The 72,089-nt window shown below is 37.0% G+C and overlaps 1 protein-coding gene across 3 annotated transcripts; it reads left to right on the forward strand.

Annotated features, from left to right (window-relative positions):
- Positions 1–31,007: 31,007 nt before the first annotated feature.
- On the forward strand, positions 31,008–35,680 carry LOC131630233 (telomere repeat-binding protein 5-like). Of its 3 annotated transcripts, none has more exons than XM_058901017.1 (12): positions 31,008–31,273; positions 31,724–31,792; positions 31,879–32,049; positions 32,261–32,541; positions 32,679–33,070; positions 33,285–33,473; positions 33,573–33,635; positions 33,807–33,886; positions 34,094–34,329; positions 34,412–34,729; positions 34,810–34,873; positions 35,161–35,680. In XM_058901017.1, exons 3-12 carry the CDS (start codon positions 31,969–31,971, stop codon positions 35,308–35,310), a joined length of 1,854 nt encoding a protein of 617 aa, XP_058757000.1. In that variant the 5' UTR covers positions 31,008–31,273; positions 31,724–31,792; positions 31,879–31,968; the 3' UTR covers positions 35,311–35,680. The 3 variants fall into 3 exon arrangements, with proteins under 3 accessions (XP_058757000.1, XP_058757001.1, XP_058757002.1); XM_058901018.1 differs by having other exon boundaries at positions 33,285–33,458; XM_058901019.1 differs by having other exon boundaries at positions 33,285–33,440.
- Positions 35,681–72,089: the final 36,409 nt, after the last annotated feature.

Raw genomic sequence — 72,089 nt, forward strand, 5'->3', positions numbered from 1 at the left:
ACTCGATTACCTTTCCAACACCCAAAACAACGACTAAAACAGACCTACGGTTTGGAAAATATGAATTTTTAAAATTTAAAACTATTTTTCAAAAAAGCTTCACTGTAATCGGTTACCGAAAATAGTGTAACCGGTTACACCTGACGAAAATCAATTATTTTTCAAAAAGGCTTCAGTGTAATCGGTTGCCGCCCCGAGCGTAGCCGATTACCATACCCAAAAACCCAATTTTTAGCCATTTTTTGCTATGGTAATCGGTTAACACCCTGAGTGTAACCAGTTACCACGTACCAGTAGCAAAAAAAAAATCCCTTTTTGACAGCATCTCATCTTCTCCAAATTCAAGCCAAATCGTACCAAAACAAATGCAACATCAAAACAGTACCAACTTCCATATTGTAACATATTTCTATCATGCTTTGGGATTATCTAACATCAAGTATAACCTATATTTATTCAATTTCATCAAAATCATCCAATTTATCCTATAGGTTCCAAAATCCCAAAACCTCTAATACATCCAATTGGGATAAACAATACACCTAATTAATTCTATCATTCATAAACTGATAATATAGGCTAAAAGGAATTAGTCCCTCTTACCTTAGCCAAAAATCTTGAGAGCTTTCTCTTCCTCTGCTTTTCACGTATGCTTGATTTCTCCTCCTTTCTCCTCTTTGTTTTCTATTTCCTTTTCTTTCCAACTTCCTTTATTATATGAAAAATAAAATTAATTTAGTAAGGCCTACTTGCTTACACCTCCCCTTTACTAACCATAACACTAAGCCCAAGTACTTATTTTTCATAATTTTCCAATAAATCACCAAAACTCCCAATAATCCAATTATTAATTTAAATTCCAATTAAATCAAATAATGAAAATTATGGGTGTTATAACTCACCCCCACTAAAAGAGTTTTCGTCCTTGAAAACATACCTCAAGTGAAGAGCTCAGGATAAGAGTCCTTCATCTGACTCTCCAGCTCCCAGTTAACATTACCACCTACTGGTCCTCCCCTAGCTACTTTGACCAATGCTATCTCTTTATCCCGTATCTACTTCAACTCTCGATCTTCAATCCTCATGGGCAATGTCTCAACCGTCAGGTTGTCTCTCACCTATACACCTTCCACTTGGATTACATGAGAAGGATCCGCAATGTATTTCCTCAACTGAGACACTTGAAACACATCGTGCAAATTCGTAAGTGTCGGCGGTAAAGCAATACGATAGCCCACCTCTCCTACTCTCTCTGTAATTTGAAACGGACCAATAAAACAAGGTGTCAACTTCTTTGACTTCAGAGCTCGACCAACACCAGTCATAGGAGTAACTCTGAGAAACACATGATCTCCCTCTCGAAACTCGAGTGTTCTCATCCTCTTATCGTGGTAGCTCTTTTGACGACTCTGAGAAGCTTTCATCTTCTCCTGAATCATCTTAATCCTTTATGTAGTTTGTTGAACAATCTCCTGTCCAATCACAACACTCTCACTATATTCATACCAGCATAATGGCGTCCTACACCTTCTACCATACAAAGCCTCAAACGGAGCCATACCAATAATCGAATGAAAACTATTGTTGTAGGTAAACTCAATCAAACTTAAATAACTATCCCAAGCACCACCTTTATCTAATACACAAGCATACAACAGATCTTCTAACGACTGAATCGTCCTCTCAGTCTGACCATCAGTCCGCGGATGATAAGCAGAACTCAATCTCAACTTAGTACCCAAAGCCTTCTGCAAACCTTCCCAGAACCTAGATGTAAATCTTGGATCTCTATCGAACATAATACTCGAAGGAATACCATGAGGACTAACTATCTTCTCAATATACAACTGAGCTAACTTTTCCATCGGATGGTCCATTCTTATCGGTATAAAGTGAGCAGACTTTGTCAACCTGTCAGCAATAACCCAAATAGCTTCACAATTCTTAACTGTCCTTGGTAAACCAGAAACAAAATCCATAGATATGTTGTCCCATTTCCACTCAATAATAGAAAACGGTTGCATAAACCCACATGGCTTCTGATGCTCGATCTTTGACTTCTGGAAAGTCAAACAAGAATAAACAAACTCAGAAATTTCCTTCTTCATTTCAGGCCACCAGAACAACTTTTTCAAATCGTGATACATCTTGGTAGCGCTAGGATGAATACTCAATCCAATACGGTGTCCTTCCTCAAGAATACTCTTCCTAAGCTCAACAACATTAGGAACACAAACTCGCTCACCAAACTTCATTATACCATTCTCGTCAATTCGGAAGTCACCTCCCTTGCCTTGGTTGATCAAAGTCAACCGATCAACTAAACCAATATCAGATTTCTGACCCCTCTAATCTCATTAAGAATACCACTTGTCAACTTCAGCATACCCAATTTAACACTATTAGGAGTGCCTTCACATACCAAACTCAAGTCTCTGAATTGTTCAATCAAGTCCAATTCCCGCACCATCAACATAGACATATGTAGGGACTTCCTACTCAAAGCATCAACAACGACGCTCGCATTACCGTGATGGTAATTCAACCCAAAATCATAATCTTTAAGGAACTCTAACCACCTCCTTTGTCTCATATTAAGCTCTTTTTAATCAAAAAGATACTTCAGACTCTTGTGATTACTAAATACCTCAAATATCGAACCATACAAATAATGTCTCCATAATTTCAACACAAAGACCACAGTTGCCAACTCTAAATCATGAGTCAGATAATTTCTTTCATGAACTTTAAGTTGTCTCGAAGCATAAGCTACTACCTGCTGATTTGGCATCAATACGCCACCTAATCCCATCAATGAAGCATCAAAATATACTACAAAAGATTTCGTCGGGTTCGGCAAAATCAGGATAGGAGCACTAGTTAACCTTTTCCTGAATCCCTCTATGAACTTTCTGTAATAACCTGCAAGACCAAGAAAACTACGAATCTAGGAATTAGACTTTGGAGCTTCCCACTGAGATACCGCTTCTACCTTCGTAGAATCAAAATCCATACCATTCTTGGAAATCACATGACCAATAAAACTTACTTCACCTAACCAGAATTCACACTTCGATAATTTAGCATAAAGTTTCTTCTCTTTCAACAATTCCAACACAATTCTGAGATGTTCCGCATGCTCTCCCTCGTTCTTGGAGTAGACCAAAATGTCATCAATAAACACTACCACGAACTTATCAAGATAAGGATGAAAGATTCTATTCATGTACTCCATGAAAACACCAGGTGCATTAGTCACTCCAAAAGGCATTACTGTATACTCGTAATGACCATACCTTTTCCTGAATGCAGTCTTTTGAATATTGTCCACTTTTACACGAATTTGATGATACCCAGACCTTAGATCAATCTTACTGAACACACATGCTCCAACCAATTGATCCATTAAATTGTCAATCCTCGGAAATGGATATCGGTTCTTGATAGTAATTTTGTTTAACTGTCTGTAATCCACTCACAATCTCATAGAACCCTCTTTCTTCTTCACCAACAACACATGAGCACCCCACGGAGAAACACTCGGACGAATAAATTCCTTCTCAAGCAACTCTTCTAATTGACTCTTCAATTCAGCCAACTCAGACGCCGACATACGATACGGCACCATCGACACAGGACTAGTTCCAGGAATCAAATCAATAGCAAACTCTACTTCTCTCTCAAGTGGCAACTCCCTCACATCTTCTGGAAAAACTTCCGGAAATTCACATACCACTGGTAACTCACTACCTGCCGTCTTTCCTTTTACTTCCATTGACGCAAACAACATAAACACGGTAGCACCGTCCTCCACAGCTTCACCTACCTGTCTAGCAGTCATAGCCAAGTCCTCAACACTAACCGCTTCAGGGAAAATAACAGTCTTCGTAAAACAATTAATATGAACCTGGTTGAATTCCAACCAGTTCATCCCCAAGATAGTTGTTCTAACGGAAGACACACTAAGTCCATTCTGAACTCCCTACCAAAAATATCAATCGGACAATTTAAACAAGCAAATGAAGTAGTTAGTGAACCCGACGCATGCGTGTCAATAAACATACTTCCTTTCATATCAGATATTTTCAAATTCAATCTTTTAGCACAATCCAAAGAAATGAACGAATGAGTCGCTCCAATATCAATAATCGCAATTAAAGGTGTGTCATGGATAAAACACGTACCTTTAATCAACCGATCCTCAGGAGTAGTCTCCGACCCAAACAAAACAAAAAGTTTCCCACCAGATTGATTCTTCTTTGGTTTAGTACACTGTGGAATGATATGACCTTCTTCACCGCAGTTGTAGCAAGTCACCGTCTTCACTCTGCAATCAGCAGCAATACGACTCGCTTTACCACATTTGAAGCACTTCTTTTTTTCACTCTTGCACTCGTGAATGCGATGTCCAGATTCACCACACTTATAGCACCTAACACGAGCACTAGAGTCTCCCCCACTAGGCCTTTTCCAACCACCAGCTTTCTGATTGCCTCTGCCATACGGGTTACCTCGATCCATTTATTTCTTTTCTCTTTTGTCAACCAACTCGCGAGAGTGGGATGACTTTGACTTGTTGATATCTTCCTCAAAGGTCCTACTACAATCAACCAAATCAGCAAACCTGCGAATTCTCTAGTATCTGATACCCTGCTTAATCTCATCACGGAGGCCATTTTCAAATTTGATGCACTTAGGAAATTCACTAGCTTCATCGTTGTTGTAGTGAGTATAATACTTAGCCAGCTCAACAAACTTGGAAGAATACTCACTAACAGACATGTTACCCTGTTTAAGCTCCATAAATTCAATCTCTTTTCTTCCACGAACATCTTGTTAGAACAAGATTTGTTCTGATCAATATTCTTAGTTTTGATGATAACAAGGATATGAATTTTGTGTGAGATAATGTGGTACTCTAATACATTGCAATTTCCATTTCAGGAAATATATAAAGAGTATGCACAAATCAGCACTCAGAAGCTTTGTCTCAGAAGGTTCAACATGCAACATCAGAACATGGTCTGGCAAGACATCAGAAGATGGTCAAGGCAGAATCAGAACATGGGTCTATGAAAGCATCAGAAGAACTTGAGGTCAGAAGCAGAAGCACTGAAGTTCTCATGGTATCACGCTCAGAAGCACTTCAAGGTCAGAAGACAAGAAGATGCTATGCACCAAGCTGTTTGACTCTGATGATATTCAAATATTATATTCAAACATCAGATCAGAAGAAAGTACAGGTGGCAGGCTACGCTGACTGACAAAAGGAACGTTGGAAGCTATTAAAGGCAACGTCAGTAGACACAGCGTGTACAAGGCTCGAGGTAGTTGACAAAAGCGTGAAACATTAAATGCAAAGTTGTACGGAACACGCAAAGCATTAAATGCGTTCAACGGTCATCTTCTCAAACGCCTATAAATATGAAGTTCTGATGAGAAGCAAGGTTAACGACTCTGAATCAAATTCTGTGAATATTAACTTGCTGAAACGCTGTTCAATTCAAATCTCAGAAACTTCATCTTCATCAAAGCTCACTACATTGCTGTTGTAATATATTAGTGAGATTAAGCTTAAACGTTAAGAGAAATATCACTGTTGTGATTATAGCTTTTCAGAAGCATTTGTAATATTCTTAGAATTGATTACATTAATTTGTAAGTAACTAGAGTGATCAAGTGTTGATCAGGATACTCTAGGAAGTCTTAGCTTGTGTCTAAGCAGTTGTAATTAGAGTGATCACGTGGTGGTCAGGATACTCTAAGAAAGTCTTAGCTTGTGTCTAAGCATTTGTTCCTGGAGTGATCAGGTTGTGATCAAGATACTCTGGAAGACTTAGTCGCGGACTAAGTGGAAAACCATTGTAATCTATTGCGATTAGTGGATTAAATCCTCAGGTGAGGTAAATCACTCCGTGGGGGTGGACTGGAGTAGTTTAGTTAACAACGAACCAGGATAAAAATAACTGTGCATATTGTTTTTATCGTTCAAGTTTTTAGACTACACTTATTCAACCCCCCCCCCCTTTCTAAGTGTTTTTCTATCCTTCAATTGGCATCAGAGCGCCGGTTCTAAGGTGCAAGCACTTAACCGTGTTTAGAAAAGATTCAGGAAGAGAAAAACGCTTCAGTAAAAGATGGCTGGTGAAGATCCATCAAATCCAACTCCATCTACATCTGGCTCTGCTGAGCAATACAATGGTAACAATGGTTATACTAGACCACCAATATTCGATGGTGAAAACTTTGAATATTGGAAAGATAAACTGGAAAGTTACTTTCTTGGTCTGGATGCTGATCTATGGGATCTTCTGTTGGATGGTTACAAACATCCTGTTAAAGCTACTGGTGTAAGGCTCACGAGAAGTGAAATGACTGATCATCAAAAGAAAGATTTCAAGAATCATCACAAATGCAGGACTGTTTTGCTGAATGCTATCTCCCATGCTGAGTATGAGAAGATATCTAACAGGGAAACGGCCCATGACATATATGAGTCCTTAAAGATGACTCATGAAGGAAATGCTCAAGTCAAGGAGACTAAAGCTCTTGCTCTAATCCAGAAGTATGAAGCCTTCAAGATGGAGGATGATGAAGACATTGAGAAGATGTTTTCAAGATTTCAAACTCTGACTGCTGGATTGAGAGTTCTTGACAAAGGCTACACCAAGGCTGATCATGTAAAGAAGATCATCAGAAGTTTGCCCAGAAGATGGGGCCCAATGGTGACTGCATTCAAGATTGCGAAGAATCTGAATGAAGTTTCTTTGGAAGAGCTGATCAGTGCCCTGAGGAGTCATGAGATTGAACTTGATGCTAATGAACCTCAGAAGAAAGGTAAGTCTATTGCATTAAAATCTAATGTTAAAAAATGCACTAACGCTTTTCAGGCTAGAGAAGAAGATCCTGAAGAATCAGAATCTGAAGAAGAAGATGAACTGTCCATGATCTCCAGAAGGGTGAACCAACTCTGGAAGAGCAAGCAAAGGAAGTTCAGAGGCTTCAGAAGTTCAAAGAAATTTGAACGAGGAGAATCTTCTGGTGACAGAAGATCTGACAAGAAGAAGCTTGTCTGCTATGAGTGCAATGAGCCTGGACATTACAAGAATGAGTGTCAAAAACTTCAGAATGAGAATCCCAAGAAGAAGTTTCATAAGAAGAAAGGTCTTATGGCAACATGGGATGATTCTGAATCAGAATCAGGATCAGACTCTGAAGGAGAGCAGGCAAACTTTGCGTTGATGGCGACAGAAGATGATGGATCAGAATCTACATCAGAATCAGATTCTGAAGAGGTATTTTCTGAACTATCTAGAGAAGAGTTAGTTTCCAGTCTAACAGAGCTTCTTGAATTAAAAGCTCATCTTAGTATCAAATACAAAAAGCTGAAAAAGCAATTTGAATTTCAAACTAAGAAGCTTGAGTTGGAAAATTCTGAATTAAAAGAAAAAGTTTTAAAATTATCCAATAATGTTGGATCTCCTTCTAATTCAGAAAAATCCACTCCTAGTCTGAATCATATTCTGAAAGAATATGATTTAAGTTTCAGGAAGTTCTTATCTAGAAGTATTGGCAGAAGTCAGCTAGCTTCTATGATATATGCTGTGTCTGGAAACAAAAGAGTTGGCATTGGTTATGAGGGTGAAATCCCATACAAGCTTGAATCTGTGGATGATATGAAAATATCATACAAGCCTATGTATAACCAATTTAAATTTGGCCACTCCTATGATATTAAGCACACATCACATGCACAAAGTTTTCACATAACACACACAAAGAAGCATGTGACACAACCTAAGAAATATCATGGAACTCAGAATAAGAAATATCATGCTGTTCCTCCTGCTAAATATTTTGCTAAACCCAAGTTCAATCAGAACTTGAGGAGAACTAACAAGAAAGGACCCAAGAAATTGTGGGTACCTAAGGAAAAGATTATTCCTATTGCAGATATCCTTGGCGGCAAAGAGGACAGAAAGCAAAATGTCATGGTACCTGGACTCTGGGTGCTCGCGACACATGATGGGAAGAAGGTCTACATTCCAAGACCTGGTGCTTAAACCAGGTGGAGAAGTCAAGTTTGGAGGAGATCAGAAGGGCAGAATCATTGGCTCTGGAACCATAAGTCTTGGTAACTCTTCTTCCATAACTAATGTACTTCTTGTAGAAGGATTAACGCATAACTTATTGTCAATAAGTCAATTAAGTGACAATGGTTATGATATAATCTTCAATCAAAAGTCTTGCAAGGCTGTAAGTCAGAAGGATGGCTCAATCCTATTTACAGGCAAGAGGAAGAACAACATTTATAAGATTGATCTTTCTGATCTTGAGAAGCAGAAGGTGACTTGTCTTATGTCTGTTTCTGAAGAGCAATGGGTCTGGCACAGAAGATTAGGTCATGCTAGTTTGAGAAAGATTTCTCAGATTAACAAACTAAATCTGGTCAGAGGACTCCCAAATCTGAAATACAAATCAGATGCTCTTTGCGAAGCATGTCAGAAGGGCAAGTTCTCCAGACCTGCATTCAAGTCTAAGAATGTTGTTTCTACCTCAAGGCCGTTAGAACTCTTGCACATTGATCTGTTTGGACCAGTCAAAACAGCATCTGTCAGAGGGAAGAAATATGGATTAGTCATCGTTGATGATTATAGCCGCTGGACATGGGTAAAGTTCTTGAAACACAAGGATGAGTCACATTCAGTGTTCTTTGAATTCTGCACTCAGATCCAATCTGAGAAGGAGTGCAAAATCATAAAGGTCAGAAGTGATCATGGTGGTGAATTTGAGAACAGATTCTTTGAGGAGTTCTTCAAAGAAAATGGTATTGCCCATGATTTCTCTTGTCCTAGAACTCCACAGCAAAATGGAGTTGTAGAGCGAAAGAATAGGACTCTACAAGAAATGGCCAGAACCATGATCAATGAAACCAATATGGCTAAGCATTTCTGGGCAGAAGCAATAAACACTGCATGCTATATTCAGAATAGAATCTCTATCAGACCTATTCTAAATAAGACTCCTTATGAATTGTGGAAGAACAGAAAGCCCAACATTTCATATTTCCATCCTTTTGGATGTGTATGTTTTATTCTGAATTCTAAAGATCATCTTGGTAAGTTTGATTCTAAAGCACAAAAGTGTTTCCTTCTTGGATATTCTGAACGCTCTAAAGGCTACAGAGTATACAATACTGAAACATTGATTGTAGAAGAATCAATCAATATCAGGTTTGATGATAAGCTTGGTCTTGAAAAACCAAAGCAGTTTGAGAATTTTGCAGATTTTGATATTGATATATCAGAAGCAGTAGAACCAAGAAGCAAAGCTGCAGAAGCTGGCAGTCTCAGAAGCAATGGATCAGAAGATCAAGTTGCTGCATCCTTAGAGAATCTGAGAATTTCTGAAGAACCTACAATCAGAACATCACCTAGACTTGCTTCAGCTCATTCAGAAGATGTGATTCTTGGAAAGAAAGATGATCCTATCAGAACCAGATCATTTCTTAAAAATGACAATCAGAAGCAGTGATCATAATCAAAAGGCGTAAAGTCTATTCATATTTTACAGCTGTCATCCATTATCTGATGGTGAACACGTGTCTGTGCAGTTTGTACAAAGCGTGCAGTTGAAAAGACGCCGACCTAGGTAACTGTGTTAAATCATTTCATTTACCATGTTATCTCTCTCCTAATGTCATTTCTCATTAAATGCATATTGATTTCTTTATTTTCAAATCTTTTAAATAACCCGCTTCATCTTCATTCCCTCTTTTTCTCTTTTTCTCTCTCTCTTGTGCATCCCCTTCGTTGCATTTTTTTTCAAACCCTAGTTTTTGATTTGATCTCAAAGCATCATCATCATGAACTCATCATCCTGTTCATCAAACTCAAAAGAAAAGCTAACCTCTACACAGATCCTTCTAAGCAAATATGAGTATGCTCCATTGAAAACATGCTTAATACCCACGAAAGAACTGGAAGTTCTATGTGAATCTGCTGTGGACATCAACAACCTAAAAGCAAATGGCTTTAAGTGTGATGCAAGAATCTTTGAGCAAGGATGGTCTAAGTATCTTGATAGATTGGTTGGTCCAATTTATCATGAACTTGTGAAGGATTTCTGGGTACATGCAACGGTTACCCCAACTGCCATCATTTCATTCGTGCTAGGGCATGAAGTGGTTATCACTGAAAAGCTCATCAGGAAGCTGTACAATCTGAATGATGAAGAAGGCTGGACTGGTTTTCGACATGCTTCAGTTGATTGGTCTAAAGTTGAACAACAAATCTCTCAGACTTTTGGAATTGACTCTAATAATACTGGCACCTTAAGGCCGTTTTATAAAGTATGGGCTGAGATTATTATGGGTTCCCTTCACCATAGAAAGAGGATGCTCTCCTCCTCCTACATCAGTCCAGATCACAAGTATACTCTTTTCTGCATTGGCAAAAAGACTGAGATCAACATCTCTCATATTTTGTTTGAGAATCTGAAGACTTCTATCTTTGAGTCAAGAGAAGACGAAAGGGCGAAGTATCCTCATATTTCAAGAACGACTATTCCTTTTGGAAGAATGATTTCAGACATTCTGATTGAAAGCAAAGTGCTAGACTCCATCAGAAAACTCAATGCGTCTCATTTTCTTGGAGTAGTTCAAGGTCCCATTTTCAATGGCGTGGATTTGTTCAGACTGGAACTCATTCAAAATGTACCTTCTGTGTGCACAAGCTTTCCTGACATTCTGTCAAGAAGAGTTGCTGTTGAAGGTTTTGCATCTTTGTTTCAAAAAGAACTGCATCAGGTTGTCAAGCTTTACCTGGAAGATTGTGTTAGGAAGCAATCAGATATTGATCCTGCTTGGATCCGTGGCAGAGTACTTCCGTCCAAGGCTGATCTTCTGAAGAAGGATCAGAAGGAACTAAAGGCTAGGCTAAAAAGAAAAGCCCAAGAAGATGAGGCTAAGAAAGCCGAGAAGTTGAGAGTCACCTATGATCCTGACAAGGTGGACTCTGAAGAACGAAGAGATAAAAGGATCAGAGATTCCTTTCGCAGAACCAGATCTTCTTCTTTTGTACAAACCTCCAGGCAGGTTTTTACTCCACCTCCTTCTGTCCCTAAACCATCTCTCCAATCACCTCCTTCTGAACCAAAAGTAAACTTCACCTTACCTAATCCTTCTCCATCATCCTTCTCCTCTCCCATTCTAAACCCCACACCTTTAAGTATTCTTCCCCCAACTCCTTCTGATAAATCTTTCTCACCAATTCCCTTTACAAATACTCCATCCTCTTCTCAATCTATCATTTCTGGTGTTCCATCTTCATCAATCATTCTCTCAGATATCCCTTCTTCCTCATCCTCCGCACCTCCACCTTCTATATCCCATCCCTTACCTACCAGAAAATCCAAACCTTAATGTCTTCTCTACCCTGACTACAAATTCACCTTCAATCCGCCTGAACCTGAACCCTATACCTACCTGGAACTTTTCAGACATGAGGTGATTAGCAGTCTAGACCTTCTGAAGGATGCATTTCTAAATGGTCTGGATGATGTTTCTACAAGAAATCTCTGGCGAAAATTTCGCAAGGATTTTCAAGTAGAAGCAATAGGAGTACAGAGAAGACTAGTGGCTGCTGCCCCTGGTTACCCTGGTTACCTTCTGGAGGGTGATAATGGTATATACTACCATCCTCTCAGAAATTGTGTTGCTGCTGAGGAGAAGCCCTTTGTGGATGAATTGGAACAAGCAAGGCTTGCTGCTGCAATGGAAGCTAACCCTTGCAGGGATATTGTTATCTGGATTCCTGGTTATCCAGTTCTGCTCGGGGATTTCAAGACCCTCTTTGACTTTCTGAGGGAAAACCCTTCTAAGAAAGACCCAAGCTTGGTCATTCCAGAAGTTGTTGACCCACCAGAAGTTGAAGGTCCTCCTGCTCCCAGAAATCTTGCTGCCATTCTTAAGGCACTTGAGAATGGAGATTCGGAAATTCCTGCTGCAGCATATGGAGATGCTTCTATGCAAGAAGCAGATGTAGAAGATCATGTTGCTGAATCAGTTCCTGTTGAGGAAATCCCTGCAAATGATCTATCTATGGAAGCTACAGATCACAATGCTATTCCTGTGGTTAGAAGCGGTGAAGCTTCTTCTGATGAATCTTCTCGTCTTGCAACGACTCTGGAAGTTCTTCAGAAGAACCAGGATGAGTTTAGAGCTTTCATAGAGAAGCAGAATGAGTACAACAATGGGGTTCAAGAGATGCTGGCCAAGATCCTGTCAAGGCTAGGGCCGTCTTAGATTGAGTCTGTGTTGTTTTTGCTTTTTTGCTGCATCTGTTTTTGTGCATCTTGTCTTCCTTCTCTGGGTGTACTTCTGTACCTGCTGTTTGAACTTCAATGAAATCATCTTTTTTTTTCCTCCGTGTGTTTCTTTTTGGTTGTATCTGAATCTTTTATGCTTTTTGATGTTATGACAAAAAGGGGGAGAAAATATATGATAAATGATCTGATTAATATTATCAGTTACCGAGTAAAAAGACCCCACATTTACTAACAGAAGCTGCAAGCTTCATATGTTTTTAAGTTGTGTTGTTGCAGGAATCGAAGATTCAAGTTCAACATAAGAAGCAACGAGATGAGCAATGAGATGATGAAGCAACTCTTTAGAGAATCAAGCTCATGGATTCTTGAAGCAAGCTGAGTGCTATGAAGCTTCAGAATCAGAAGCAAGAAGCAAGAATGATCAGAAATTCTGATAATAGAATATGATCCAAATCATTGTCTATTTGCTCGAAAGATCCAGAAAAATCAAGTTCTGAAGCTGTCCTAAATGGAAGCATGAATCAGAAGCTGTGAATGTTCTGAAGATTAAAGAAATTCAAGTTCTGAAGCTGTCCTAAATGGAAGCAGGAATCAGAAGCTGTGAATGTTCTGAAGATCAAAGAAATTAAAGTTCTGAAGCTGTCCTAAATGGAAGCAGGAATCAGAAGCTGTGAGTGTTCTAGGGATCTAAAGAAATTCAAGTTCTGAAGCTGTCCAATGGAAGCAGATGTCAGAAGCTATGAATTATCAAAAGCAAGAAGCTTATGTGATCGTCTCTACCGAAATAATCAGGGAAGTCTTTTATTATTAAAGTTCTTCGAGTATTTATTTCAGGGGGAGATTATTCATCTCAGGGGGAGATTGCTAATCTCAGGGGGAGACATATTCACATGCTTATGCTATAGATGTGTAATTTGTCTTTAGCCGTCTGCTCTTTTTGATCGCAAATTCATATCATTTATATATGTTTTTGTCATCATCAAAAAGGGGGAGATTGTTAGAACAAGATTTGTTCTGATCAATATTCTTAGTTTTGATGATAACAAGAATATGAATTTTGTGTGAGATAATGTGGTACTCTAATACATTGCAATTTCCATTTCAGGAAATATATAAAGAGTATGCACAAATCAGCGCTCAGAAGCTTTGTCTCAGAAGGTTCAGCATGCAACATCAGAACATGGTCTGGCAAGACATCAGAAGATGGTCAAGGCAGAATCAGAACATGGGTCTATGAAAGCATCAGAAGAACTTGAGGTCAGAAGCAGAAGCACTGAAGTTCTCATGGTATCACGCTCAGAAGCACTTCAAGGTCAGAAGACAAGAAGATGCTATGCACCAAGCTGTTTGACTCTGATGATATTCAAATATTATATTCAAACATCAGATCAGAAGAAAGTACAGGTGGCAGGCTACGCTGACTGGCAAAAGGAACGTTGGAAGCTATTAAAGGCAACGTCAGTAGACACAGCGTGTACAAGGCTCGAGGTAGTTGACAAAAGCGTGAAACATTAAATGCAAAGCTGTACGGAACACGCAAAGCATTAAATGCGTTCAACAGTCATCTTCTCAAACGCCTATAAATATGAAGTTCTGATGAGAAGCAAGGTTAACGACTCTGAATCAAATTTTGTGAATATTAACTTGCTGAAACGCTGTTCAATTCAAATCTCAGAAACTTCATCTTCATCAAAGCTCACTACATTGCTGTTGTAATATATTAGTGAGATTAAGCTTAAACGTTAAGAGAAATATCACTGTTGTGATTATAGCTTTTCAGAAGCATTTGTAATACTCTTAGAATTGATTACATTAATTTGTAAGTAACTAGAGTGATCAAGTGTTGATCAGGATACTCTAGGAAGTCTTAGCTTGTGTCTAAGCAGTTGTAATTAGAGTGATCACGTGGTGGTCAGGATACTCTAAGAAAGTCTTAGCTTGTGTCTAAGCATTTGTTCCTGGAGTGATCAGGTTGTGATCAGGATACTCTGGAAGACTTAGTCGCGGACTAAGTGGAAAACCATTGTAATCCGTTGCGATTAGTGGATTAAATCCTCAGGTGAGGTAAATCACTCCGTGGGGGTGGACTGGAGTAGTTTAGTTAACAACGAACCAGGATAAAAATAACTGTGCATATTGTTTTTATCGTTCAAGTTTTTAGACTACACTTATTCAAACCCCCCCTTTCTAAGTGTTTTTCTATCCTTCACATCTTCAGGAAAATACCTCCTTAGAAACTCTCTCCTGAAAACAGCCAAGGTAATTGCTCCACCACCAGCTTTCAGTTCAGTCTTGGTAGCAATCCACCAGTCATCAGCCTCCTCAACTAACATGTGAGTACTATATCTTACTTTCAGATTTTCTGCACAATCGATCACCCGGAAGATTCTTTCAATTTCTTTCAGCCATTTTTGGGCACCTTCAGGATCGTATGTGCCTTCGAACAACGGAGGGTTGTTCCTCTAAAAATCTCCCAGTTTCCTATTAGCACCAACTCCAGCTCCGTTGGGATTTCCTCCCAGCACACCAACAAGCATTCCTAAAGTATCAGCAAGTGCTTCATCATTTCTTCCACCTCTTCCAGCCATTGTTCTGATAATTCATAAAACAATTTCCATTAGAACAACCGTATCGACAGTGTTAAGTCACACTTGTCGTATACAATGGAATAATTAATAATAAGACACTAACCACAATGACCGACTATGCTCTGATACCACTATTATAACACCTTTCTAATGTCCCGCGGAATACAAAATAATTTTCAGAGTAAAACATGTAAAAGGATGTTACAACTCCTCAATAAAAATTTTGAAACCATTTGTCATGCTTTTCAAGGAACATAAATCAACATTATTCACCAAAACATGTTTAGCGCAAACAGAATAAAATTTCAAAAAGATTGAATAATGTTAAACATTGGTTTCCAACACCAAAAGGCCATCGGTTCATAATTCAACAACATCACCACATTGCCACAATGTACAAACTCACCATAAACGAATTAAATTGAGATTTTCAAAATAAAATCAGACCACTGTCCGTTAACCAATTTATTAGGTAGAATACTCAATTACCTTTCCAACACCCAAAACGGCGACTAAAGCGAACCTATAGTTTGGAAAAAATGAATTTTTAAAATTTAAAACTATTTTTCAAAAAAAGCTTAAGTGTAATCGATTACAAAAAATAGTGTAACCGGTTACACCTGACGAAAATCAATTATTTTTCAAAAAGACTTCAGTGTAATCGGTTACCGCCTTGAGCGTAACCGATTACCAGACCTAAAAACCCAATTTTTAGCCATTTTTTGTTACGGTAATTGGTGACCACCCTGAGTGTAACCGGTTACCACGTACCAGTAGCAGAAAAATCCCTTTTTGACAGCATCTCATCTTTTCCAAATTCAAGCTAAATCGTACCAAAACAATTGCAACATCAAAACAGTAACAACTTTCATATTCTAACACATTTCTATCATGCTTGAGAGCTTCCTCTTCCTATGCTTTTCACGTATGATTGATTTCTCCTCCTTTCTCCTCTTTGTTTTCTATTTCCTTTTCTTTCAACTTCCTTTGTTATATGAAAAATAAAATTAATTTAGTGAGGCCTACTTGCTTACACCTCCCCTTTACTAACCATCACACTAAGCCCAAGTACTTATTTTTCATAATTTTCTAATAAATCACCAAAACTCCCAACAATCCAATTAATAATTTAAATTCCAATTAAATCAAATAATGAAAATTATGGGGTTTTACATTAATCTTTCAGGTACACCACTTGCTTCGTCGCGTTGGAATCCCTTCTCTACCGTAGCTTCTGTGACTGCATATATTTATGGTTCTGATAAGAAATAGTGGCGTCATTTGTGGGAATCAAATTCTGATTCCCGTATATTCATCCAAGGTGATCAAGTGTAAGCGGAAATCTTAAGAGGATGCTCGAGAAGAAGGATCTAGATCCTGTTCCTCAGGTCTCGTCGCAGATCGACATTGTTCAGAGTATTACCATACCTAACACTCCATCACTTGACTATTACCATTCGCGAGCACCATTTCATATTTTTGGCAAAATAATCTATCTGAGTTAGGTTCTTGGATTTGAAAAAGATCGACGGGCTCCCAAAATTTTATCTACCTTTGGTCATCTTGGTCATTATCAACCATCTTACCGTAACAAGATTCCTAGTAGACGATGGAAGTTCTTGCAACATCCTGTATAAATATGCATTTGTACCGATAGGTGTCGATTGAGCAGACATGTCTTCATTCGAGGGAGCAGAAATGTTGGCTTTTAACGATTTAATCACTCGCCCTCGTGCTACGATAGACTTGACACTATTAATACATGAAGAATCGAGTAAGAGAACAATGACTCTTCCATTCTTGGTGATACCGCACCAAAGGAGCTTCAAAGGCATTCTAGGAAGGTCCTTCTTTGCTAAGTTAGATGCCATAGCCACTACGCTACATTTGAAGATAGCCTATAATGACAAAAAGGGAATATCGATCACTATAAATGCTGATTTACAAGAATCCAAGAGGATCAAGAGAGGAATCCATGAAGATATTTTAACCTCAACCTCAAGAAACTGCAACAGGCTCAACCTCAAAGCGCGTAAGAGCATAATTAGACCTACCCCAGACAGAGATTTCAAATTCGTGCAATTGGTAGATAATACGGCCATGTCAATCAAGATCGGGACCCGAATATCCCCATAGGTATAGTCCGTGCTAGTCGAATTCCAAAATCTTTGCCATCTCCCCTCATGAAATGCCCTAAATCCATACACAAGTGGCGTGGCATCGGCTGAACCTAGATGTTGGTTCTACGTACTTATCTCTGCAACAAAGGAAATAATCTCTTAAAAAGCAGAGGCCACCAAGAAAACACTTAGAGGTCTATTAAACATGTAACGTTCTGAATATTTTATTTTTATTTTAATCGGTTGTTTGTGATTTAATTGATGCTATTGTTGGTTTGTCTGTGTTTAATGCGAGTTAGTGTTGAAATAGAATTTTGGTAGAAATAGTCTAATTAAATAAAGTAGTGGGAAATATTTATTTAGAAAATAATTATTTAGAATTATAAGAATTATTTAAATTGGCTTATGAGGAAAATAGTGAGGGTAATATGGATTATGATAATAGGGGTCAAAGGGTTATTCTAGTCTAAAAGGGGGAAGAGATAGTCAATCGTAACATTTGTTGGAACGATCATGTTCGGAGAAAGAGGAGCAAAACTAGGGCTAAGAGAACCTCCATTAGAAGAATTTGAAGAATCTTTACCAAGGTAAGGGTGAGGTACTGACTCTATAATATGTGGTATAATTGTGGTTTTGTGGGAATTGTTGAATGTTAGGTTTTGGTTTAGGTTGTTCATAATTTAATCTCTACAATTGATGAAATTGATGTATAACTGGTGTTATGGAATGGTTGAATATGTTGTATAATGTGTAGTAATAATTTGTGAAAAGTGAGAACCTTTTATAATTCAATTTTCGGGAGTTTTGGGGTTGAAAATCGCAACCTGAAAATAGATGATTTTTCTACTGGTACAGTGAAGTCACCAGTTACTTGAAATGAAGTAACTGGTTACCTGGCTAAAAATTTGAAAACAGTGGCTACTGTAAGTTGAAGTAACCGATTACCTGGGCCAAAAATTGCCTAACAGAGGCGTGAAAATGTTGAAGTAACCGGTTACCTGAAATGAAGTAACCGGTTACTCTGGGACAAATCAAATTTTCTAAACTTTGAAAATTCATATCTTTCGACTCGGGTGTCTATTTGACGCGTCGTTTGGACCGTTGGAAAGCTAAAAATATTCTCTTTAACATGATGATAATTTTGATATTTGAAAATGATATTTTTCTATTCGAGACTTATGCCTCGCATGTCAGTGTCGTATGAAGTGCGATTAATTTAGTTGTGATTTAACAATGATTTTGCAGGAATGATGGTAAAATAAATTGCATAATATAATGCATAATGATGTCGGTGTTGTTGGCAAGGAATGGCAGAATGTTTAGAGATTACACTTTGTAATTTCATAATTATGTTGTTGTATGTTAGAGTTGCATGCATACATGGTTGAGGGCTTATGCCCTGTTGTTGGTCTGGATTGGAAAATTATTGAGGGATTATGGCATGTTTCTGTTAGAACAAGATTTGTTCTGATCAATTATCTTAGTTTTGATGATAACAATAATATGAATTTTGCTTAAGATAATATGGTACTCTAATCCAATGCAATTTCCTTTTCAGGAAATATATAAAGAGTATGCATAATTCAGCGCTCAGAAGCTTTGTCTCAAAGGGTTCAGCATGCAACATCAGAACATGGTCTGGCAAGACATCAGAAGATGGTCGAAGCAGAATCAGAACATGGGTCTATGGAAGCATCAGAAGAACATGAGATCAGAAGCACTGAAGTTCTGATGGTATCACGCTCAGAAGCACTTCAAGGTCAGAAGATCAGAAGATGCTTTGCACCAAGCTGTTTGACTCTGATGATATTCAAACGTTGTATTCACAAACATCAGATCAGAAGGAAGTACATGTGGCAGGCTACGCTGACTGACAAAAGGAACGTTAGAAGCTATTAAAGGCAACGTCAGTAGACACAGCGTGAACAAGGCTCGAGGTAGTTGACAAAAGCGTATAACATTAAATGCGATGCTGTACGGAACACGCAAAGCATTAAATGCACTCAACGGTCATCTTCTCCAACGCCTATAAATATGAAGTTCTGATGAGAAGCAAGGTTAACGATTCTGAACAAAACAACTCATATTAACTTGCTGAAACACTGTTCTATTCAAAGCTCAGAATCTTCATCTTCATCAAAGCTCACTACATTGCTGTTGTAATATATTAGTGAGAATAAGCTTAAACGATAAGAGAAATATCACAGTTTGTGATTATAGCTTTTAAGAAGCAATTGTAATACTCTTAGAATTGATTACATTAAGTTGTAAGGAACTAGAGTGATCGTGTGGATCAGAATACTCTAGGAAGTCTTAGAGGTTATCTAAGCAGGTTGTAACTAGAGTGATCGTGTGGATCAGAATACTCTAGAAAGTCTTAGAGGGTATCTAAGCAGTTGTTCCTGGAGTGATCAGTGTGTGATCAGAAGACTCTGGAAGACTTAGTTGCTGACTAAGTGGAGAACCATTGTAATCCGTGCGATTAGTGGATTAAATCCTCAGTTGAGGTAAATCATCTCTACGGGGGTGGACTGGAGTAGTTTAGTTAACAACGAACCAGGATAAAAATAACTGTGCAATTTATTTTTATCGGTCAAGTTTTTAAAGCTACACTTATTCAAACCCCCCCTTTCTAAGTGTTTTTCTATCCTTCAATTGGCATCAGAGCGCCGGTTCTAAGGTGCAAGCACTTAACCGTGTTTAGAAAAGATTCAGGAAGAGAAAAACGCTTCAGTAAAAGATGGCTGATGAAACTGCAAAGTCTACATCTACATCTGGCTCTGCTGAGCAACACAACGGTAACAATGGTTATACTAGACCGCCGGTATTTGATGGTGAAAACTTTGAATACTGGAAAGATAAACTGGAAAGTTACTTTCTTGGTCTAGATGGTGATCTATGGGATCTTCTGATGGATGGTTACAAACATCCGGTAAATGCCAGTGGCGTAAAGCTGACAAGGCAAGAAATGAGCGATGATTAGAAGAAGCTTTTCAGGAATCATCATAAATGCAGAACTGTTTTGCTGAATGCTATCTCTCATGCTGAGTATGAGAAGATATCTAACAGGGAAACGGCCTATGACATATATGAGTCCTTGAAAATGACTCATGAAGGAAATGCTCAAGTCAAGGAGACTAAAGCTCTCGCTTTAATCCAGAAGTATGAAGCCTTCAAGATGGAGGATGATGAAGACATTGAAAAGATGTTTTCAAGATTTCAAACTCTTACTGCTGGATTGAGAGTTCTTGACAAGGGATACACCAAGGCTGATCACGTAAAGAAGATCATCAAAAGCTTACCCAGAAGATGGGGTCCTATGGTTACTGCATTTAAGATTGCGAAGAATCTAAATGAAGTCTCTTTGGAAGAGCTGATCAGTGCCCTGAGGAGTCATGAAATTGAACTGGATGCAAACGAGCCTCAAAAGAAAGGTAAGTCTATTGCATTAAAATCCAATATCAAGAAATGCACTAACGCTTTTCAGGCTAGAGAAGAAGATCCTGAAGAATCAGAATCTGAAGAAGAAGATGAACTGTCCTTGATCTCCAGAAGGCTAAATCAACTCTGGAAGAACAAGCAAAGGAAGTTCAGAGGCGTCAGAAGTTCAAAGAAATTTGAACATGGAGAATCTTCTGATGACAGAAGATTTGACAAGAAGAAGGTCATGTGCTATGAATGCAATGAGCCTGGACACTTCAAGAATGAATGTCCAAAACTTCAGAAGGAAAATCCCAAGAAGAAGTTTCATAAGAAGAAAGGTCTTATGGCAACCTGGGATGAGTCAGAAGATGATTCAGACTCTGAAGATGAGCAGGCTAACTGTGCGCTGATGGCGACAGAAGATGACGGATCAGAATCTACATCAGAATCAGATTCTGAAGAGGTATTTTATGAACTTACTAGAGATGAGTTAGTTTCCAGTCTAACAGAACTTCTGGAATTCAAGTCTCAGATTAGTCTCAAATACAAAAAGCTGAAAAAGCTATTTGAATTTGAAACGAAGAAGCTTGAGTTGGAAAATTCTGAATTAAAAGAAAAAGTTTTAAAATTATCCAATAATGTTGGATCTCCTTTCAATTCAGAAAAATCCACTCCTAGTCTAAACCATATTCTGAAAGAATATGATTTAAGTTTCAGGAAGTTCTTATCTAGAAGTATTGGCAGAAGTCAGCTAGCTTCTATGATATATGCTGTGTCTGGAAACAGTAGAGTTGGCATTGGTTTTGAGGGTGAAACCCCATACAAACTTGAACCTGTTGATAAGATGAAAATCACATACAAGCCATTGTATGATCAGTTCAAGTATGGCCACTCACATGATATTAGGCACACTTCACATGCTCAAAGTTTTCACATAACACACACCAAAAAGCATGTGACACAACCTAGGAAATATCATGAAACTCATATTAAGAATTATCATGCTGTTCCTCCTTCTGCTTACAATGTTAAACCCAAGTTCAATCAGAACTTGAGGAGAACTAACAAGAAAGGACCCAAGAAGATGTGGGTACCAAAGAAAAAGACTATTTCTTTTGCAGATTCTCTTGGCGACAAAGAAGATAAAAGTCAACATGTCATGTCACCTGGACTCAAGTTGGTCTCAACACTTGAAGGGAAGAAGGACTGTCTTCCAAGTTCTGGTACTTAAATCTGTTGAAGAAACTATGTTCGTAGGAGATCAGAAAAGAAAGTTTATTAGTCTTGGAACCATCCGTTTTGTTTGTTTCTAATGCAATGGTGTTTCGTTCTTGATTATTCTGAATGCTCTAAATGCTACAGAATATACAATATTGAAACATTGATTGTGGACGAATCAATAAATATCTGGTTTGATGATAAACTTGTTTCTGATGAAATAAAGCAGCTTAAGAATTTCTGCAGATACAGTTTTGTCTTATCATAAGCTGCAGAACAAAGAAGTGAATCTCCAGAAGCTGTGTATATCAGAAGTAATGGATCAGAAGATCATTCAGATTTACATCAGCATACTTCAGAAGGAGTGTTTCCAGAAGAGAAATTTGATCAACTCAGAAGCAGCAATCAAAATCTGTACGCGTAAAGTATATTCTATTTACAGCGGTCTGCTACTCTCTGATGATGCACACGTGTCTGTATGATGTGTACAAAGCGTGCAGTTGAAAAGACGCCGACCTAGGTAACTGCTTTAAATCATTTCTTTTACCACGATCTCTCTCCTCACATCACTCGTCATTTAATGAAAATGATTTCTTTTGATTCTGAAACTATTCATTTTGTTTATTTATTCTTTTTCATTCTCTATTTTATATTCGTCTCCTTATATTCTTTTCAAATCATATCATATATCTTTTTCGCTCCCTTGTCTCTCTTTCTTCTTGCATTCTCTCGTTTGAAAAGTTCTTAGCCGTTTTCTAAAACCCTAATCGAAAACCCAGTTTTCTTTTCTTGTTCGTCTTTTGTTCATTCTGCATCCATGGCTGCCTTCTCATCCCAAAATGTTGATACATCTGTTCCTCACCATCTCCAAGAAGAAATTTTGCAACTTACTCCTGTTGTTGCATGCTCTATTCCCAAGGACAAATTAGAAGTTCTATGTGAACTTATTGTTGATTTTGACAACCTTGAAGAACATGAATTTCATCTTAAAGAAGACATCATCTTTCAAGGATGGACCTCGTTGTTTGCTGAGTTCGTTGGCCCAGTTTATCCGGATCTTGTCAAGGAGTTCTGGGCACATGCTGTGGTTGCTCCAAAATCAATACTTTCTTTCGTCCATGGAAAGTTTGTTGTTATTACTGAAAACATCCTAAGAGTGATGTTTGATCTGAAAAACCCTGAAGGGGCTTTTGAGATTGATCAAAGGGCAGATTGGGAAGATGTTCTATCCACTCTCTATCCAAATGTCAAGAAAACAAAAAGCGTCAAGGATTTGAGAGATGTCTACAAAATCTGGACAAAGATCCTTCTTGGGTGTTTCTACCATAGGAAAGGAACACATGCCTCAGATTTCATCAATAATGAGCAAAGGTATATTCTTTATTGCATTGCCACTAAGAAGAAGGTTGATGCAATCTACATCATCTTCAACCATTTGTGGAAAGCAGTAAAGGATTCCAGAAACGCTTTCAGAGAAAAGGGTGGAACAATCATTCCTTTTGGAAGGATTATTTCAAATCTTTTGGTGCATTCAAAGATTGTTGAAAGCTTGGAATCTGAAGGTATTGTGAAAGACCTTGCTGTCACATCTGGGGCTTGTCTGAATGCATTCACTTTGAAGAAGATGAAAGTAATTAAGGCTATCAGTAAGACTCCCCAACCTCTTGCTGATACAAGAATCAGAAGAGCACCTGTTCTTGCTGAGTTTGAAACTTTCTTCAACTGTGAGGTACCTGTAGTCAGAACTAGGTATCTGTTATCACAAGAAGAAAATAAATATCTCAAAAATCAAGAGAAGGGTGCTCCAATGAAAATAAATAAGAAGAAGGAAGAAAGGACTAAAAGAAAGCATGATTATCCTTCTGCTGTCTCTAAGAAACAAGATGTTTCTAAAGAGGTCATTGCAAAGGTTGCTAAGTCTGTCTCTGATGAGTTTGAGAAGAAAGGGAAAGAAGCTGTTGAGAAGAAGAAAACAAGAAAAAGGAAGATGATTCTTCAAGAGTCTGATGAAGAAAATGTCTCTCAAGAGGCTGAGAATCAATCAGAAGTTCTGACATATGTCAGAAGGAAAGAAATCTCTAGCGGCAAAGCAAAGATTATTGAAGAGCCGAAGAGTAAGAAGCAAAAGAAGACTGAGGATGTGGCCAAAGCTTTTCTGAGAGGTTCCAAAGGTATATGCATTTGTGAACCTGATTCTGCTCCTGCTGTTCGTTCAGAAGTTGCACCAATAGAGGTTGTCCCTACACCTGAACCAGAAAAAGCCACATCAGAATCACCTGTTTTTGTCCATGTTCTTACACCTCCATCTTCTCCTATAACCATTCCTTCCTCTCCACCTACCATCAATCCTGTTCTGGATATACCACCCCTTCAAACTCTCTTTCCATCTCAACCTTCTCCCAATGCCACCTTTGAACATACTCCCTCCACCTCTCAAAACAACCTTTGTGATTCTCCTCTTCCAACCTCTGCATCACATGAGCAGCTGCTCCGTGATTGCAACTACACTCCCAAGCCTCGTCCTGAAGCTGAAGTGGTAGTGTTAGATTCTGATACTGAAGCAGAATCTTCTTATAGGTTGGATAGAGAACCTCATCCGTACTTCACTTCCAACCCTGCCTTTTCAAAAACCCAAATAAAATTCCGCCCTGTATACCCTATTGGTGTAGTTTTTGAAAAAATAAAGAGGAATCTCAGAAGTATCTTTGATACTCTCAGAATTGCTGAAAGTTCTGGATTGAATGATGTTGCTATGCGGAACTTCTGGAGGATCTTTCGCAGAGAATCAGATGCTCTGTTTTTAGAACTTCAGGAAGCCTGTGTAGCTGCTGCCCCATGGCCTCGTGGAATTCTGAGGAATTATGAAGACTTCTGGTTTGCTAGTCTCAAAGGAAGACATCTGTTGGAAGAGAAGCCCCTCTTGGATGAGATGGAACAATTAAGACTGGCTGCTGAAATGGAAGCAAATCCATGCAGGGATAGTGTTATCTTTATTCCTGATTATCCTGTTCTGCTCGGAGACTTCAAGACTCTCTTTAACTATCTGAGGGAAAACCCTTCTGAGAAAGACCCAAGCTTGGTCATTCCAGAAGTTGTTGACCCACCAGAAGTTGAAGGTCCTTCTGCTCCCAGGAATCTAGCTGCCATTCTTCAGGCACTTAAGAATGGAGACTCGGAAATTCCTGCTGCAGAATATGGAGATGCTTCTATGCAAGAAGCAGATGTTGAAGATCATGTTGCTGAATCAGATCCTGTTGAGGAAATCCCTGCAAATGATCTATCCATGGAAGCTACAGATCAAGTTGCTATTCCTGTGGTTGAAAGCGGTGAAGCTTCTTCTGATGAATCTTCTCGTCTTGCAAGGACTCTGGAAGAAATTCAGAAGAGACAGGATGAGCAAAGCTCACTCAATGCTGAGTTTAGAGCTTTCATGGTGAGGCAAGATGGACACAACAATGAGGTTCAAGAGATGCTGGCCAAGATCCTGTCAAGGCTAGGGCCATCTTAGATTGAGTCTGTGTTGTTTCTTTCTTTTCGTTGCATCTGTTTTTGTGCATCTGATCTTACTTATCTTCATGTACTTCTGTACCTGATGTTTGAACTTCAATGAAATCATCTTCTTCCTCCGTGTGTTTCTTTTTGTTTGTCTCTGAATCTTTTCTGTTTTTTGATGATATGACAAAAAGGGGGAGAAATATGTGATAAATGATTTGATTTAATCAGTTGCTTTCACTAACAAGAACTGCAAGTTCTATATGGTTTAAGTGTTTTGCAGGTATAAAGAAGTGAAGAGAATCTTCAAAGCACACAAGAAGCAAAACCATAAGAAGCGTTATTCTGTAAAAAGAATAAGCTTATGGAAACTGAAGCAAGCTGAGTGCTGTCAAGCTTCAGAATCAGAAGCACTGATAATAGAATTTGATCCATATTTGTCTATTTGCTCTGACAAAATTCTATTTGCTCTGATACATTATTTTAGCCTATATGGCTCTGATACATATCATGTGTTCTAATATACATTTTATGTTCTGATTCGTTCATGCTGACTTTGGTCGTTTAGTTTTTGTTCTGTAACATTTCAGGATGTAGAGATGCTCTGATGATGCTCTGGTACATTCAACAATGTTCTGATACAAATCTAGCATGAAGTGATGTTGGTAGAAATTCAAAGCTCTGAAGCTATCCGAGGGAAGCAGAAATCAGAAGCTGTGAATGTTCTAAAGATCCAGAAAACTCAAGTTCTGAAGCTGTCCTAAATGGAAGCTGAAATCAGAAGCTGTGAATGTTCTGAAGATCAAAGAAATTCAAGTTCTGAAGTTGTCCTAGATGGAAGCAGGAATCAGAAGTTGTGAATGTTCTGATGATCAAAGAAATTCAAGTTCTGAAGCTGTCCTAAATAGAAGCAGGAATCAGAAGCTATGAGTGTTCTAGGGATCTAAAGAAATTCAAGTTCTGAAGTTGCGATTAATTTAGTTGTGATTTAACAATGATTTTGCAGGAATGATGGTAAAATAAATTGCATAATATAATGCATAATGATGTCGGTGTTGTTGGCAAGGAATGGCAGAATGTTTAGAGATTACACTTTGTAATTTCATAATTATGTTGTTGTATGTTAGAGTTGCATGCATACATGGTTGAGGGCTTATGCCCTGTTGTTGGTCTGGATTGGAAAATTATTGAGGGATTATGGCATGTTTCTGTTAGAACAAGATTTGTTCTGATCAATTATCTTAGTTTTGATGATAACAATAATATGAATTTTGCTTAAGATAATATGGTACTCTAATCCAATGCAATTTCCTTTTCAGGAAATATATAAAGAGTATGCATAATTCAGCGCTCAGAAGCTTTGTCTCAAAGGGTTCAGCATGCAACATCAGAACATGGTCTGGCAAGACATCAGAAGATGGTCGAAGCAGAATCAGAACATGGGTCTATGGAAGCATCAGAAGAACATGAGATCAGAAGCACTGAAGTTCTGATGGTATCACGCTCAGAAGCACTTCAAGGTCAGAAGATCAGAAGATGCTTTGCACCAAGCTGTTTGACTCTGATGATATTCAAACGTTGTATTCACAAACATCAGATCAGAAGGAAGTACATGTGGCAGGCTACGCTGACTGACAAAAGGAACGTTAGAAGCTATTAAAGGCAACGTCAGTAGACACAGCGTGAACAAGGCTCGAGGTAGTTGACAAAAGCGTATAACATTAAATGCGATGCTGTACGGAACACGCAAAACATTAAATGCACTCAACGGTCATCTTCTCCAACGCCTATAAATATGAAGTTCTGATGAGAAGCAAGGTTAACGATTCTGAACAAAACAACTCATATTAACTTGCTGAAACACTGTTCTATTCAAAGCTCAGAATCTTCATCTTCATCAAAGCTCACTACATTGCTGTTGTAATATATTAGTGAGAATAAGCTTAAACGATAAGAGAAATATCACAGTTTGTGATTATAGCTTTTAAGAAGCAATTGTAATACTCTTAGAATTGATTACATTAAGTTGTAAGGAACTAGAGTGATCGTGTGGATCAGAATACTCTAGGAAGTCTTAGAGGTTATCTAAGCAGGTTGTAACTAGAGTGATCGTGTGGATCAGAATACTCTAGAAAGTCTTAGAGGGTATCTAAGCAGTTGTTCCTGGAGTGATCAGTGTGTGATCAGAAGACTCTGGAAGACTTAGTTGCTGACTAAGTGGAGAACCATTGTAATCCGTGCGATTAGTGGATTAAATCCTCAGTTGAGGTAAATCATCTCTGCGGGGGTGGACTGGAGTAGTTTAGTTAACAACGAACCAGGATAAAAATAACTGTGCAATTTATTTTTATCGGTCAAGTTTTTAAAGCTACACTTATTCAAACCCCCCCTTTCTAAGTGTTTTTCTATCCTTCAGTTTCTGCCCAAATTGGTACTATAGAGAGAGCTTATGCTCTGTTGGTACCACATGCATCGAGTCGGGTCAGTCCCATAACATGAAGATGAATTATTTGCATGATGTTGAGTTGTATGGTTGATGCATAAATTATATGCCAATATGAATGATGGATTGCGTGTGCTTGTGTGATTATTATGTACTCAAATTGTTACCGATGATATAAAAATGTAGAGTGTGTATTGTGATAACCTCCATGAGATATATGTTGAATACTTATTATTATATAATTTATTATATTATTGTGATATCTCACGATTATGTTGGAATGATGCTTTATACGACATCATGTAGATAATCAGGAGTAGTACGAGGTTGTCGAGTCCAGAAGAGGTTGCTATTCTTATTTTATGAGTCAACATCTGTGCTCTGATATGTAACACTAGGGGGTGAACGGTTGTCTATTTTATTATGTTGACATTTTAATTTTGTTGATTTGTTGGAGTATTAAGAACTCCTTTTTAATTGAATAACTGTTTCTTCCTATTGTTGAGGATTTTGAAGAATAATATGTTTCTTTCTGTTGCGTTAATGAAGTTAAAGTTCAGAACTATGTTATATTTGTTGTTGGTTCATCCACTTGATTGTGCTATGTATCTAGCTATGCATGATTGAACAGGGTTTAATAATCTGGTAAAGTGTAGCATCATGAATATTGTGTTTTAATTTAAGAAATAAATTACTCTAATTTTTATTAAATTATCGTTGGGGAACTAGAGTATTATAAAACGCGAAGTTCATTTCAGAGACGAAGTATACTGAATGGCTATCTAATGTGGTTTTGGTTAAAAAGCGTCGGGCAAATGGAGGATGTGTGTTGAATACACCGATCTTAACCACACATGTTGAAAAGACTCATATCCCCTACCGAACATCAACCAACTCATCGATAATTCTGCCGGCTACCATTTGGTATCTTTCTTAGACGCATATTAAAGATACAATCAGATTCATATGTACGCTCTTGACCAGGGTGAAAATAGCATTCATGAAATAACAAGCCAACTACAAGTATAATGTCATGTGTTGGTTCTGTGTTGGCAGCAATTTTGGTAAAACATATTGTTAATATGTTCTGCGTAGATGTCAAAGTAGATGTCTTAACATCTTAGGTTCCTGAAACTGAATCGAGCAACAATTTCTATTTTAGGCTTTTTGTTGTCAGCTGTTTAACTGATTGTGTGTTTTGATTGCGTAATCTCAAGATGACCTAATTTCTTGAAAGATTTATTGGGTGTTCTAGAAACCTATTTAATGATTGGCCTAAGACCATGACTGTTGGCTATTGTTGATCTAAAAGAGCTCAACTAATCCTAATTGTGCGGCGCGACATTGTGTTAAGGATTCTGTGTTGTAAGTTCCATATGTGTGCATTCACAAACCTGTAGGTGTTGAATGCTGTGTGATCTCCGAAGCTGTTAGCAAGGCGAGTATTTCGTCCTCATAAGCTTTTAAGCATTGAAGATTGTGTGTCTTGGAAGAGTGTCTTCTGTTTTTATTGCGTGTGTTATTTTATCACAGGGTGTTGTGACTGAATGGATTTGAGGAGGGCCTCATACTTAGGTGAGTCTTAGGTAGAAACCATAGGAAGTGTAGTGATTAAGTGAGGAGTTGTAAACAGGGGAGTTTAACTCTGAATTGATACTATCGGATATTGGTTTCGTCCTTGGCTTGGTAGCTCCCAGAGTAGGCGTGTTTGTCACCGAACTGGGTTAGCATATTGCTGTGTTCTTTACTTTCTGCACGTATTTTTACTGTTATCATTACTGCTGTTAGCTTGTTCCATTAACAAATATTTGTGTCGTGACATCTCATTCGACATCACATATCTGATACCAGAATTTCAATTGGTATCAGAGCGGGCATCCTACTCTGCATCTGGGTGAGATCTAGGGAGGTTATTTTCTGGTACGATGGACAAGGAAGTTGGATTTTTGAACAGACCACCTGTTCTGGACGGAAGCAATTATAACTATTGGAAACCTCGTATGGTAGCCTTTTTGAAGTCCATAGACAACCAAATCTGGAAGGCAGTATTGAAAGGATGGAAGCATCCTGTTGTTATAGGAGTAGACAAACAACCCACTGTTGTACTAAAGCCTGAAGAAGACTGGGACAAAGAAGAGGATGAACTTGCGCTTGGCAATGCTAAAGCCCTAAATGCCATCTTCAATGGAATTGACAAGAACATCTATAGGTTGGTGAATACATGTGAAGTAGCCAAGGATGCATGGGAAATTCTCAAAACCGCCCATGAAGGTACATCCAAAGTGAAGATGAATAATGGGACTAATATGGTAGATGAGATCCTTGCGATGCTAATGGCCATGGATTTAGCGAACGATAGTGGCTTCAAGCGTATAATCTTTTAATCAAATAGCGAAAGTCGCCTAGACATAATTGAGGGGCATGAGAGCAAAAAATCAAAGACGAAACCACACTGAAGAACGACGATGAGCATCATCTCCAGAAGAATTTGATAAACATTTTATGGTTCGAGAATGTCACTTTTTTATTTTTGACACGTAAGCCTAATACGGTGGCCCACAATGTAGCCCATCTACCTACTATCTGTAAAAATTGAAGTCTGAGAAAACTCTAGGTAGGAGTGGCAAACGGGCATGCCTGTCCCATTTAGGTCCGTTCCACAAAAGTTCGCAAAAAAAAAGGGACTGGGAATGGTCGACATTGTGTAGGGCGCAAGTTTAAAACTTTGTTCCGCCTTGTAAAAAAATGAGGGCTGGGCAAGACAGGTCCATGGACTCTACAACTTTTTAGCTTAAAATTTCAAAAACTTATGTTAATGTCCTCACTCGCAAAATAAGGAGTAGGGCAGGGCCGACATATTAGAGGCTGCAAGACTAAAATCTTTGTCCGTTCCGCTAAAATGTGCGGACAAAACAGATACGCCTAACAGATCGAACCCGTTTTGTCACCCATAACTGCATCAATAAATTAACTTTGAAATCACCCATTTGAAATAAAATTTTCTTATTGGTTAAAAGAAAAACACAAAAATGTCTATATGGATTTTCATTAAAAAAAAGTTATATAGATAATCAAAAGCTCATAAAACAATTTCTTTATTCTTTTTCTTTTCAATTTCATTTTGATATATTATTTTGGGGTTTAATTGTTAGACATATGAAAATTTCATCACATACATATAATTATGATTGATCAAGCATTACTATATATGGGTATCCTACACATCTAGACACTAGTATTATTTGTATTAACTGTAAATAAAATGAAATAATGTAAAGGGACTAGTTAGCAAATTCACACAAAATGTAGCTAGAGTTTAGAAATCATTTGTGTGTTGTTTATGTGAATAAGATAAGATGATGAAAAACCCCCCAAATGAGTGGAGAGTATGCCATATGTTAAGCAAACAAGTGACATAAAGAGAGTAGTGAGTGGATCACCCCAAACACAAGAACCGGTCAAATCTAAGTACTAAACCTTCTATATCCGGTAGAAACACATGTTAGTTACCGGTTACTCCATTCCTAGGATATGTGAAAATGGTCAAACGTTTGGAAACAGTTACTTGTGAGGGGTTTAAGAACAACACAAAGGTTGTATGGTTTTTCAGGAGGTTTTTGTTGTTCATTCTTTCAGACATAATAGTACCACAATTCTCTAAGGTCAGAAACTTTTTTTTTCAACAACATTTCTTTTTAACTTTTAAAAGGGTACCCAAAAAATGTGATTTTTTTGTTTTTTGTTTTGTTTTCATGATTCAACACTAAAAGGTTTCTTTTTTTATGAGTATTTTGTACTTTTGTTTGGTTTTTCTTCATCATTTTGGTGTTACTTTCCCCCCCTCAATTTGCATTGTTTAATACAAATCTCCCTCCATTTCTTTTCTAGATTTATTCAATTTATTACTTTGTCAGATGTTGTTTCCTTAAAAGGGTCATTGGTGGTTTGAAGATCCATATGACCAATGTATTGAATAAAATGATTATTTATATTGTCATTGTTTCTTCATCAGTGGTTTTTCATAGTGATTTTTGTTTTTCTGTTGTTGTTGTTGGATAGTTAGGATCATTATGTAACAATTCTGGTTTTTGTTTGTTTTGAAAATGTTGTAGGGTATGTATCTGCTTCAGTTTCAAACCGGATAAGAGGCGAATACCTGTTCTTCTAATGATCATGTGCATGTAAGCTTTCAATACTTTTTGTTGATTTATATTCTTGTTATTATGGAGTATTTGTTTGATGTATTTGAATTTGATTATGTTTACAGGTTGTATAATAAGGGGTGTCTTCAGAACTCAAGGAAGCTGGTTTTATGTTTATCGAATGACTTTTTCTTATAGGAATGATTTTCTGAGATATGGTTATGCAGAAGAGGTTGGATTATGGTTTTAGTGGCTATGAAGTTCCTTCCGTTCCTCGAGCTTCGAGATCTCCTAGGGTAGGCCATTGATTTTATTCTCGTACGCTATGAAACACAGACATTGACACGTGGATATCGATAATCGTTTAAGAAAACGGAATTGATTCAATGTAGGTGTATGTGTCATATTAGTGTCGGACACCAGATAAAACTTCGATCAAAAGTGTTTGTGCTACTTATGTTCCCTATCATTAGTAACATTCTTATTGATTCAAATATACATGTTTAGGGGAGAGGTAAGATCAGGAAGAAACCCGACAGCAATCAGATACAGGCATTTGATATTTTGGCTAGTGTAGCTGGCAATCTCTTGCAGAAGAATCAGAGTTCGGTTCCTGATATTGCTGCGTCTGCGAAAGATCCTCGTTCTTTTTCTGGTATTAGTGTAAAGGAAAACAAACAAGACAATCAAGCCGGACCGTTTAAGGAGGAGCAATTTGAGCATGGAACTTGTAGTGAAGTTGTCTCCGGTTGTGTCCCTGGTTTGCAAGTGAATCATGAAAACCAAAGGTAAATGTTGAATTTCTACTTTGTTGCACATGCCGATGAAAAAAAATAGTTCAAAGATGAGCTTGATGTTTTTGGATTTTGGAAACGACTAACCTTACATCATGCAACAATGCCGTGTTCTATGAAACTTTCTGCAGAGTCATGGGCGATTCTTCTTTACACGAAAACCATCTTGAAGGACAAGGACAGAATGTTCTTGAAAGGGAAGATGAACGTGTGAAATTGAGAAATACGAACGAGAAAATCATCCGCATTAAAAACAGATCGGACGGATCAATAGAACCAGGCCAAAAAGCATCGAAAGATTGCAGTGCGGAAAATCACGTGGAAAAGCCTTCATTGGAGGGTCGTAGCCACATGAATCTTAATTCTTTACCAAATGGTTCCGGTACTAGGAAATTAATTAATAGAGATGATGACGAAAACTTTGTTAGGTGCACTCAACTGAACTCAAAGAATAAGATATCTGGATCACCCAGCTCGCCACCAGATATGATAAAGGTTAAGGATGCAAGTCATTTGGTGAATGGTTTGTAGCTTTACTCGCAGTTGATTTTTTGTTTAGTTTCGTGTTCCTAATCGTGATTGTCAAATAGTGGTTATAGCGGCACTATAACATTGTAGCGTCTAAGAAATTCAGCAAACCTCTATTTTCTGCTATCCGCGATTGATAACGCTGATTCAAGCAAAGCCATCTCTATTGATGCATGTATTCATTATTTTGCACATTCTTTATGACACAGATGAGAACAATAGCGGGGACAATTCTGTGCTTGAAAATTCCGAAAGGATGTATCCATTTAAGAAAAGGAAGTTTTTCTATCAAACTTCATCGTCTACGTCTGATAGCTGGTCACAATGTCAAGGCATAGTTGATTCTTCTAGTCCAAGGGTTAATGGTACAAACCACGGTGCAGGTGCAACAATGCATGGTTGCGTACTTCGCTTTTTTTACTTTTATTTGTAATCTATGTTTCCTTTTAGGATTGTTTTTTAAGTTTTGGCTCAATGACCGAAACTATTGTTTACAGTAATTGAAGAATCATCTTCTATGGCTGATCAACAAGCACATCCCGCGTCCAAGGGTTGTAATGGTAGGAAAGTTCACGAAATGATTTGACACATTTAAACAAATAATCCTAATTCAGTGTCTGTTTGGAATTTGAATCGGTTTATTTGAACTTATTTAGTGGCATAACCACTTGTGACACTATTTGGAAGAGCTTATGAAAATAATTTGACATGGTTTATTATGTACGTTGCAGTGAAGCTTAGCATAAAATCCTTTAAAGTCCCCGAGCTTTTTATCGATATACCTGAAACTGCGACTATCGGTTCACTCAAGGTATGTGATTAAACCTCATCTGATGATAGACAGCGATGAAAACAGCTTATGACATGTCCATAACCTCTTCAAGATAGCTTATAAAGTATATTTCAAATGTATATAAAGTAAGTGTCAGTAATAGTAACTACGATAAACAATCCATTCTATCGTTTTACGTGCGCTCACAATGTCTATTGGCTAGCTTTATTTTGTTAATATTTGCAGAGGACAGTAATGGAAGCTGTGACAGCTATACTTGGAGACGAACTACATGTAGGCATCCTTCTTCAGGGAAAGAAGATTCGAGATGACAGCAAAACTTTGATCCAGACCGGGATCTCTCAAGATGACAAACGTCATAGGTTAGGATTCATGTTGGAGCCAAGACATAATCGAATGTCATCGTCATACAACGACGACCCTTGTTTCCTAACCACTGGTTCACGACAAAAGCTATCTAGGTAACATTCATGTTTGGATTTCCATTGCAAACATATGCCTCAGAGAAGTTTTGTTACTAATTTGTTCGTTTTCAATAAACAGGCAATCGACGTCTTTAATGTTACAACAAGGAACACATAATGTATCTCGAGAACGTTCTACGGTCAAAATTGAAAATTGTGCGGAAGGTGATCTTAACGGGGTCTCCTCTCTAGGAGATACTTCAGCTAACAATAATAACATGTCAAAATGCCGCGCTCTGGTCACAGTTCCTGCCATCAACATGGATGCTTTAGCTGTGGTTCCGTATCGGCGCAAATCAGGGAATCCTGACTTTGGACAGCGCCGTATCAGGAGGCCGTTTTCTGTTCTAGAAGTAGAAGCATTGGTTCAGGCAGTTGAAAAACTAGGAACCGGAAGGTTTGGTTAATGATTCTTCTTTTTTGTAATTCTTATAATTGTGAATGGAGGTTGTATTAAATATTATGTGTATGTTGCAGATGGCGTGATGTCAAACAACGCGCTTTTGACAATGCAAAGCATCGAACTTATGTGGATTTGAAGGTGAAGGATTTATCGAACTTATGCTTCTCTATGTTCGAAACTTCTTGAAGTGCTAGAACGTGCATACTACGCGCGCATGCGTTAGAAAACTTCTCGAAGGGTTAGAATGTGCATACATACACGCACATGTGTTAGAAAACTTCTTGAAGGGTTTAGAATATGCATACATATGCGTGTGCGCACATAAAAAATAATCCACTCGTACTAATACACACACAAAAAGTGTGTTGATAACTACGCGCTATTTGCATTTTGGTAACTCTAACGCGATGTTTGGAATACTGCAGGATAAGTGGAAGACATTAGTTCACACAGCGAGAATCTCCCCTCAACAAAGGAGAGGAGAACCAGTTCCTCAAGAGCTTCTCGACAGGGTCTTAGCTGCTCATGCCTATTGGTCCCAACAACAATGTAAGCATCAACTTAAATCAATGTGAGCTTTTTACGATATCGAAGAAAGCAGAATCAAATCAGAACAACTTACACTACTGCAGAAGTATACAGTGTTCAGAAAGATAGTATATGTTAATTTCCATATATTTGCTTAAATATATATGATCCATAATATACCTTCCCTAAGCCATGTAATGGTTGAGGTGATTTGTACATGATTATTTGACCATAGAGTTACATTTTTATTCTTATGTACCTTATGGTCAAATATTGGTATGCTATCAAAAGCAAAACTAGAATAATGAAATATGTATAGGAGTTAACACCACATCACATGAATTTGTTACTTGTAACTTGTTGTTATCTTGAATACTACACATAAAAGAGTTACCTATGAATAGGTACAATTGAATATCTTCTATTGCAAATTGATGTAATGATTTCTCAATTAGAATATGTTCTCTATTTTTATTTTCTTTGGTCTTGTAATGATAATAATGTGTAATGGCAGTAACATTAAGCTGTTAGACTTGCAGAGGATACAATGATATCAACAAGTACAGACCTTACAGATTGGTATAACATACAAATAATTAGCTATAAGCTCAAATATTATTATCTATGGACTAGTCCAACACAAGAGTTGTTAACAGCTAGTGAAATTCAAACCTAAGACTTTGAGAGAAGCACACCCTCAAATCTCAAGTTTTCACTAACAGATCACCTCCTAGGGTTACCTATGTTTTGTCTTACTTGAAGAATTATATTATGAACATTGTTGTCACCCTCGTTAGGTGCACCAATTATATTCATTATTCCACCCATTTGTCTAATCAACACATGATACATGGTTGTAGTGTTTTTCGATCACATAGTTAAACACTGTCAACTTGAGGAGTAATCATATTCATCATTTCATGATTATTATCTATTTTATGCCTAAATGATTTCAACGTTGTATTAGTTATTAGAGAATTCATATGATTAGTTTTTTCCTAATCTATTCGAACTCCAAGATCCATTTCTTGATACTAATTAGAAAAATTATTGCAAGTTTTGAAGATAATTTCTCTTGAGGCATTTGATCAACGTCACGAGACAATTCCTCATGCCTAACACTATTGAATTTGGTGTCTGTATATAAATGATGCAATGAGATTCTTATAATTATGGTTGAGCTTAACTTAATTTGACAAAACTGGTTTGTAAGGGGAGGATTGTCCCCCACTTATAAACATATTTTAGGTCATATTTCATCTGACGTGAGAATCATTAACACATCCCCTCACACCAAACACTATTGCACTTGGCACATGGATATAAATGATGGATGGCATAACGGAAATAACTTGATAGTAGGTGGCCCAACAAATCTTGGATAGACTTCGATACTATCTTAGAATTGTGGTTAAACCTAACTCAACCTTACAAAATCGACTTGTAAGGTGAGGGTTGCCCAAACTTTATAAACACTACAAATTCATATGTCTAAGTAATGTTAAAATAATTCCACCTTTTCAAACCTAACACAATGAATATTTAGGAGCTTGCATTTGGATGCTGAATAAATCCACAATTGCTTCCTTTTTCAGTGTTGGGATTCAGAATGTATGCCTTCTTTCTTTAATATCTAGTAGCCAACCATTGTCCTAGTACTAGAATTGTAGTTTTGTTCATTCCTTTGGGCATATCTACATCAAATATAATTTGAGATCTAGGTACCCATACTCTTACGGGTCTTCTGCTAGTTCTAATAGGCTTTTTCTTGTTTTGTGTTTTTGCCTGATAGTAATGCCTAGGCTCAATCCAGACTTTTGGTTTATAAATTTTTTTGTCTTAGATGAGTCTTAAAATTAGTTTATGAACCCTTTAGATTCTTTGGTGCATATGGTCTTTGTTCTGGTTTATTCAGAATCTTTGACTTTAAGGTCATTGGTCATGGATCCCTTAGAACTTTGATAAATCTTTGAAGGGCTACCTCATGCTCATCTAATATTTTATCAGAAGCTTTATCTAAGAAAGCCTTATGATCTTTTTCAAGAGATTTAAATTTGTCTTGAGACATTTTTAATTCTTCTTTCAAAAGATCACAATCTCTCTTTAATATTTCCACGTGTCTTGCTTTTTCTTTACAACGACTCATCAGATATTGAATGAAATACCTCATCTTCTTCGTCTGATTCTGAACTAGAGCAGAATTCAGATTCTGCATCAATTGATGTGAGAGCCATCAACGCCAGATTTACTTATCATTCATCTTTGTCAGAACTTCCTTCATTATCAAGTTCATCCCACTTTTCAATGAGACTTTTCTTGAATCTGTTTCAGTCCTTCTAGAAGCTTCCGTTCTTTGACTTGTTCTTCTGTAAATCATGACAATCAGATCTGCAGTGACCAGGCTTGTTGCAGGTGTAGCAGATCTTTTGGTCATCTTCTTTGTCTTTGGAACTAGAGCTTCAGAAGCCACTACTTCTACCAAATAATCTCTTGTTCCTTTTGGCCATATGTTGAAATCTCTTAATGATAAATGACATTTACTCATCATCTGAGTTATCATCAGAAACTCATTCATCAGAAGCTTCTTCTGATTTGCTGGCTCTTGAGGATATGGAAGCTTTACCGCTAGATTTCTCAATAGTAGATTTTAAAGCTATTGACTTGGACATCTTCATAGGCTCATCTCCATTCAGTTCCATTTATGTCTACGAAGGTTTCTCATCATGTTTTCAAGACTTAAAGTATCCAGGTATTTAACTTCCTGAATAGTTGTAACTTTAAGTCTGAATCTCACAGGAAGACTCCTTAGAATATTCTTTACATGATCTACAGATGTATAAGTCTTGTTCAAAACATGAAAGCCTGATACAAGAACTTGAAACCTAGAGAACATGGTTTCAATGTCTTCATCATCCTTCATTTTGAAGAGTTCATACTGGTGAACCAGAAGATTGGCCTTAGCTTCTTTCACCTGCTAATTACCTTCGTAGGTAGCACGTAATGATTCAAAGAGAGTCTTGGCAGTTGACTTATTTATGATCTTTATGTATGCAGAGTGAGGTAGAGCATCAACAATAATACCTCTTACTCTGTGGTGTTTTATGTACACTTTCTTTTGAGCTGGTGTGAGAACTCTTCTATAAACAAACATTTCCACTCCAATTACTTGAATATCAATGCCATCCTCAAGGATGTCCCAAAGCTTAACATCAAGCCCAATGATTAGTGGATTAAATCCTCAGGTGAGGTAAATCACTCTAAGGGGGTGGACTGGAGTATTTTCATTAACAACGAACCAGGATAAAAATCATTGTGTAATTGTTTTTACCTTAAGAGTTTTTAAAGTCACACTTATTCAAACCCCCCTTTCTAAGTGTTTTTCTATCCTTCAATTGGCATCAGAGCGCCGGTTCTAAGGTGCAAGCACTTAACCGTGTTTATAAAAGATTCAGAAAGAGAAAAACGCTAAGTCAAGATGGCTAGTGAAATTCCAACAACTACATCTACATCTGGCTCTGCTGAGCAATACAATGGAAATGGTAACAATGGTTACACTAGACCACCAGTATTCGATGGTGAAAACTTTGAATATTGGAAAGATAAACTTGAAAGTTACTTTCTTGGTTTAGATGGTGACTTATGGGATCTTCTGGTGGATGGTTACAAACATCCAGTGAAAGCTAGTGGTGCAAAGCTGACAAGACAAGAAATGAGTGATGATCAAAAGAAGCAATTCAAAAATCATCACAAGTCAAGGACGGTTTTGCTGAATGCTATCTCTCACGCTGAATATGAGAAGATATCTAACAGGGAAACTGCCCATGATATATATGAATAATTGAAAATGACTCATGAGGGAAATGCCCAAGTCAAGGAGACTAAAGCTCTTGCCTTGATCCAGAAATATGAAGCCTTCAAGATGGAGGATGATGAAAACATTAAGAAAATGTTCTCAAGATTTCAAACGCTAACTGCTGGATTAAGAGTTCTTGACAAGGGATATACTAAAGTTGATCATGTCAAAAATATCATCAGAAGCTTGCCTAGAAGATGGGGCCCAATGGTGACTGCATTCAAGATAGCAAAGGATCTGAATGAAGTCTCTTCGGAAGAGCTGATCAGTGCCCTGAGGAGTCATGAAATAGAGCTGGATGCAAATGAACCTCAAAAGAAAGGTACGTCTATTGCATTAAAATCTAATTATAAAAAATGCACTAACGCTTTTCAGGCTAAAGAAGAAGATTATAAAGAATCAGAATCAGAAGAAGATGATGAACTGTCCATGATCTCCAGAAGGGTAAACCAACTCTGGAAAAGCAAGCATAAGAAGTTCAAGAACTTCAAAAGTTCTAAGAAGCTTGAAAAAGGAGAATCTTCTGGAAGCAGAAGATATGACAAGAAGAAGGTCACTTGTTTTGCGTGCAATGAGCCAGGTCACTACAAAAGTGAGTGTCCAAAGCTTCAGAAGGAGAAGCCCAAGAAGATGTTTCACAAGAAGAAAGGTCTTATGGCAACTTGGGATGATTCAGATTCATTAGACTCTGAAGGCGAGCAGGCAAACATTGCACTGGTGGCCACAGTTGATGATGGATCAGAATCTATATCAGAATCAGATTCTGAAGAGGTATTTTCTGAACTATCTAGAGAAGAGTTAGTTTCCAGTTTAACAGAACTTCTGGAACTCAAGGCTCATCTTAGTATCAAATACAAAAAGTTGAAAAAGCTATTTGATTCTGAAACTAAGAAGCTGGAAGTGGAAAATTCTGAACTGAAGGAAAAAGTTTTAAAATTATCCAAAGATATTGGATCTCCTTCTGACTCAGAAAAATCCATTCCTAGTCTTAACCATATTCTGAAAGAATATGACTTGAGCTTTAGAAAGTTATTATCTAGAAGTATTGGCAGAAGTCATCTTGCTTCTATGATATATGCTGTTTCTGGAAACAAGAGAGTTGGCATTGGTTATGAGGGTGATACCCCATACAAACTTGAACCTGTAGATGATATGAAAATCACATACAAGTCATTGTATGATCAGTTCAAGTATGGCCACTCCCATGATATTAGGCTCACATCACATGCCAAAAGCTTTCACATTACACACACTAAGAAGCATGTGACACAACCTAGAAAATATCATGTAACTCAGAATAAGGAATATCATGTTGTACCTCCTGTTGTTTATAATGCTAAACCCAAGTTCAATCAGAACTTGAGGAGAACTAACAAGAAAGGACCCAAGAAAATGTGGGTACCTAAGGAAAAGATTATTCCCATTGCAGATATCCTTGGCTGCAAAGAAGACAAAGGAAAGCATGTCATTGTACCTGGACTCTGGGTGCTCTCGACACATGACAGGAAGAAGGTCTATGTTCCAAGACCTGGTGCTTAAATCTGCTAGAGAAGTTAAGTTTGGAGGAGAACAGAAGGGCAAGATAATTGGCTCAGGAACCATAAGTACTGGTAACTCTCCTTCTATAACTAATGTTCTTCTGGTAGATGGATTAGCTCATAACTTGTTGTCCATAAGTCAATTAAGTGACAATGGTTATGACATAATCTTCAATCAAAAGTCTTGCAAGGCTGTAAGTCAGAAGGATGGCTCAATCCTATTTACAGGCAAGAGAAAGAACAACATTTATAAGATTGATCTTTCTGATCTTGAGAAGCAGAAGGTGACTTGCCTTATGTCTGTTTCCGAAGAGCAATGGGTCTGGCACAGAAGATTAGGACATGCTAGTTTGAGAAAGATTTCTCAGATTAACAAACTAAATCTGGTTAGAGGACTCCCAAATCTTAAATACAAATCAGATGCTCTTTGTGAAGCATGTCAGAAGGGCAAGTTTTCCAAACCTGCATTCAAGTCTAAGAATGTTGTTTCTTCCTCTAGGCCGCTAGAACTTCTACACATTGATCTGTTTGGCCCAGTCAAAACAGCATCTGTCAGAGGGAAGAAATATGGATTAGTCATCGTAGATGATTATAGTCGCTGGACATGGGTAAAGTTCTTAAAACACAAGGATGAGTCTCATTCAGTGTTCTTTGAATTCTGCACTCAGATTCAATCTGAGAAGGAGTGCAAAATCATAAAGGTCAGAAGTGATCATGGTGGCTAATTTGAGAACAAATTCTTTGAGGAGTTCTTCAAAGAAAATGGTATTGCCCATGATTTCTCTTGCCCTAGAACTCCACACCAAAATGGAGTTGTAGAGCGAAAGAATAGGACTCTACAAGAAATGGCCAGAACCATGATCAACGAAACCAATATGGCTAAGCATTTCTGGGCAGAAGCAATAAACACTGCATGCTATATTAAGAATAGAATCTCTATAAGACCTATTTTTAATAAGACTCCTTATGAATTGTGGAAGAACAAAAAACCCAACATTTCATATTTTCATCCTTTTGGATGTGTTTGTTTCATTCTGAATACTAAAGATCATCTTGGTAAGTTTGATTCAAAGGCAAAGAAGTGTTTCCTTCTTGGATATTCTGAACGCTCTAAAGGCTACAGAGTATACAATACTGAAACAGTGGTTGTTGAAGAATCAATCAATATCATATTTGATGATAAGCTTGGTCTTGAAAAGCCAAAGCAGTTTGAGAATTTTGCAGATATAGATATCTCAATTTCAGAAGCTGAAGAACCAAGAAGCAAAGTATCAGAAGCTGAAGATCTCAGAAGCAAAGGATCAGAAGATCAAGTTGCTGCATCTTTAGAGAATCTCATAATTTCTGAAGAGCCAACAGTCAGAAGATCTTCTAGACTCACATCTGCTCACTCAGAAGATGTCATTCTTGGAAAGAAAGATGATCCTATCAGAACGAGATCTTTTCTAAAGAATGGAAGTCATAATCATAATCAGAATCAGAATCAGAAGCAAAATCAATGTAAAACAGCTGTCACCAAGCGCTTTCTGATGGTGAACACGTGTTCACTCTATAGGTAAAAGCGTGCGTGCAACTGATGGGACGCCACCCTAGGTAAGTGTGCGAATCATTTCAAATATCACGTTCTCTCACCTAACGTCATTCATCATTTAATGCATTTGATTTCAATTGATTCTGTAACTGTTCACTCTCATAATTTCATTGCATTCTTTTTCAAATCCGCCTCTATATATTCATCTCACATCATAACGTTTATTCTTTTTCGCTCTCATTCTCTCTCCTCTTGCATGCATTTCTGCAATTTGTTCGCCATTTTCTCTAACCCTAAACACAAACCCAAGAAGAAAACCAGTAATCTCAGTTGTGCTCAAATGGCTGCTTCTTCATCGCAACTTGTCGGTTCCTCTTCTCAACAACATCAGCAAGAAGAAGAACAATAGATTGTTCCGGTAATCACTTGCTCGATTCCGAGGAATGAGTTAGAAGTAATTTGTGAGTTAATGGTTGATTTTGATAGTCTTGAAGAACACGAGTTTCATCTCAAGGATAACATGCTCTTTCAAGGATGGACTTCATTGTTTTCTGAGTTCTGTGGACCAGTTTATCCAGAACTGGTAAAAGAATTTTGGGTTCATGCAGTCGTATCCCCTAAAGCAATTATATCTTTTGTTCATGGAAGATTCGTTGTCATCACTGAGAACATTCTGAGAATGATGTTCGATTTGAGAAACCCTGTTGGTGTCTTTGAATCTGATCAAAGAACGGATTGGGATGCTGTTCTGACTGAACTATACACAGATGTGAAGAAAACAAAAGATGTCAAAGATATGAAGGACATTTACAAAGTATGGACCAAGATCCTTCTAGGGTGTTTCTATCACAGAAAAGCAACCCATTCTCCAAACTTTGTCAACAAAGAGCAATAATACATCTTGTACTGCATTGGTACTCAGAAGAAAGTTGATATCATTTACATCATTTTCAATCATATGTGGCATGTTGTAAAAGACTCCAGAAATGCGTTCAGAATGAAGAAAGGAAATATTATTCCCTTTGGAAGAATCATTACATATCTTCTGGTTCATACCAAGACTATTGAAGACTTGGAAGCTCAAGGAATCGTCAAGGATCTTGTCACTGCTACAAGAAGTTTCTTGAACGCCAACACCTTGAGAAAGATGAATCTTATTCAAGCTGTTAGGAATGTTCCTCAACCTCTCCTTGGAGCAAGAAGCAGAAGAAGCCTTTTTCTTGCTGAGTTTGAAACATTTTTCAGAAATGAGCTGCCAGAAGTTAAGGTTCAATATCTTAACACTCTCAGGGAAGGTGGTGCCAATAATGATCCCACTGGAGTAAGTCATAAGAAAGCCTCCACTTCCAGGCCTGCAGTCTGAGAAGATGTTTCAGAAGTTGCTCCAGAAATTGCTGTCAACAAAGAAAGAAGAATGACCCAGTTGGATTGTAAAACGGGTTGTGTTATTTTCCCATAGGGTAGCAGCCACGGTACTGTTCATCATCATCACTATTCACAAAAAAATCGAAGCTTGTACGATCCCATGGCGAACTAATCCCTAGTGTTGATCTACTGTTCATGTTCCACCGAATCTTTGAGGTTTTATAATTTAATCCCAATTCTTTTCCCTTTCAATAATCTTATATATGTGTTGCATGCTTAATTCGATTCATACATAATATTATTGATTTAATTCGATCAGTTTATGTTCCTTGATCTGTTTCGTGATTTAACGTTGCTTTATCGTTAACTTACGTATGTCAAATCACGTTTGCTTAATTCATGAGTGCTGAATCCGTTTGCTTAATTCGGATAATAGGAATATAAACCATATAGCATCAATTGCACTTGTTTATTGTTTCTGTAATCGAATAGGGGATAGAATTCTCTTGGGGATTAGATTTATAATTATCAATGATAAGTGGGGAACCCGAACAGTAGAACAACTTATTTTATAATCACTTTTCAAAATCACTTATTTTCTCTTTTTGTTAAATCGAACCTTAAACCAAATCCTCCTTTAATCGTTATTGTAATTAGTTAATAAGAATAAGAATCCTCGTGACACGATACTTGAGTTAATTTGTCGCTGTACTACGCTTTTTAAAGTTACTCGTTTTTGATCCGTGCGCGACAACGGATCAAATTGGCGCCGTTGCCGGGGAATCATTTATTTGTTTTGTTTTCTTTCAATTTTTTATTTATTTGTTTTGTTTTCTTTCAATTTTTTTCAGCTCTTAAAAAAAGTATATTTTTTAAAGTTTTGGGCTATAGATTAATATGAGGTTAGTTGTGGAGACTTGGGAAAAGTTCACAAGATCGGTATCGTCTTAATACCGTAAGTCTCCTGAGTATGGAAATTGTTTTAAATACTTGTTATGACATAGCCTTGAATTATCATTCTCTAATAGCTTTTGAGTAGTTTATCTTTGCAGTCGGCACCATCTCACACATGCTCTACGTAAGGAAGCCGATGAAAATAAGTGAGTGATCCAATTTTTATTTGAAAAAAAAAGAAAAAGAAAAGGAATGCACCTTCTAAGTTTGGCGACTCTCACCCGGTCACTTAACCCAACGGTTGTAGAACCTACAAAAAAAATTTCAAGTCCCGTTGTTAGTTGGTTCAGAGGTTTCTGGAGTTGAACTTGGTAGGGAGGATTACGGTCCGATCCCCCGCAACTACAATTGGGAAATAAAAGGGGTATACCACTTAGGTACCAGAACCCCATGCAAAAAAAAAGAAGAGATCAGAGTCACTAACCGGTAGCCTTACTATGAGTGTGTGGAGATAACAGGCTTAATGTGATTGCGCCAGAATGAAAAAGAGTAAAAAGGAGGATGAGTAAGTTAGACTTTGGCATAATAACATGATTCGAAGTGGTTTGTATGTTCAGGAGGCTTATGACCGCACAATTGCGGAATTGTGTTCCTACGATATCTTTAGTGTGAAAGATTAGTACCTATTGATGCAACCTTAACCGCAGAAGAGTTTGTAGTCTGGAATGAGTAACAGATGTTGTGTGTTTCTTGAGTTTGATTTAATTTTGCTCGGAGTGCAAAAGTTCAAGTGTGGGGGAATTTGATCAGTGCATTTTGATGCACGTTCTTTTATGTTTGTACTTAGGCATTTCTATGGTTTGGTTTATTTATTTTTCTATTTTATTATGTTTTTATATTTTAATTTATTTTTATTGTTATTTGATTTTCGTATTTAATTTTCAGCTTTAGCAGTCTGCACGGAAACGATCATAACTAGAGCTCCGGGAATCCGATCGAAGCGTTCTAGTAATCGTCGGAAAGCTAAGAAAAGGAGCTACAATTCTCGTGTTGAAGTCGAAGTCAGATTCGGAACGGATATTTTCCAGAATTTTGTTTGAAGCTGCAGCATTAGTTTTATTTAGTTTTGGGTCGATTAGTTTGGGCCTGAGTAATGTTTGTTTGACCAAGTTCGGTTATGACCCAAATTCTTGTCTCTCCCATTTTACCTAGGTCTGGCCGTATTGTTTACATTCACGTTTACTTTTCACGACGGAATTTGGAAAGCTTCGTACGTTTGTAATGGAGAACTAATTACAAGGCAAAATATGCTGATTACGAGTTCCATCATACTTTGAGGTTATAATAATTTTAATCAAGTTTCTATTCCGTTCAATTATATTATGTGATTATTGTTTGCTTAATTCAATTTTCATATAGTCTATTGATTTAATTCGATTGTTGTATGATCCTTAACTATAATCACGTTCGCGTTTGCTTAATTCGTTATCGTGTTTGATTAATTCGCGTTTGCTTAATCCGCGAGGGCTTAAATCCGTTTGCTTAATTCGGATCATAGGAACTTACAACATATAAAATTTGTTGCGCTTGTCAGTAAGTTTTGTAGTCGAATAGGAATGGATTAGGAGATTGAAATTATAATAATCAATGATAAGTCGGAACCGAAATCAGTGGATTAGCCGTTTTAGCTTATTTGATAATCAATTATTTACTTTGTTTTTCATAATAGAATCCTAAACTAAAATAAACCCCCCCTAAATCAATTTACCGTCGGTTAGTAATAACTAAGAATCCTTGTGAGATGATATCCGAGTTGTCGTTACTGCTAAACTACCGTTTTTATAAATTACTCGTTTTTGATCCGTGCGCGACGGCGGACCAAATTGGCACTCCGAGCAAAAAGAAAAACCAAACAAAGAAAGCACAAATACATCAACAGTTACTCATCCTAAGCTACAAATCTTCTTCGGGTAAGTTTGCATCGACAAGTACTAATCTTGCACACTAAGGATATCGTAAGAACACTAACCACAGTTATGCAGACATAAGCCTCCTAAATACACAAACCAATTCAAATCATATTATTATACCATAGCCTAACTTACTCATCCTTTTTGCTCTTTTTCATTCAAGCGCAATCACATTAAGCCCGTTATCTCCACACACTTATAGCAAGACGACCGGTTAGTGACTCTGATCCTTTTCTACGCGGGGTTCTGGTACTTACGTGGCATAAACCTTTGTTTACTCAGTTGTAGTTGCGGGGGATCAGACCGTAATCCTCCCTACCAAGTTCAGCACCAGAAACCGCTGAACCAACTAACAAAGAGTCTTGAAATCTTTTTTTTAAGGTTCCACAACCGTTGGGTTAAGTGACCGGGTGAGGGTCACCAAACTTAGAAGGTGCATTACCTTTTTCTTTTTTTCTTTTTTTTCTTTTCGGAACATTCACTTATATTCATCGGCTTCCCTGTGTAAAGTGTGTGAGAGATGGTGCCGACTGCTGAAATAAACTACTCAAGAGCTGTCAGAGAATGAGAATTTAAGGTTAAAACATAATAAAAAATTCAAATCGATTTCCATATGCAGGAGACTTACGGTGTTAAAACAATACCGATCTTATGAATTTTTCCCAAGTCTCCGCAAACTCGACTCAAATCAGTCTATAGCCTAAAACTTTCAAAACGATGCATTTTTTTTATATTTTTTTTAAACTGAAAACAAAACAAGAAAACAAAAAAAAAAACAAAAAATTTGAAAGAAAACAAAACAAATAAATGATTCTCTCCCCCACACTTAAGACATACATTGTCCTCAATGAAAGAACATAAATATAAAATAAGAGTGAGAGAAAGGAAAGAACACACTCGAGGAATCAAGGAGGATAAGTGATCACATAAGCTACTTTTCCCAAAGAGAGATCTTCTACATTCTCTTCTTCCAAAGTGGGGCTCTCATGGAGTAGCTTTCGGTAATGCTCATCGTCCTTAAAAAGTAGTTTAGCTCCTTCGCCTTTTATTCCAGGATCAAAGAATTTTCTTCTAAAAGTAAAAGTGTCAAATGGGCACGTGAAGAAGCTCTCATCTTCCACAACATCAAGGAACCAAAGGTCATGGGGCTGCCTCACTACTTTTGTTGCATCTTCAAGTGAGATCCTATGCACACACGTGGACAGACTAATATCATAAATGTCATCCAAGGTCCATCCAATTCCTTTCTTATGCTTCTTCAAAACCTGAAATTCCTTTAGATGCTTATGCGGATCCTCGCCTGCAAAACCATTAAACCTGATAGGATGAAAAACTTATCACTGTACTGCAGCCGGTATTGCAACCCTGAAAATCAACAAACACACCACAAAAAAAACAAGAAAAATCCTAGAAATAACACTATACCTATGACTCTAATATCGGTTAATAACAACAAGAATCCCCGGCAACAACGCCAATTTGGTCCGCTGTCGCGCACAGATCAAAAATGAATAATTTATAAAAACGGTAGTTTAGCAGTAACGACAACTCGGATATCGTCTCACAAGGATTCTTAGTTATTACTAACCGACAGTAAATTGATTTAGGGGGGTTTATTTTAGTTTAGGATTCTATTATGAAAAACAAAGTAAATAATTGATTATCAAATAAGCTAAAATGGCTAATCTACTGATTTCGGTTCTTATCATTGATTATTATAATTTCAATCTCCTAATCCATTCCTATTCGACTACAAAACTCACTGACAAGCGCAACAAATTTTATATGTTGTGAGTTCCTATGATCCGAATTAAGCAAACGGATTTAAGCCCTCGCAGATTAAGCAAACGCAAATTAATCAAACACGATAACAAATTAAGCAAACGCGAACGTGATTATAGTTAAGGATCATACAACAATCGAATTAAATCAATATACTCTATGAAAATTGAATTAAGAAAACAATAATCACATAATATAATTGAACAGAATAAAAACTTGATTAAAATTATTATAACCTCAAAGTATGATGGAACCCGTAATCAGCAGATTTTGCCTTGTAATTAGTTCTCCATTACAAACGTACGAAGCTTTCCAAATTCCGTCGTGAAAAATAAACGTGAATGTAAACAATACGGCCAGACCTAGGTAAAATGGGAGAGACAAGAATTCGGGTCATAACCGAACTGGGTCAAACAAACATAACTCAGGCCCAAACTAATCGACCCAAAACTAAATAAAACTAATGCTGCAGCTTCAAACGAAATTCTGGAAAATATCCGTTCCGAATCTGACTTCGACTTCAACACGAGAATTGTGGCTCTTTTTCTTAGCTTTCCGATGATTACTAGAACGCTTCGATCGGATTCCCGGAGCTCTAGTTATGATCGTTTCCGTGCAGACTGCTAAAGCTGAAAATTAAATACGAAAATCAAATAACAATAAAAATAAATTAAAATATAAAAACATAATAAAATAGAAAAATAAACAAACCAAACCATAGAAATGCCTAAGTACAAACATAAAAGAACATGCATCAAAATGCACTGATCAAAGAACAAAGCGTAAGTTTGATCGTCTTTCTGTTAACAAGGAGAATGAAAATCAAGAAGAAGGTGCGGCAGTTGTTGATGAGAATGTTGCTGTGGAAGAAGCTGTAGTTGAAGAAAATCAAGAAGTTTTAGTTGAAAATGAGAATGTAGAACAAGAAGATGCTGAGAAGAAGAATAAGAAGAGGAAGTCGAAGAAAGAAAAGAAAGCAGAGGATGAGAAGGAAGTTGAAAAGAAGAAGAGGAAGAAAAATAAGAAGAAAAAGGAAGTTGTTGTTCAAGAAGAAGAGATTCAAGAAGCTGTGAATCAGCAAGTAGAAGAAAATCAAGAAGTTGTGGATAAAGAAGAAGAAGATAGATTGGAAACTGCCAGAAAGAGAGAAATTGCTCTGGGCAAGGTAAAATCTGTCTATGAGAAGAAGAAAAGAAAAAGGCTTGAAGCTGATTCTGAAGGGTCTTAGAAGATATCCAAAGGTATACATATTTCTGAACCTATCTCTGTCTCTGTTTTAAATTCAGAATCTGTACCAACAGAAGTTCCGGTTACCCCTCAACCAGAAAATCAACCAGAAACAGCCCCAGCAGAATCACCCCAACACACCAATGTTCTCACCCCTCCTTCTTCACCCATTACCAAAGTTCTTACTCCTCCTCCTTCACTCACAACCAACCCTGTTTCTGACCATTCCATTGATACACTCGTCCTAGACATTCAACCCCTTCAAACTCTCTATCCTCCTCACTCAAATGTCTCCATTTCTCAACCTCCACCTCATGCAAACTATTCCCCCATTGCTAACCCTGTCACCAACAATTCACCAGAATCAGACTCTAAGAGTACTGGCTCTATGGCTCAATTGTTTCGTGAATGCAATTTCACTCCTAAACCTCATCCTGAACCTGAGCTTGTGGTATTGGACGCTGAGTCAGAAGAAGTAGAATCCTTTCTTTCTCTTGATAGAGAACCCCAACCCTACTTCTTTCTGAACCCAGATTCTGCTATCACCAGACTCAAATCCCGCCGGGAATTTTCTGTTGGTGTACGTTTTGAGTCGTTAAAAATAAAAATGGAGACAGGTTTAGAGACATTGAAGGCCGCACATCATGCCAGGATGGATGATGTTGAAATGAGAAATCTCTGGAGGATCTTCGGAAGGAAGATGAACTATGAGTTATGGAAGCTTCAGAAGGCGTGTGAAGCAGAAGCTCCAGATCATCTTGGTTTTCTGAGATCATATGAAGAATTCTGGGTCAGTCATCTCAAGTGCAGATATTGCCTTGAAGAAAAGGAATTTATTGATGAGCTTGCAGAAGATGTGTCTGACCAAGAGCCTTGTCTTGCCATGGTTGTATGGAAGCCCCCATACTCTGTTCTGACTGGAGATTTCCAGTGGTTATTCAACTGGCTAAGGGAGAATCCTTCTAAGAAGGCACCAAACATGGTAATTCCTGAGGTTGTCTACCCTTCAGAAGTTGCTGCTCCTACTCCACCAAAGAATCTGGCTGCAATTCTTCAGGCTCTAGAGAATGGAGATTCTGATCTTCCTACCCCAGATTATTCTGAAGATGCTTATATGGTAGAAGCTGATGCTGAGAAACAAAGTGCTGAGAATCATCCTACTGAGAAACTTCCTGTTGAGGAAAATCAATATGATATTCTCATGATAGATGCTTCTGTTGGGCATGTTATTCCACTGAATGATGGTTGTGAAGCTTCTTCTGGTGAATCCTCTCTTCTGGTGAAGACTATGGAGGCTCTCCAAAAGAATCAAGCTGATCTAGCTTCTCGCTTGGATAAGCATGAAGACACTCACACTGAGTTCCGCTCATTCATGAAGAAGCAATCTGAAAGCACTTCTGAGATTCAAGGCCTTCTAGCCAAGATAGTCTCTAGGCTAGGCTAGTCGTAGTCATTTGGTCTTAGTTGTTTCTTGTTTCTTGCATCTGTTTCCTGCATATGTTTTGTATCTTCTGATATATCTTTTGATGAATCAATGAAATCTTCTCTTCTCTCATATTATCTGTTTTTCATCTGAATCTTTTATGCTTTTTGATGTTATGACAAAAAGGGGGAGAAAATGTGATAATTGATTTGATTTATTATATCAGTTGCTGGGATTAAGTCTCAACATTTCTAACTTTATTTGCAAGTTCTATGTCTTTGAGATTTTTTACAGGATTGAAGTCATTCTGAAAAAGCTCAACATGAGAAGCAAAGACATGGGGAAAAGCAATTATGTATAGAAACATGCTCATGGAAATTGAAGCAAGCTTAGTGCTGTGAAGCTTCAAGATCAGAAGCAAGAAGGAAGAATGTTCTGATATTCTTGTGATAAAATATGCTCTAACACATTCTTATCCCTTATATGTTCTGATACATATGTTCTGATACATATTATATGTTCTGATACATATTTCTTTTAAGAACTGTTTGCTCTGATACATGCTCTTTCTTAAAAGTATGTTCTGATTCATTCATGCTCTGACTTTTGTTGTCTAGTTTGTTCTGAAACATTTCATGATGTAAAGATGCTTTGATGATGCTCTGATACATTCAAGAATGTTCTGATACAATCAAGCATGCAATGATTCAAGAAGAAATTCAAAGCTCTGAAGCTGTCCTATGGAAGCAAGAAGCAGAAGCTCTGAATGTTCTAAAGTTCTAGGCAAATGTGAACGTCTCAACTGAAATGGAAAATACTCAGGGAAGTCTTTTAGTTATAAATTCTTCCAGTATTTGTTTCAGGGGGAGATTGTTATTCTCAGGGGGAGACATATTCACACACTATGTTTATATGCTTATGCTATAACTGTGTAATTGTCTTTAGCCGTCTGATATTCTGATTGCAAATTCATATCAATTATATATGTTTTTGTCATCATCAAAAAGGGGGAGATTGTTAGAACAAGAATTGTTCTGATCAATATTCTTAGTTTTGATGATAACAATGTATATGAATTTTGCTTAAGACAATGTGGTACTCTAATCCTATGCAATTTCCATTTCAGGAAATATATAAAGAGTATGCACAAAATCAGCGCAAGAAGCACTGACTCAGAAGGTTCAGCATGCAACATCAGAACATGCTCTCGCAAGACATCAGAAGATGGTTAAGCAGAATCAGAACATGGTCTATTGAAGCATCAGAAGAACTTGAGTTCAGAAGCAGAAGCACTGAAGTTCTTATGGTATCACTCTAGAAGCACTTCAAGTCAGAAGATAAGAAGATGCTCTGCACCAAGCTGTTTGACTCTGATTAATTCAAACGTTGTATCTACAAACATCAGATCAGAATCAAGTACAAGATGGCAGGCTACGCTGACTGACAAAAGGAACGTTAGAAGCTATTAAAGGCAAAGTCAGTAAAAGCAGGAAAAGCAAGGCTCGAGGTAGTTGACAAAAGAGTGAAATATTAAATGCAATGCTGTATGGATCACGCAAAGCATTAAATGCTCCCAACGTTCATCTTCTCAAAACGCCTATAAATAGTGAAGTTCTGATCAGAAGCAAGGTTACCAATTTACGAACTTTGTACAAACTTGCTGAAACGCTGTTGAATCAAAAGCTATCAAACTTCATCTTCAACCTCATTTCATTGTAATATCTTAGTGAGATTTCAGCCTAGAACTTAAGAGAAATATCACAGTTGTGATTATAGCTTATTAAGAAGCAGTGTAATACTCTTGTAAGAATTTGTTTACATTAATTTGTAAAAGGTTCCTAGAGTGATCAAGGTGTGATCAAAATACTCTAGAAGACTTAGAAGGTATCTAAGTGGAAAACCATTGTAATCAAGGTTGATTAGTGGATTAAATCCTCAGGTGAGATAAATCACTCTAAGGGGCTGGACTGGAGTAGTTTCATTAACAACGAACCAGGATAAAAATCATTGTGTAATTGTTTTTATCTTAATAGTTTTTAAAGTCACACTTATTCAAACCCCCCCTTTTTAAGTGTTTTTCTATCCTTCAATTGGCGTCAGAGCGCCGGTTCTAAGGTGCAAGCACTTAACCGTGTTTAGAAAAGATTCAGGAAGAGAAAAATGCTAAGTCAAGATGGCTGGTGAAATTCCAACAACTACATCTACATTTGGCTCTGTTGAGCAATACAATGGAAATGGTAACAATGGTTACACTAGACCACCAGTATTCGATGGTGAAAACTTTGAATATTGGAAAGATAAACTTGAAAGTTACTTTCTTAGTTTAGATGGTGACTTATGGGATCTTCTGGTGGATGGTTACAAACATCCAGTGAAAGCTAGTGGTGCAAAGCTGACAATTCAAGAAATGAGTGATGATCAAAAGAAGCAATTCAAAAATCATCACAAGTCAAGGACGGTTTTGCTGAATGCTATCTCTCACGCTGAATATAAGAAGATATCTAACAGGGAAACTGCCCATGATATATATATGAATCATTGAAAATGACTCATGAGGGAAATGCCCAAGTCAAGGAGACTAAAGCTCTTGCCTTGATCTAGAAATATGAAGCCTTCAAGATGGAGGATGATGAAAATATTAAGAAAATGTTCTCAAGATTTCAAACGCTAACTGCTGGATTAAGAGTTCTTGACAAGGGATATACTAAAGCTGATCATGTCAAAAAGATCATCAGAAGCTTGCCCAGAAGATGGGGCCCAATGGTGACTGCATTCAAGATAACAAAGGATCTGAATGAAGTCTCTTTGGAAGAGCTGATCAGTGCCCTGAGGAGTCATGAAATAGAGCTGGATGCAAATGAACCTTAGAAGAAAGATAAGTGTATTGCATTAAAATCTAATTATAAAAAATGCACTAATGCTTTTCAGGCTGAAGAAGAAGATTCTGAAGAATCAGAAGAAGAAGAAGAAGAAGATGAACTGTCCATGATCTCCAGAAGGGTAAACCAACTCTGGAAAAGCAAGCATAGGAAGTTCAAGAACTTCAAAAGTTCTAAGAAGCTTAAAAAAGTAGAATCTTCTGGAAGCAGGAGATATGACAAGAAGAAGGTCACTTGTAGTTTCCTTTAAAATGCTTTTTGAAAGGAAACATGTCTATTCACCCCCTATAGATCATATCATCTCCATATTCTCTCCAAAAAACATATTCTTGGAATTTTATGACTCGCCAATATATAGAATTCTCTTTATGTCTTTTGATGACTTGCATACACCTAGAATTTCCTCGAGGTTCGCACTTTTAGAATTCAATACGAACAGATTTAGTCATACCTTCATGTTTGGAATTCAGATGGCAAACTTCTTCCTTCAACTTAGAGATAATTACAATGAGACAAGTTTTTTTTTTTTGAAGAAATGTCATACCCTAAGATTTCACCTATCATTCATCATCACATCATTTGCATCTAACCAAGGATCACAAGCATGACACTCTCCTATCCCCTTAACCCTTTGGTTAGACTTTTGTGGGAAATCACCAAGCACCCTTTTTGTTTATTTTTTTCATCTTTACTTGCTTATATTTTGTAAATTCTTTTTACTAACCATTATTCAAAATACAAAAATATGTTTCTTTCTTGTTCAACGATCTAAGATAATTAAAGATTCACGGTTACTTGGTTTGTGGTTGAAGATTCCCAAAAGAACAAGCTTGGTTTCCAAATTAGAGTTTTGATTCCCAAAGTCAAAGTGTTGGTCTACTATTGATCCAAGAAGCTTTTACTTCAAGGCATGACCTATAATCTTAGGTCATATTCATGTCAAGCTTCATTCAACTTCATTTAATCAAGAAAAGTTCAAGTTTGGTGCTTTGTTTTCAAAGTTGATTTAAGTTTGGTTCATGTGTTTATTTTCATGCCTTTATCATCAAGTTTCATCAAGCTTTTGCCAATTTTCATCAAAGGGAAATCAAGAATTAATAAGGCAAAATACCCTTTTTGATCCCTTAACTTTACCTCGGGGTCCAATTTGGTCCCTTAATTTTTAAAAAGACCAATGTAGTCCTTTATGTCTTTAAAGGATCTCATTTAAATCCTTTCTGTCTATTTGTCACAAATGATGTTTAGGTTTGCATGTGTGGCATCCGACGTGGCATGTGACATGTCATATGTTCATACCAAATTCATCAAAAATTTCAAAAAAACATTCCTCAACGAAGAATCGAACTGGAGTCATTTATAAGGACATGTAACACCTCCACCAACTGGCCTATTGTTCACTTATTAAATTAAAACCCCATTATATTAAATTAAATTAGCCTTCAAAAGTTTCACCAACTGAACTTGAACACAACATTATCTTTCAGAAAAAATTGGAAAACTGATTAATCCATTCATGGAAACAGAACTGGAAAACGCGATAGAGATTGAAACGAATGAGAAATTGAAAATCAAAATTGAAATCAAAACATAGTTGGAAATCAAAAGTGAAATTGAAATCAAAACACAATTGGAAATCAAAATTGAAATTGAAACACAACCGAAAAGTGAAATTGAAATCGAAAAAGAAATTAAAATCGAAACACAATTGGAAATCAAAATTGTAATTGTAATCAAAAGAGAATGTTTGAAGCGTAGTTTCTCAATTGCTGGTAGAGGTCGTGTTCTCTGCATTTTATTTAATGCATATTTTTTCTGCAGATTGTTTAATTTGTTTTTTTCTATTAATTTGTTTGTTTTATTCTTATTAGTTTATGGGTTGAAAAAATAAGAGAAACCCAGATCATCTCCATCACCATTACTTTAATCATTTTCAGGTACCAAGTAAATGATTTTTAGATTAGTTAATTTGTTGAATTCCTCAACCTTGCATCAAATAACCTTCAATCTAGTCTTTCATGGGAACATGTGAGAATGGGTTTTTCTATTTTCCCTGGTTATCTTAGAAGATGATGAGATCTAATGCTTTATTTTTTTGTTGTTGGAACTATTTTGTTTTCTTGCTGTTTTGATGTTCATATTTGTTTTCATAGATATTCATTATTTGTGTTCATAGAACATAATTTTGGAAAGAGTGAAAGAGAGGGGAAGGGTTGTAGGCCTGTAGCAACAAATTATTCTGAAGATTAAGTAAATTGTATTTCCATTTTGCAATTTGATTATATTTCCAATTTGCAATAAGTGAAAGAGAGGGGAAGGTATATGTTTCATGTAAATAAATGTGATTATATTTTCCGTTTGCAAATTATAACAACAAATACAAGGTAGTCTAATGGTATTCAAATTCTTCAGCCATAAAGATAACTTGTGTTCGAATCTGGGATGAAGGTAAAATTTTGGACTTTTCTTGGATTTTTTATAAATTCGGTGATACACATGTCACATGCCACGCGTGCTAATAGACGTCACGTCGGATGCCACGCATGCTAACATAGACGCCGTTTGTGAGAATTAGACGGAAAGGACTTAAATGACGCCGTTTGAAGACATAAGGGACTATATTGGTCTTTTTAAAAATTAAGGGACTAAAATGGACCCCGAGATAAAGTTAAGGGACTAAAAAGGGTATTTTGCCAATTAATAATTAGGAGTTCATATGATCATTAGTGTGCCTTGAAATGCAAGAAAAGTTTAAGCTTGCAAGTGGTTTGACCTAAAAAGTCAACTTTTCAAGCTTAAGTTCAAAATATCATAATTTCTTCATTATTCAACATTTTTTAGTGATTCTTTTGGAAGATGATTCCTTTTGACATCATCTACAACTTCTCTTCACAAGTCAAAGGACAATTATGCTCCTAAGGTCATCAAAGTTTTTGATCAATCATAGGTCATTTTGTGGACTTAGAAAATTTTCAAGTATGACATGCCTATGTTCCAAAGATCATAACTCCTTTAATGTTTACAACTTCTGGGCATTTCTCTTTTCCAAGTGTCACAGATGATGTACTCTATAAATTTAACTTAGAGGTCACAAATCAATTCAAGCTCTAAGTACTTCAAATCTTGAAGGCCACTTGTGTACAAAACTAGGTCCATTACATGGTCGACCTAATGCCAGACTTAGTTTTCAGTGGTTTTTCCTCAACTTTGCAAGCCTGTCATTTTTAAATCAAGCATCCAATTGAAGTGGTTATTTTTGAAGTGGGTCCACTTTGCACATGTGAAAATTTGAGTTTGATGGCGAAACATAGTTGGTGGTGAGCAAAACGGCCTAAAATAAGCAACAAGTCAAACATTCCATGCCATTATTCCCACGTTTTAGATCTACAAAATTCCAAGTTTGACTCACACGATTGAAAAATAATATGGCATGTATGATGATGTCATTCTCTTCCCTATAATTAGATGAGCCTTTTCCCTTTATTTCCAAGATTGAAGAGCAAAAAAAATGCAACAATCAAGCCCGAAACCTTCAAAAAACCAGAAATTCGAATCCCTATTTTCTATGGATTTTAAATTCAAATCTTTGCCCAGAAAGCTTCATCGTCTTCATCTTAAGCTAACTTAAGCATTACATAAGGTTAATACCTCTTGCATGTACCTTAACCATTTCACCATTTTTGGACCTTTGAAGCTCACTTGGAACAGGTAGATAGAGTTCCTATTTCACAAAAACTCTTCACCATTCTCTTCGTCTTGTTCCACTAATCAAATGCCTTAACATATCTGGAATTTATTCATTATTTAAAGCATTTAATTTTATTTTGAAGAACTAGGGTTCTTCACGTTTTCTGCAAAATTATCTTCACTCAGAACAAATATATTATTCATGAGTGAAGGACATGAACGATGATGGTTAAGGAAGTTGAAGCATGTGTTGTTTTAGCTCAAGAACACCTAGTTCAAACTCTGCAAAAATCAAAGTCACGAAGTTAGGGATGAAGTTCTTCGCACTCAAGAGTGGAAAATTCAAATCCTCTGGCCAACAACGCGTTGACACCTCACCTATCCGTTGCCCTTTTATTTTCTTTTTTCTTTCTTAATTCCTTTAAATTTCATTTTCTTCATAAATTAATTAAAAATAGCTCCATTAATATTTTTACTCGAATTTTTTTCATAATTTCCTAAAAATATTTTCTACCTTATGTGATTTTTTCAGAATTTTAAAATGATATTTCATATTTTTTACTATTTTATTTTTATTTCTTTTTAAATTGATTTCAAACAATTTTAATTTGATCATTTTAAAACCTTTTTTAGTCCAACTTTTTGGATAATGATACTTGGAGTTTTTTTACTTTCCATAATTTTTGTAGCCATTTATTTGATGCTTTTATGATCATTTGGCATTTCCTTTTTATTTTCATTTTAAATCATTTAAAAAAATTATCTAATGATTTATTTTGCTTCTTTTTGTCATTTAAATTTTGTTTCACTTCTGGTAACTTGGTTCATAATTTTTTTGATCAAAAGTTTCATCAATATCAATGGACTTTGAGTGATACTTTGTTTGCATAAATCTTCATCAATTCAAACCTATCATTAAATGATTACTTGAATCATTTTTGGTATTTTGGGTTAATTATAGATTTATCACCTTGATGCACCAAGAAAGGTGGTTGATCTTGATGATATTTTGAATCAATGTTGTGGTTCAATTTGTCTACTTCTCTCTTCATCTCTTTCTTTCTTTTTGCTTTGATCAAATGGATTATTATGGATTCATCTTGTTCAATTAGGTTTAGATTGATGCTTGATGAAAATACATCATTTCCTTTCAAATCTAACTTCCAACGATCATTTGATCACTTGAGGTAATTTGGATTGATGATAAGTTTATCTCAAGATATCATGAAGAAACTAATTAAAGTAATGGACCAATCTCCTTGCCTTATGCTTAATCCTTTTTGTTCTTGTTTTGACTTATGTTACATGTTTTAGGAGAATTACTTTGTGTCATTTCTCTAACATGTATGGTACATAAATTGTTATTGATCTGCCTCTTAGATGCTATTTCTATATTACTATATCTACAATTGCTTAACATAGCGCTAAATTTGTCTCGAATCGGATCATTAATTCTAACTTTAATACTAACATTATTATTGTGCTAACTTTACTTTAATGCACTTTAAATTCTTGCCGTTTTAATTCTTGCTCTATATTTTATGCAATTATCTTTGAGCATTACATTTCAGGTCACTTTATCTTTATTTCAAAATTTTATGTCTTTTTCTTTTTTCCCCTTAGATAAATTTTAAACCCTAAAAAAATTAATGTTAACTTGGACTTGATGTCACTTTCCTTGGCTAGAGTTTGGACTTATTGATTTAGAATTAGGTTCTTGATCCTATGCTTTAGAGATATGACTTGAGACCTTGAATTTCCATTTGATACACTTGTATTCTTAAGCTTCATCTAATGCACCATAGCTCATATGAGACATCTTAGCTCATCTGATACAATTGGAAATTATCTGAGGGATTCTAGTTCATCTGATGCATGTGACTTAATCTGATTCCTTGAGTTTATCTGATGCTTTGGATTTTCATTTGCTTATGGTCTTACTATATTTGATGATTTGCTTATGGTTCAATCTAAAGGAAAATGAAGTTTCATTTTGACTTTATGTTTTAGGATAGTCTCTTCATCTCCTCCCCCTTCTTTAATTTTCAAAATCTTCTCCCTTTTTTGAAAACTTTCTTGTTTTCAAACTTAAAACCTTTCATAATAAATGCTAAGATACTTAAGTATATTCAAATACTTTCAAAAAAACAAAATAAAAATACAAACATCATCAAACTTTGTTTTTGTGCCATTGTGCACTTTTCTTTTAAAATCTGTTTAGAAAGGAAGAACATTAGTCCAATTTGTGTAGTGATGCAAACCCTAAGCCCCTAATTTGAGATTGTAGATGTTGATATTTCCACTTGAATGTGAGACATGCTTGTTGATTAAATCCAAGTAAAAATTTCCATAACAAGATGATGCAAATATACACTCCCTCATACTTTTGGATGGCAATTGGTGTTTTCCACTCGAATCCGACGAAATGTATTTTTCTATTAAAATTAAACAAACAAACCTCTGTGTTTTATTTTGAGTAGAACTACAAATGCTCTGACTTCCATATTGCATAGAAGGGGTATGACGGTGCAAGATGTGACTTTTTGCCGAGCACACAAAAATAATAAAATAATTCTTTTCACATCTCATCAATCTTTTTGAAAACAACCCAGTTTTAAGTTAACATAGATTTTCAAAAGGTTCCTATGGAGTACCATAAATGCGAGGAGTGATAACAACTTCCCCTTGCATAAACAACCCTCATACCTTGATCTATTTTTGTATTAGTTTTGTTTTAAAATTTATGTGGGTTTTCTTCCTTCTTTTCCCATTCCTTTGGAAATAATAAAGATCGATGGCGACTCTTGCTTATTTCTGAGTTAATCAATAGCTTAATCTCAATTTTTCCATCGCTACAAGACGAGCTTCAATTCTATTCTTTTGTTTTTCAACAACTTGAGATTCTTCTGTCCATTTGAGGTACGATATCTTATATGCTTTAGCAAGGGCATCATCAGATAAGTCATCGTCCCTAGTATCACCATTATCATTAGGCAGTTATGAATTTGGTCTAATGCAAGTTATAAAGGCCACCACACTATTAGCTTGATCATATTCACTTTCTTCATCTGACTCATCATCCGAGAAAGTGGCATTGTAGCCCTTTTCTGTTTTCTAAGAAAATTTGGACATTCAACATGAATATGTCCAAAATTTTCATATTCATGACATTGGGTTCCCTTGCCATGAAATTCATGGCATTGTAGCCCTTTTCTATTTTCTAAGAAAATTATGCTGATGTGTTATATGGCATGTAAACCACATAGTCAAAGTTCACCTTCTTCCCATGTTTTAGAAATTATGGCTCATATTTATTTTGATTTGGTGGCTTGATGAGAGGCCAAGGAATTTTGTCTAGAAATTTACTAATAGTGGCCATGCATTCATGGAAAAAACGACATATACTACGTTAATTCATGCATAATAAAAAGCTCATGGTTGGTTGTAGTTTGAGAGATTATAGAGGCATTATTTGGTGTGGTGTGCGAGATCGAGGAGGGAACTATTGAAGTAAATGGAGAAGATGATGTTTGTAACAGAAACATAATAGAAAAGAAGTGAGATAACTGTTTAGAAGATCTCAAAAGAATTCCATTCATTGATTCATTTTGGATAAGATACAAAATACAACAAATGAGCTATTTATACACTAATGACATGTGTAAAATAGGCCTCAATTTACAGCCAATGGATCAAAACTAATCTAAGCGTTTCATATTTCAATAGCTTCCCTCAAATTGTGCATCATATATGTCAATCATGCCCAGCTTGGATATAAAAATTTTGAACTTGGGTGCAGCCAATGCCTTGGTAAAAGAAAAACTCTTGAAAAGGAATAGGTAAAAAATGAAAACTCCAAGTTGAACATTTTCTCTTACTAAGTGGCAATTAATGTCTAGATGTTTGGTTCTCTCATGGAACACAGGATAAGATGCAATATGGATTGCACTTTGACTGTCACAATAAAGGACAGGTTGTCGTGTAGGAGTGACTTATAAATCTCTGAATAAGTGTAGTAACCATTGTAGTTCGCAAGTTGCAGTAGAGAGGGCTCTTTACTCTGCCTCAGAGGATGGTCTTGAGATGGTTTGTTGCTTCTTGGCACGCCACGAAATTAAGGATGAACCAAGGAAGAAACAATAACCAGAGATGGATTTTAGAATCTATCCATCCTGCCTAATCTGAATAGGAGTATCCCGAAATTTGTATCTCAGAGTTTCTAGGGAAAAGAAGACCTCTGCCATGATTATGTTTGAGATATCGTATCACTCTACAAGCTACATTTTAATGTGTCATGGTTGGAGCATGGAGGAATTGGCTTAATTGTTGAGTGCACGAGGTAATGTCTGGTCTTGTTGTATTTAGGTATATGAAATTCTGGTATCAAATATGTGATGTCGAATGAGATGTCACTACACAAATATATATTGATAACATTTATGGAACAAGATGACAGTAGTAACGAAAAATATTGCAGAAAGATAAAAGGCACAAGGAATTGTTTACCCAGTTTGGAACAACCTTCCTACTCTAGGGGCTACCAAGCCAGGGATGAAATTAATATACGATATTATCAATTCGAAGTTAAACTCCCACCGTTTATAACTTCTCACTTAATCACCATCCTTCCTATGACTTCTACCTAAGACTCACCTAGGTATGAGGCCCTCCTCAAATCCCCAGTGTCACAACCCGTGACAAACACCACATACAATTAAAAGTAGAAGACACACACAATTCTCAATGCTTAAAAGCTTATGAGAACTGACACTACTCTCCTTGCTTAACAGCTTCGGAGATTAAACACCATTCAACACCTACAGGTTTGTGAATGAATAAAACACGGAACTTACAACACAACTAAAATAAGTATTCCTAGAACCCTAAAAATACAAATATCAGTTCCACCCAAAGCTAGGTTTAGGCCAGCCTATTTATAATATTGACTGAATTGGGCCTAAAACTGCAGCAAGGAGGCTGCACAAAGTCGGTTGCTTGATCTCTAAGAAAATAGGTTTTCAATCCAATCTTTCCTAAATTGTCTCCAATTATAGAGATTGTGAAAACCAACAAATATATCTGATTGAATCAATCTTGGATACACGTAAGCTAATTGAATATTTCACAATATTCTGTAGCTAACAAAATAGCTGATATACTTGACAGATCAGTTCCAGCAAACACGCCTCAGTGAACACGATGTCATACTTGTCATGTTGTGACATCTTGTTCAACATGTTGAAAACTGAATGATATGGCATTTTATTCATCATTTTTCAGCTAGGGTGGTTTTACCAAAATGCATGCCAATCTTAGAGAAACTACAATCCCCCCTTTGGCACATTTTGGCTAAAACCCTTTGCATCAGAAGAACAACAGCGGAAAGAACAAGCAGGGTAACATATAGCAGGGTAACAGCCCCCCTCAACATATGCTAACTTATACTAACAAAGTATATACTAACAGATTAGTAGCAACTAGACTCCCCCTCAATCACAAGAACCTCCTGTATACTTAATTACTACTCCCCCTTTTTAGCCACAGAGTGAGAAAGGTAGTAGAACAAAGCAGAGTACCTGTTAAGCAATTTTTTTCTTAAGAAAGTAAAATTAAAAATATCCTGGGTATTTAACCCTTACAAAATCATAGACTAAAATAAAAAGAATCATAATACAAATCCAAACAGAATCACATAACCAACAGTCATGCAGTAGCAACCACAACAAAAGCTCCTTTTCCTCAAATGGTACCAGCAGAAGTTCTACACCTTCCAACGTCTTTAGCTCTTCCACTTGTAGATGCAACTCTTGAAGTAATTGCTATAATTCTTCATGAATACATACCCTAAGTTTTCTCTTGAGATGAGTATTATTAAGGCCTTTTGGATGACTAATAGCAAGCTTCCTTTCAGTATTACCATGCTCCAGAGTCATAGTCCTTATCTCCCCAGTCTCTCTGCTGAGATTAATAGGATCCTTGTAAGAATTAAGGACACTCGAGTTGTCGCATGACAATGTCATGTCATTTAGAGAAGCATTATCATTAGGCACCATTTGTTGGGCACCAATAGTTTCATCTATAGGCAAAGTGACACAATTTTGCTTGTCACAGGGCCAAAAGACATTATTTTCCAAGAGATAAACTTCTTCAGATGTATTATTTCTATCACCAACACTATTATCCTGATCTTTATCACAACATTTTATCAGAATAAAGTCTGAATCATAGGAATGTAGTGCTTTGCTTGTACTCGACACTGACTCTAGAATTCCTTCGGCTTGACTGAGGTTGTTCATTTTGGGTCCTTCTTGACCTCTGATGCAATTTCTAATTTCTGAAACTATACTTGATCTCGTTGCAGTAAAATACGGAAGCCTCCTAGTCATGCTTTGATGCAGATTCTGATAAACACTTACTCCTTCTTCATCTTTAGAACATTCTTGGTGAAAGGAGATAGGAATTTCTCTATGACTGGTACTCTCCAGACTGAGTCCCCAACCAACATTCTTTGCTCACTTGCTTTCATAGAGGAGAATTGAGTCTACCATCTGTTTAGCTCGCGTTTCTAGAGACTTTTCCACCCTCAACTGCATCTGTTTGACAAGATGTTGGATCATTTCATCCTACATCCCTTTGATACTCATACATACTTGGGCATAGTTCCTCGAGCCTTCCTTGACACAGAGAGCTTTGTCAGTTTTATCCCCTCCATATTCATGACTGACTTGGTGTTCAGTCAACATCATATACCATGCCCTTGGATATTGGTTCGTATCATACACACACATTCTTAGCTTGAATATGAGTTCAAGCACTGACTAATCACTGATATATACCTCTTCACTTTGATATTAAATTGGACAACCACTCTGAAAATTATGACTCTCTTCAACTTTGGAGGAAATTTCTTGCTTACTTAGGACATGCACCTCATCATCTCTTGGGACCAGGTTCCCTGTCTCAATCCTCTTGTACTGATTTAGTTCAGCTTCCATCCCATTAACCCGGGACTCATAAGTCGCTACTTTATTCACATACTTGGGGACACAGCTGGAACTTGAAGAACCTTCCCTTGATTTGTAAATAGCTCTTTGACTAGGAAGATTGAACCCCTGTTCTTGAGACCTATTTTTTTGCATTTTGGAAACTAGATCTCTGACAGCTATCTGAGTTTCTTCAGCTTTAGCATTTGCACTAGATTCTCCAATGTCGGTATCAGATGTTGAGACATGTTTAGCAGAACTTACTTCTGGAGGTGGAGAAAAACACAAGAAAGGGGGGTTTGAATTGTATTCTTTCATAGTTTAATTCCCCTTTTTGATAAAATTTTTTCTTTCTTCTAGTGTCTCATTTTCTGGATATGCTTAGATCATTTGTTGCAGAAGCATGTTCTAGATAACATGGTATAACCAATGAGATATACATTCATTTTAACTTCTTAACATTCATCAAAACTTCTGACTTAGTGAAGTTCAGTTTTGAATAGGATCAGAGTGAATGTTCCGAGTTAAATGAAAGATGCAGAAGATAAAAGACATATTTATTTTTATCCAGGTTCACCTTCTCAATAAGGCTACCTCTAGTCCACCATCCTCAGGTGATTTTGCCTCTCTCAATCGAGGACATAATCCATTATAACCGATCTGATTACAACTGCACAATCAAGTGTCGTGACTAACCTCCTGCACAAGCTACCCGTGAGTGACTAACCCTAGATGATGAATCGTTCAGTGATCTCAGCAAGATATAACGTTCATCAACCTAGTTACTCCTGCACAAGCCAACTGCTCGTGACTAACCATACACAAGTCAACTGCTCGTGAGTAACCATGCACAAGCAAACTGCTCGTGACTAACCCTATACATTAAATCATTCAGTGATCTCAGCGAGATATAACGTTTATTGACCTAGAACCCTCCAAGAATCTAACCAGATCTCAAGGACTTCTCAAGTATCCATATCAGAGGATACCCAAGGAACACCAATTCTATCAGAATTGTTCTTCTGGAGATTTACAAGTGTGCTTCTTAGTCAAGCATATTTTCTCCTATTCTAAGTACATATGTTTACGACACACTAACTAGAAGTCACTTCTGGTGCCTAAACAATCTATCATAAGTTTCCTAAGATATAACACAATACGAGAAACAACTCTATGTGTTTTACATATAATTACAAGAGATAACAAAATATTCTTGTAGTCTTCTTTTCTTCAACTTCTGGATGAGATCTTCTTCTTCTTCTGAAAGCAGATTAAGAACAACAACTCTTGTATGGATTTCTTCTTTTTCATTGATCTTCATCTTCTTCTTCTTCCATACTGATCATTAAGCTTTTTATAGTTGATAACACATTGATGATCATAAGTAAACATGAAACACTGTCGAGCAGCAACTCAGTGTATTCAGCTTCTTTTGTCATTCAACATGAGAAATGCTTGGATCAATCAAGTATATGTGGATTTCTTATAACTCCATTGGAGCATACTACAAAACATGCAGGATTTTCTTTTTCACTCTTTTTGATTTTCTTTTCATAGGCTTATGATATGTATATCAACATAATTGTTTCATCACACACTTTGTGTGTGTTGCCTCTGTTGGAGTAGCTTAATTAATCTTATGCTTATTTGCTTGCTCACACTGTCTCACTCTCTTCATTTCTCCATATATTTTCTATCATAGTTTAGTTCCTTTTATAGAAGGCTGTTATTATTATTGGAATATTTCCGTTGAACCATATTTGAACATAGCATTTAATGCTTGCCGTAGACTGAATGATGACACACCTATTTCCAAGGCGAATCTTTATCTTTTGGTAGCGTGTCTTCCTTGTTTTTCTTCTTTCAAGACAATTTCTCTTGGTAGTGTGTTTCCCTAAATTTTATCAAAATGTAGACAAAAATAGATGTCATAATTTTGTCTTTGCATTGAGTAACGTGCTTTCTTGCATGAGATTTAATTGGAGCAGCATATCCTGTTCTTCGAATCTTCTGAATACTGAATTAAAACTTCTGTTGTTGTGAGTGTTGATGGCGCCTGTACTTTTGAGGAAGATTAGTATTATTTGTATTGTCAAGCCTTTGTTTCTATGATGACTTATGATCTTCTGTCACTGATTGTTGAATTCTTGTTCTAGGTGCAAAACTTCTAATCATTTACTCATGTGGTCTTGTTGTAATGAGTTCTTCATGTATCTGATAATTCTGTTTAATTCCTTGAAGCTTGTCTGAATTACTTTATGATGCTGCCGTATGAGACTTATAGCATAATCTCTGCACACTTAATGAAAACATTAGTATTAAAACTGTTACTCACAAAATATATGCTTGTTATCATCAAAACTAGATTCTGAACATAGATTCTCAATCTTGTTCTAACAACTTCAGCTAGTGCTACAATTGTCTTAAGAGTGTTCTCTTTTCTGATAGAGTCACTGATGATCATATATGTAGAGTCCATTATCTCCTTGTACCTGACCAGGTTACAGTTCTCTTCCTTGCGAAATATGACTTTGGAATCCTCAGACTTCTTCCTGTCCGAACTCACCATCTTGGCCTTAAAAAGGTTATCACTCATGACACCTACATCTTTCTTTCCTCTTGAGCCTTCAGCCTTCATAGACTTGGATCTTCTTCCATGCATAGAATGGCTTGTGTCTCGAGACACAGTTTTCACACATGTCCCACGGATGGAGACTTCCTTTGCCTTTGGATTCATATTAGTATGTCTCCTTTGATGAGACAACATTCGTTTAGGATATCCAGTCAAATTGTAGGATGTAGCCTTTGAATGACCAAACTTGTCACAGTGATCACATCTAAGGTATTTATGCTTAGGGTTATCGTGCCTTTTCTGTGCTACCTTCAGATGTTGGGATACAGGTTTCGACATGTTCTGTTTATGCCTTTGAAGGGCCTCCCCAAAATCTTGGCTTCTAGAGTTAAGATTCCTAGTTTTTTTTAGTGATTTTTTATTTCAAAGATTCTCATCTTTCACAGTGGTACCGGTACTTGACCTCCTTCTCATGTTGTGTTTGTTTGAGTTTAACAACACACCATATTCTTTAAGGTCCTCAATGATTGCCAAGAGCTTCTTTTTCTCATCCTGCAGTAGAGCAGCAACATTTCTATGCTCTATTACTCTCTTACGTAGCTTTTCATTTTCTAAACACGTCTCTGAGAGTCCTGTTGCAAGTTCACTTACAAAAAGTTCTCCAACATATGCCACAGTATCAGACTGATAAGTTTCTTCATCAGATTCACATGCTTTAGTCATGATATCTCCTTGTTTGATTGTTTTCTTTCTGTATTCTATTTTGAACCTTTCTCCTGACCATGACACAGCTGGGCCTCTCTCATGTTTCTTGAGGGTATATGATTTGTTTTCCTTGTTCATACCCTTCATGATTCAACTTGGGCTTCCTTGATATGTTATTGAACTGCTTACTCAACATAGCCAGATCGTCGGGTGAGCTTTCAGGTGTCATCTCTTCTATGGTTCTTGAGGTCGAGGCAAAGGCCATACTCTTCTTGTCAAGATGTTGAGACATGTGATTTAACATCTTTGATCCAGTATTGGGATGACTAGAATATAGAGTTGACTTCTTTTTGTCATTTAGCCCTAGGCCACTCATGCCCACTGTCATTCTTCCCACTTGAAGAATTTCATCAAGCGAGTCAGACCCATTATTAAGCATTCAAACTTTAAAGAGCTCACCTCTTCTTCCAGTCCAGAGATAGTCCTCAGATGTTCTTTCTTTTCTGCATTTAGTTGGCATACCGGACCTTTTTTTTCTCCCTCTCTTGATGCAATTCAGCACTTCTGAGACACAGTTCTATGTATGATGCAGCTAGATCATCATATGTTGAACCACCATCATCGGATGTCCATATGCTTGTTAAAGCGTTTACATGTTTGGCAGATTCGTCTTCAAGGTCATTTTTAGAGTCTTCTTCAGACCTAGTTACAGATAGGCCATTCTTCTGTCTCTTAAGATAAGTAGGACACTCAGGTTTAATATGTCCAAAACCTTCACATTCTTAGCACTGTATACCCTTTTCTTACGAGGACTTTTCTTCAAATTTCCTTCTTCTAGCATCATTCGAATTGTGAATGTCAGATGAGTTGTTCTGGACATTCGATCTTGGATTCCTGCCCATCTGCTTTATCACCCTGTTAAATGGTATTCCAAGCAGTACTATGGCATTGGTTATTCCTTTATCTGAACCCAGATCACATTCCTCCTTACCTTCTTCTGTGTTGGCTACAAAAGTTATGCTTTTGTTCTTCTTTTCAGCTCAATCATTGATGCTCAACTCGAACGTCTGAAGAGATCCTACTTGATTATCCAATCTCATCTGGTTAATGTCTTGAGCTTCTTGAATGGCAGTCACCTTCATGTCAAATATCTTGGGAAGGGACCTGAGTATCTTTCTCACCAGTTTCTCTTCTGGTATCTTTTCTCCCAATGCACTGGACCCATTAGCTATCTCAAAAACATTCATATGAAATTCGTGAATACTTTTATCATCCTTCATCCTTAGATTCTCAAATTGAGTGATTAGCAGCTGGAGTCTTGACATCTTCACTTTGGATGTGCCTTCATCAGCAATTTTAATAATTTCCCATGCATCCTTGGCTACTTCACACGTGTTCACCAACCTGAAGATGTTCTTGTCAATACCATTGAAGATGGCATTTAGGGCTTTAGAATTTCCAAGAGCTAGGTCATCCTCCTCTTTACTCTAGTCTTCTTCAGGCTTTAGCTCAGTAGTGGGTTGTTTGTCTGCTCCCACAACAACAGGATGCTTCCATCCTTTCAAAACTACCTTCCAAGCCCTATTGTCTATGGATTTCAAGAAGTCCATCATACGAGGTTTCCAATAGTCATAATTACTTCCATCCAGAACAGATGGTCTGTTAAAAAATCCTCCTTCCTTGTCCATCGTACCAGAAAGTAACTTCCCTATATCTCACCTAAATGCAGAGCAGGATGCCTGGTCTAATACCAATTGAAATTCTGTTATCAGATATGTGATGTCGAGTGAGGTGTCACGACACAAATATCTTTTGATAACATTTATGGAACAATATGACAACAGTAACAAATAATAGTGCAGAAAGATAAAAGGCACGAGGAATTGTTTATCCAGTTCAGAACAACCTTCCTACTCTGGGGGCTACCAAGCCAGGGATGAAATCAATATACGATAGTATCAATTCGAAGTTAAACTCCCCCGCTTACAACTTCTCAGTTAATCACTACCCTTCCTATGACTTCTACCTAAGACTCACCTAGGTATGAGGCCCTCCTCAAATCCCCACAGTCACAACCCGTGACAAACACCACAAAGAATTAAAAGTAGAAGAAACTCTTCCAAGACACACAATTTTCAATGCTTAAAAGCTTATGAGAACTAGCACTACTCTCCTTGCTTAACAGCTTCGGAGATTAAACATCAGTCAACACCTACAGGTTTATGAATGAAGAAAACATGGAACTTACAGCACAACTAAAATAAGGATTCCTAGAACCCTAAAAATAAAAATATCAGTTCCAACCAAAACTAGGTTTAGGCCAGTCTATTTATAGAATTAGTATTGACTGAATTGGGCCTAAAACCGCACCAAGGAGGCTGCATAAAGTCTGTTGCTTGATCTCCAAGAAAATAGGTTTTCAATCCAATTTTTCCTAAATTGTATCCAATTATAGAGATTGTGACAACCAACAAATATCTCCGATTGAATCGATCTTGGATACACATAAGCTAATTGAATATTCCATAATATTCCGTAGCTAACAAAACAGCTGATATACTTGACATATCATTTCGAGTAAACACGCCCTAGTAAACACGATGTCATACCTGTCATGTTGTGACATCTTGTTCAACATGTTGAAAACTGAATGATATGGCATTTTATTCATCATGTTTTAGCTAGGTTGGTTTTACCAAAATGCATGCCAATCTTAGAGAAACTACAATATAATAATTTTCCAATGAGCCTCCTGTATACAGTTACATCCTTGTATGGTTTGCCACTGTCTTGGTGAAGTTTGACGGAAGGGTCAAGAGGGGTAGCTGCAAGTTTTGATCCTAATAGACCAGAATCATTTAAGAGATCCAAACAGTATTTTCTCTGAGAAATAGTAATACCAGATTTGAGGTGTGCTACTTCTAAGCCCAAAAAATACTTGAGAACTCCTAAATCCTTGATCTTGAAATTACTGTCAAGGATGGTCTTTATTCTCTGAAATTCACGAAGAGAAGTACCTGCTAATATGATATCAACTACATAAACTAAGAGTGCAGTGAAATTAGTAGCAATTTTCAAGGTGAAGAGAGAGTAGTCAGAAGTGGATTGTGTGTAGCCTTCTTGAAGCAACAAGGATGTTAATTTCTCATACCATTTTCTACTGGACTATTTAAGACCATAGATACTTTTGAGTAACTTGCACACTTGATTTGGTTTGGTGCAAGTGACTCCATCTGGTATTATCATATAGACATCTTCTTGTAAGTCCCCATGAAGAAACGCGTTATTTACATCTAATTGATGTAAATGCTAGTTGTAGACACATGCCAAAGCTAGCAACATTCTAACTATAGTGAATTTTTCTAGAGGGCTGAAACTGTCAAACAAATCAAGTCCCTCTATTTATTGTAATATTTAGCTACTAATCGTGCCTTGTACCTCTCAATAGTGCCATATGCCTGATGCTTAACTTTGAAAACCCATCTATTTCCTATAGGTTTAACATGGGGGTATATCTATAATGGTCCAAGTGCCAAGTTTTGCAAGTGCTTCTAACTCAGATTTGATGGTGGTTCAGCACTATGTGTAAGTGAGACAGAAAAAGCATGTTGAGCAGGATATAGTTGAGAAAAGGAATGGACATTAGTGATAGGGTAAAGTGTACTTAAAGATTTAGATTCAGTTGAATCATATGAAGCATTGCGCACATAATTTGCTAAATAGGAAGGTGTATATTTCTGTTTGGCCTGTTTGGTAGATTTAGGGATATCCTTGTTGGGTATAGGTATGTGCTCAGTAGGTTTCAAAGTTTGTGTATCAAGAGGTATAAAGGTGACAATGGTGTGTTGGTAGGAGACAATTCAGATGGGTTAGTAGGTTCTGTGGAAGTGGATACCATCAGGCAGTGGTATGACTAGTTGGGTGGTTTGAAAATAGGACTGTATGGCAGTATATTGTCACAGTGTTTTGTGTTTTTGGAGACAAAAATTCTTTATTAAGGTCATATATGATACAACAATTCATCCCAGGTTTGAAACCAAGAAAAACGCATTTCCTACCCCTTGGTTCAAGTTTGGTTCTATGAGATTGTAAGGTAGAAGCATAGACGAAAGAACCAAACACTTTAAACATTTGAAGGTTTGTTAGAGGTTTGTGCACTAGGAAATAAGATGATGTATTGTTGAGGAGAGGGCTTGCAATTATGTTCATGATAAAAACAACATGAGAGACTGCATAACAACAGAATTGCTTGGGTAGATTTGAGTGGAAAAGCAAGGCTCTACCTATGTTAAGGATTTGTTGGTGTTTTCTCTCTACCCTTCCATTTTTTTGGGAGATTCGACACAGCTGGTTTGGTGTATGATGCCTTTAGAAGTGTAAAACTGAGGCATTAAAAACTCTTGACCGTTGTCGGTTCTAA

This window comes from Vicia villosa, unplaced genomic scaffold (assembly GCF_029867415.1).
Source record: "Vicia villosa cultivar HV-30 ecotype Madison, WI unplaced genomic scaffold, Vvil1.0 ctg.000663F_1_1, whole genome shotgun sequence".
Lineage (NCBI taxonomy): Eukaryota > Viridiplantae > Streptophyta > Magnoliopsida > Fabales > Fabaceae > Vicia > Vicia villosa.

Excerpts from the sequence above, each read along its gene's own strand:
- LOC131630233 (XM_058901017.1), top strand. The coding sequence starts at position 31,969 with ATGGTTATGCAGAAGAGGTTGGATTATGGTTTTAGTGGCTATGAAGTT. Across the intron at positions 33,887-34,093 it reads CGACTATCGGTTCACTCAAG|AGGACAGTAATGGAAGCTGT; the intron begins GTATGTGATTAA and ends TAATATTTGCAG. Across the intron at positions 34,730-34,809 it reads GAAAAACTAGGAACCGGAAG|ATGGCGTGATGTCAAACAAC; the intron begins GTTTGGTTAATG and ends TGTATGTTGCAG.